Source organism: Archocentrus centrarchus, chromosome 8 (assembly GCF_007364275.1).
Source record: "Archocentrus centrarchus isolate MPI-CPG fArcCen1 chromosome 8, fArcCen1, whole genome shotgun sequence".
Classification (NCBI taxonomy): Eukaryota; Metazoa; Chordata; class Actinopteri; order Cichliformes; family Cichlidae; genus Archocentrus; species Archocentrus centrarchus.
In genome coordinates, this window is record NC_044353.1 from 16,378,990 (window position 1) to 16,451,078 (window position 72,089).

Sequence of the window (72,089 nt, forward strand, 5' to 3'; positions counted from 1 at the left end):
GGCTATAACACTCTACAGTTATTTATTTAGCTGTAGAAATAACTTCTAAAGGAAAGAGTTTTGCTGTGCCCAAAAATTCAGGAAAGACAATATTTATTGTTACATTATTGATATTAGTGTAACCATAAAAACCACACTGACAAAAAGACTGCCCACAGTGCAGTCTTTTTGTCCTCCAAGCTCGAGTCTTCTACCAGAGGCCCGGGAGCTTGAGGGTCCTGCAAAGTATCTTAGCTGTTCCTAGGACTGCGCTCTTCTGGAGATGTCAGATGTCATTCCTGGAATCTGCAGGAGCCATTCTCCCAGTTTGGGGGTCACTGCCCCATGTGTTCCGATTAATGGGGACCACTGTTGCTGTCACCTTCCACATTCTTTCTAGCTCTTCTCTGAGCCCTTGGTATTTCTCGAGCTTCTTGTGCTCCTTCTTCTTCATGTTACTGTCACTTGATATTGCTACATCTATCACTACGGCTTTCTTCCTCTGCCTGTCCACCACTATTATGTCTAGTTGGTTAGCCATCACCAGTTTATCCACAGGATCTTAGCTTGGTCATTCTCAATCACCCTTGGGGGCATATTTCATTTTGACCGTGGGACTTCTAGGTCATACTCGGCACAGATGTTCCTGTATACTATGCCAGCCACTTGGTTATGGCATTCCATGGATGCCCTGCCTGCTAGCATCTTGCACTGTACTGTTATGTGCCGGATCGTCTCAGGGACAGATCTGCACAGCCTGCACCTAGGGTCTTGCTTGTTGTGGTCTTGTGCTCCAAGCTTGTTCCTGTGATGCCATAATTAGTGCCTCTGTGCTGTCTTTCAGTCCAGCTTTTTCCAGCCATTGGTAGGATTTATCAATATCAACCACTTCTTCTATCTACTGGTGATACATATCGTGCATGGCCTGTCCTTCCATGATGGTTCTTGCTCCTCTTGTTTTTCAAGATTCTGCTGGCTGAGGTAGTCACTAAGTATGTGATCAGTTGTGGCCACATTGCCAATGCACTCATGGATCTTTGTTGTTTCATGCAGGATAATGGTTCTGATACTCACTAGTCCTCAGTCTCCTTCCTTCTGCTTAGCATACAATCTGAGTGTGCTAGATTTGGGGTGAGTTTTCTTGTCTTGATGTCAGTGGCTTCTATCTCCTCCACCAGCTTATTATTCCAGCAGGGTATCTGACAACCAGCACGGCATTGGTGTTAATTGCCAGGATCTTGTTCTTCCCATTCAGCTGACTCCTCAGGACTTGCCTTACTCTTTGCAGGTACTTGGCGGTTGCAGCTTTCCTAGCTGCCACTTTATGGTTTTAATTTGCCTGTGGGATTCCAAGGTACTTCTGACTACCTTCCCTCTCTTTGATACCATCTGACTGCACTACTCCAGTCCAAATGACATTCCAGTGTCATTGCTGTAGATCCTAGGGGTGTGGATCAGTGAATCATTGCCTTGTCCACTCCTGGCATACAGCTTGATGTCGTCCATGTACAGGACATGGCTGATATTTGCTCCATTCCATAGTCGGTATCCGTAGCCAGTCTTGTTAATTATCCGCCTGAGGGGGTTCAGGCCTATATAGAACAGCAGTGGGGACAGATCATCTCCTTGGTAAATCCTGCACTTGATGGTGACTTTTGCAATTGAGTCAGGAACCCCGCTGAGTTCCTGATGAAGGTTCTGTTGATCTTATTCAGTTCTAGCCATTCTAAGATCCATTGAGGCATTGAGTCATAGACTTTCTTGTAATCAATCCGGGTGGTGCACAGGTTGGTCAATCTGGTCTTACAGACTTGAGTGATTGCTCTATCTACTAGTAGCTGGTGTTTTGCTCCTCCGGTATTTCTGCCAGTTCCTTTGTGGACCCCGCTCATGTATTGCGCCACGTGCCTGTTCATCTTAGCGCTGTGATGTCTGACAGGTGCTTCCATGTTGTACTGAGGAAGTTATTGACTGGTAGTTGGATGGGACTGGTCCCTTCTGGTGGTCTTCGGGGATCAGGATTGTCCAGTCTTCAGCCGGCCATTCTGGCTGTGCCTTGTGCTGCCAGGGCCTTATGGAGTGCAGGTAGTTAGTTAGCAGGTGTGAATCATGTCAGCCTTTGGATGTCTGCCACTGTGATGGTTACTGAATCCATTTCAGGAAGGTTGCTGTTGGTTGGTGCTGTAGTCCTGTTCCAGTAGCCCAGTCCTTGTCAGTATATCCTGGTTCGTCAACCCTCCGTGATGTCCGAGCCGGTGTGGCTTCAATTATATGTCTCTCACTCATTGGTATATAAAAAGTTGATATTTATTTATTTTTTAAGTTGACATTTATTTTTAGGGGTAATTGAAATAAACAGTCTTAGTTTTGACATTGAAAGATCATCTAGGTCTGTGCTACATACTGTTCGTTATTAAAGTTTTTTTTTTTTTTTAGCTTGTTTTTTTGTTTTGTTTTGTTTTGGTACTATGTAACAGAAGATTACAGAATGGTCAATACTGTAGCCTGCAAGTGAAATGGTGCCAAATTTGTAAAGAAAATGCATTTGTGGGTTGAGCAGCAGAGTTGAGTATATGGGTTGTACCCATGAAAAACTTGCCAAACAGCTGATCATTGTGGCACCATTTTGGGGGGGGGGTAAACAGGCTTTCCAACAGTATAAGATTTATTGCCAAGAAGTATTGTGTTGGTGTGACGATCTGTGAAATTATCTATTGCCCTTCAGTGCCAGAGGCTATAAGGAGCAGCATCCTTCTGTCCAAACCTACAAAGGCCAGGACATGAAGCACTGTGGAGCAACCATTCCAAGGCCACATATGCACAAAACAGTTACCTCACCAGAGCATATGACTGTCTCTATAGAAAATATAGTGGTACATTATAAACTATGTGTATTTATTGTGATTTTAACTGAGGAAAGTAATTCAATATGAGGAGCATTTTTGTTAGATTTTAGCCTCCATGACTGAAACCACGCCCCTCTCCATCATTTAGGGAAAAAGGATATTTCCTTTAAGACCTGAGCAACCCAGACTTTAGCTCATACTAGGGCCACATAAATAATGGATTTAAAAAAAAAGTAGGATGGGGAAGATGCTGATTTTGTTCATATCTAGCACTGGGACATTATGACTCTGAATCCATCAAATTTATCTTTACTGTTTTCTATACCTTTCCTATTAATAGCATTTTAAAACCCAGAACAGTATGGTAATTGCTATATCAGAACCTCAGAATGTGTTTTAAATTCAGATTGAGTGGTGAAATCTTTGAAATATAAAGTACTGTGCAAAAGTCTTGAGCCACCCTTCATTTCTTTTTATAGCCAGACTTTCTAGTTATGAGCAATAGTTCCCCAGGTCTCCTGAAGGTCTTTCAAAGTTTTTCTTTGGACATTGGCTGCTTTTTCATTTATTATCAGTCCAATAATTGTACCTGACCATTTTGACCTAGGAATCAACCAAACAGAAAAAGGCACCTAACTCGAGGGATGAACCAGTGTTGTGTCCATACATGACAGATGACTTTGCAAAGAAACAATTTTTAATTGTATCTGTAGACAATACCAGCACTCTTGCAAAAATACACAATTTGTTCCAATTTCTTTAGTTGAATCTACAAACAAAACAAAAAAAAGAAAGAAAGAAAAAAAAAAGCCTTAAGATAACACAGTTTGACAGGCATAAAATAGAATTTTGGCACAACCAAGGTGGTTTCCAAAGAGCTGTTAGCTGGAAACCTGGCATATCTTGGCACAGTGTGAAGAGTGATGGTAACAAATTTGAGCAAACTAGACAAGTAGAGGACAAAGGACGTGGGAAGCATTAAAAAAAAATCTCCAGCAGATGAACAGTATCTGACATTCATGTCTTAAAGAAATTTTAAAAAAAAAAAAAAACTAGCAAAGACCTAACAGGACCTGAGAGCTGCATCTGGACCTGGATCAGCTGAGCTATCTACTGTTTATTTACTGTTCAAGCGTCATCAGAAATGGTCATGGCTGTCAAGAAGCCATTCTTAAAGAAGAGAAGCATGAATAAGGCTGAGGAATGCCAAATTGCACAAGAAGTGGACTGAAACTCAGTGGTAAGAGGTTTTATGGTCAGGTAAATCCAGATTTGACAGTTTTGGTTCAAACTGTCATCAATATGTACAGAGGAGGTCAAGAATGAGGTGCAACAGTGAGTGTCTACAGCCATTTATAAAACATGGTGGATGCTTTGTCGTGGTTTGGGGCTGCAAACCAAATTTTGATCCACCATGCACAAAGCATCTGATTGGAGAAGGCTTCAATTTTCAGCATGACAGTGATCTCAAACACACTGCCAATGCAGTAAAAACATACCTGGAATGGATTGAACACTATCAGTCATGGATTGGCCTCCCCAGGGCTCAACATTATTGAAGCAGTGTGGGATCATCTTGACAGAGAACAGAACAAAAGGCAGCCAACATCCAAAGAAGAGCTTTGAATGTCCTTCAAGAAGCCCGGAGAACTATTCCTGAAGACTACTTAAATAAATTACCAGAAAGCTTCCTAAGAGAGTTCAGGCTGTTTAAGAATAAAGGTGGTCACACCAAATATTGACTTTCGAGCTTGATATAATTACACAAGCTCTAGTTTTGCCACATATACTGTGTTTCTATGTATGTTTGTGCATGTGCAAAATACAATGACATAAGTGTGTCTCAAGACTCTTGCACAGCACTGTACAACATGCACATGTATGGACAACAAGGACATCTTTGAAAAAGAAAAAAATGATTCTGCACAGTTGGCTAGAGAAACAAATGAACTTTTAATGACTTTAGTCAAAGAGGGATGATGAATAATCAGAACAAAATTATTCACCATCCTGTTATGGAATTGTGGGTTCAAATGCAACACACAAAGAAAAAAAAAAAAAAACAGTTGTTCCCATCCGTAGAGATTAAAAGTGTCCGAATGGTTCTCTGTTGTTTTGCTTCCTCTGTCAGATGTTCAAATAGCGGGTAGCTGTGAGGCTGGAGCTCTGAGGCAAAGGCCTAAAAAGGAGTGTCGTAACTCAATGATTCATAAGATTGAATAATTCAATCGCTGGATGCATGTAGAGCACTCCGCCCCTGATGAACCCGGCACTCCACAGACCAGTCGCAGATTTTCATGTAAACCTCTGCAACACTGGTTCACATCATACACCACAAACTAAAATGACAGATTACTCTAAAGGTCAAAAGTGTTTTTACTGTTGTTATAGCATCATCATCTTTACATAACCTGAGTTCTGAGGAATGTAAGGATTCAGGTGTTCAGCAACAGAAAACTGGAGAAAAAAATATTACACCCTTTAAAGCATAATTAACTCATTTAATGACTGAATAGAGGGCATAACTAACAACACATACTGCAGTGAAGAGCTGGCAGCCAATTCTTCACTGGTTCTCGGTTGTCCTTCAGACAAGAAGGATGTAGAGCATGTGGGAAGCCATATGTCCCCACATAATAATGCACACACACACCAAAATGAAAAAAAAAAAAAAAAAATCAAGGGAAAAGCAGGAGGTGGGGATCCCGCAACTTCTCATTGCTCTCTTTCTATTGTGTGCATCAAATAAATCTATCCTAGTGTAACAGTGCCTCAAAACAATACAGACACTGTCCTATTATATTCTGATTTTGTGTTGCTTATTCTTATTATGCAGTAACATCGGGGCAGTTATACACAAGTATCATACAAAATGGCCACTGCCGAGTACTTTTCTGGTGATTTTCATTTTAATTGCATGATTCAACAGAAGGCATAATGATGCCTCCAGGAAAATCTGACCGATGATAATTCAGTGAATCACAGAGGCTTTAAATGAGCCCACCAACTGGGAATTAAAATATGAACCCACTCTTCATAACACTTGTCATGGCTGGATGGATGTAATGCTGGGGGCAGCAACATGGCATCCAACAATGAAATGGGAATCACATCAGTTGCATGTTTATGTGTGTGTGTGCGTATGAGGAGGAGGTATGTGTGTTATTGTGGATGCTCACTGACCGAGACCAATACTATAGGCTCACAGAAGGAGCAGTAGTAAACCTTGTGCTGCATGCACAAGGTTTATTAGTGGGGATGCATTTGGATGTTTTGGATCATGTACACACATATCAACAGCAAACTCTGCCTGAGTATGTGTGATTATGGTGGACTAAAGTTCAGTAGAGCTAGAAGAAGCAGACGTTTTACATTTTTAAACATCCAAAATTATTAAGCTAGTCATAAGTAGGGTAAGGAAGCTGGCCCTCCACAAGCAGCTATCTTTTTTTACTTTACCTTTGCATGCCTCAGTTTTATTCACAATTTAACTTCAGTGTAAAAGCAGTGCATTTCTTGAGAAGGTAAAGGAGATGCTGGATTTGCCTGGAAACAAACCAAAAGAGGAAGCAGGGGAGTAAAAAGTGGTAACCTATCCTTAGTGGTAAGTAGGTCAAGTAAGCATTTTTTTTTCCCGTCTGTGGGAATCTCAGTGAGGATGAAGTCATTGTCTACTCTAAGTACTGCTCTTTTCTCTTTTTATTTTACATCCTCAATTTTTCCACCTTTCAAATATTCAGTACAAATTCACTCAGTATAATGAGCAGAAAATGTATAAACTCTATTAATTGATTTTTACTAGTCTCTATGTTCATGTTTTTTCCCCCCATTTTTCAAATTTCTTAATAATTTATTTATACATGTCTGTTCATGTACCCCCCCCCCAACCTAAAACTATTAATTTCTTCATGTCCATCCTCTTTCCAGTTAAGATATGGGCTGTCACTAAATACCATTATAAACACCTATTTTATTAATAAATTAATAGTTTGAGATAAAAATCCAAATCTGATCCAGTTTCTACATAATAGGCAATGAAAAATCCCTCGCACCAGGTAAAGAATTTTAAAGCCTAACAATAATAATAATAATAATAAAAAAAAGCTTTTTGAATATTTTATCCACCACACATTTGATGGTGAATAAATTGAAAAGAATTTTGACAAGATGTTGAAACATGTTGACACATTGAGCTGATTCAGTTTGCAATCACGGGCATTCAGTTCCCTCCAGTGTTCATACAGATAAATCACAGCATATGCTTCCATTCATTTCTTAGTCCTGCCTGTACACCACATAAAAAGGTCTTTTATATTTACTGAGCAGAAGCATTAACATAACAGTGTAAGCATAACCTGGTGGGCCATGTGTGGACATGAATTAGAAATTATACAACAATTAAAATTGTTATTATCTCATGAATGGAAGCTACTTTTATGTTGAAAATTCAAAAGATTGTTATGTGAACAACCCTGACCAGATTCCACATGGGAGGACTTGCATGTCTATTTAAGATCATATTAGGCCACCTAGCGGCAAGTATGGAACTGATGAAGTAGTCAGCACCTGAGCCGCAGGAGGAATTTTCCTTATAAAGGGATTTTATTGAAAATACAGTTTCAGTGTTGGCAAAATTTACTGGGCTGGTGCAGAAGTTATTTTTACTCTATTTTATGTCAACATCCTGTCCAGGGGTTGTGAGATTTAGATAGTATTGAATTGAATGTGGTTTAGGTTTTCTGGTGTGGTTTCTCACTTCTTGTTTCTATCAGCATATCCTTCATTTGTGTGTCTGACGCCCCCCCCCACCCCCCCCCCCCCCCCCCCCCCCCCCCGAAAAACAAAACCAAACAAAACAAAAACAAACAAACAAAAAAACAAAAACAAAAAAACAACTCTTGAAACTCTAGCAAGTTTTAGACAAAGTTTACAATCGTATTGACACACTTTTTTCAAGTGTTAAACTCGCCAAAAATACTTACCAAATCTTGGAAAATTTGGAGGATGATTTATACACAATAATAAAAATACTTGTACACTTGTAGAAAGTTCTATATAATTACCAGTCCCTTTACCATTTACTTGTTATTGGTGCTGATCATATTTCTAGTAGTGTCACTTCCCACACTGGACAACCAATAAATAACCCAAAGCAATCGGCCAGAAATCTGTGCATTATTTTCAATCAGAATCTCAATTTCAACCAGCATATCAAGTCTAGTCCAGTCTTGCTTTGTACAGATTAGAATATTAGATCAGACCTAATATTACTAAACACCTTATCCACACCCTTATTTCCTCCTACTTTGATTTTTGAACTCATTAACTGTCGCAGCAATAAAACTCACAAACACTCAGTGGAAGGAACACAACACTGCAGTTTTTGCAGAATTATAATGGTTTCCCATTTACATTCAGAATAATTCACTTCATAATGTGTAGAATGGCTTTTGCATAATGTTTTATAATGCCTTTAAAATGTGTACTCTTGCTTTCTTCGTCTTTTGTTTGTATGCTTTTAAATGTAGTTTTGAATCGTTTTTGTTATTTTGTGTGAATTTTGATAAGCACCTCGTAGTTGCCCTTTCAGTTTATATATACAGTCATTCTCATTTCATAGGGGTTACTTGGTACGCCACAAGTTTGCAGGTGACTTATTTATTTTATTTGTACACTGGAAGTAAAATATTTTGTTAAAGGTTCTTTCACGCGTTTAGCTGTAAGAAGACTTCACTCCCCACAATGCATTTCATTTCCAACATGGCGTCTCACGTATCTGCTTGACTTATGTCAACAACACTAAAACGCGGTTAAAGGTAAATCGGGATCTATAACGACATTAAGTAGTAATACATCTAAAGGGACGATGAAACCACTGTTGACGGTATTAACGCAAATTCACAGACCAGCTGTTTACGTCACTAACTCGCGCTTTCTGAGCTCCGGTGCCAGCAGCGGCCTTTTACCGCTCCGTGATGACGCTCCAATCGTGGGGTCCAGCCGGGAGCTGGTGCAGAGGCTGGGCTCGCAGGTGGAGGTGAGAACGGACTTCATCACCGAGAAGGAAGAGGCTGCTTTTCTGCAGGAGCTGGAGTCAGGCCTGAAGAAGAAACGCTACGAATTTGACCACTGGGACGATGTAAGTGAAGATTATTGTTGACGGAAAGCTTTTATAAGTTGCACAAAACTTAACTACTGGATATTTACAAGGTGGAGCTGGAGCTGCAAGGTCACAGTCAAAACAAACGCTGATTTTACGGCATTGCATTTAGAAGTATTTCTGATATTTTGGCTAACCCAGCAACATGTATGAGGGAGACAAAACATTAGGAATAGTTCTGATAATAATGGAGTCCGGTACACCCCTCCCCATGACCTCAATAATAAACAACATAAAGCAAGATAACCCCTTTTAAACTGTACGGCAGAGTTGTAGCTGTAGATTTTATTCCTAATGTTGTGGCTGATTAGTGTAGTGGAATCGTTTTCCCTGCCTCAGAGCAGCATACAGTACAACCACAAGCAGTGACAGTTATAATGACTTTATTTCCTTTTTCCTGCACCAATGCGTACACATTTAGGCAATCCATGGGTACAGAGAGACTGAGCGTCTAAGATGGGGGGCAGAGTGTGAGGAGATCTTGAATCGGGTTCGATCTGTATCATTTGCTCAGGGTAGTCAACTCCTGGGCCCTGTGCACGTTATAGATTTGGACAAGACTGGTTACATCAAGCCCCACATCGACAGTGTCAAGGTGGGTTCCCCATATTTTGTGCAGTGGCTTCAGGAAACAACTTTTTTTTTTTTTTTAATCAAAGAAAACTTACATACACGAATGGTGGTGTAGCACTTTAACATTTGTAGGCTTTATTTGTAGCTGTGGTCTTACTCTCTTGCCATTTTCTCATGTTTCAGTTCTGTGGCAGCACCATTGCAGGCCTGAGTCTGTTGTCTGACAGTATTATGCGCTTAGTGAAGGACGACTCACCCAGCGAATGGCTGGACTTGCTGCTTTCCCGACGCTCCCTCTACATACTGAGGTTCATTAGATGTTGCACTCGCTTCATATCTTACTCTTAATATTTCCTAAATATAAAGTGACTGGGTTTTTGATTAATGCCTGAATGGTTACAGTAAAAACTGTAGTTGTGGTACTTTACAGGATTCTTAAAAGTTCATCCTATCCTTTTTACGTCTGTACAGGGACCAGGCCAGATATAACTTCACTCATGAGATCCTGAAAGATGAGGAGTCTGTGTTCAATGGGCAGAGAGTGCCTCGACGGCGGCGAATTTCCGTCATCTGTCGCAACCTCCCGGGATAATCTCCAGCTCTGATGTCTGCTTTAATAACAGCAGAACATAAATCCAGCTTTGAGGATTGTGCCAGTGATACTCATGGAAGTATTAAAGCTAATAGTGACTATAAAATGGGGTGTTTAGGATGTTTATTGCACAGGTCATGCTGTTGAAAAGACTGAATGATTAAATGCAAAGAGCATTCTTCTAAATCTGCACTGGATCCTGGAGCAGATGACAGATTTAATTAAATGTGTCTGAATATTGTTGTTGGTTCAACATCAAAATGTTGTAGGGAAGGGATGTCCTTTGATTTAGATTTGTGTATTTATATAATATCATCACTTTGGTGTGTTCCTGTAATTCTGTATAATACAGAGACTCTGTGCAACATTTCCAGTGTACCTTACCAAATAAAATGATCTTAAATGCATTAATAGCTTTGCACTATAGTGTTAATATGTGTGGAGACTCAATGGGTGGATTATTAATGAAAATAATTAAGAAGAAATTACATAACCACACAGCTGTCTTTTGACAAGACCTGGAGCAGTAAGTGTAACACAGCCAGACGTTCTAATTTTAAGATTACCTTCTTTATGGATTTTAATTTTAAGAAGACCCAGTGTTTTAATTGAAAATAAGGTGTTCTTTTGTGCAACAATTTGCCTAAAAATGCACTTTGTTTATTTAAAGCAATCGAAATTATGACCAGTAGATGGTAGCAGCACATCTCTGTAAAAGGCTCAGTGTAGGAGGAACCGAGTATTTAAACCTTATTCATCACTACAAACAAACAGTACTTAAACACAAATCCCAGTTTAGACAAGTATTCCTCATGCACGTCTTCAGCACCGTAACTCAGGTAAAGAAGAGAGTGCCAAATTACATTTATTTTATAACATTTTTATAGTTGTAATGACTGCAGATGACTTGGGTTTGAACACATGGATGACAGCAGAGTTGGAGAGTTAACATCACAGTATCACAGCAGGTGAAGGGGATTAGGTCTCAGTCAAAGATGGGGTGGACATAGATGTGCAGGCCCTGGGATTAATGCATTCTGTCTAATGTGCCAATTATGATGTACACCAAAAAAAAAAAAAAAAATTTTCTAAATAAAAGCTATAAGCTCAGCCTGCTGGGGGACTTAACATGATGCCCTGACCACCACGTCTTCACTCCCCATGTGATTTTATATAATTTATTGTATGTTGTTAACTTTAATCTACTCAACTTGTAGCTTTTGTTTTGTCTTGTGTTGCTCTTGGTTTCTCTGTCAGAGCCTTTTCTGTCTTCTCTTTCCTTTCACCTCCCAGCTGGTCACAGCACCAGGCTCCTTCCCTTAGCCTGGTTCTGCTTCACATCTAGACCTCATAAAAGGGATTTGTTCCTCCCCATTCTCGCCAAGTGCTGGCTCATAGGGGATTTTCTGAATGTTGGGGTTCTTGCTGTAATATTGTATGGTCTTTCCCTTATAACAGACCTTGAGACAACAGCTCGTACCGTGTAAATATAATTCAATTCCAGTTTTATTTATATAAGCGCCAATTCACAACAACAAGAATCACCTCAAGGTGCTTTATATTGTACGGTAAAGTCCCTACAGTATTGGGAAGGAAAAACACCCTTTCAACAGAAAGAAATCTCAGGCAGAACCAGGGTCAGGGAGGGGCAGCCATCTGCTGCAAGTGGCTGGGGTGAGGGGAGGGAGGCAGGACAAAAGACACACTGTGGAAGAGAGTGTTTGTCTCCTGAATCCAAACTGGGAGCTAGTTCCATAGTAGAAGTGCCTAAACAAATAAAGGCTCTGCCTCCCATTCTACTTTTGAAAACTCTAGGAACTACAAGTAAGCCAGCAGTCTGAAAGCAAAGTGCCCTGTTAGAATATGGTATTATGAGGTAAGATTTAAGATATGACAAGACCTGATTATTCAGGACCTTGAATGTGAGAAGAATGATTTTAAATTCAATTTTGGATTTAACAGGGAGCCAATGAAGAGAAGCCAGTATGGGAGAAATCTGCTCTCTCTTTCTTGTCCCTGTCGGTACTCTCAGTGCAGCATTTTGGGTCAGCTGAAGGCTTTTCAGGGCGTTTTTAGGACAGCTTGATAATGAATTACAGTAGTCCAACCTAGAAGTAATAAATACCTGAATTAGCTTTTCAGAATCACTCTGAGAAAGGATGTTTCTAATTTTAGAAATATTGCACAAATGGTTTAAGAAAGCAGTCCTACATATTTGTATATGCGCACTGAAGGACATATCCTGGTCAAAAATGACTCCAAGGTAATGCCATCCAAACTATCTGGTTAGACACCATGTTTCTAAGATTTGTGGGGCCGAGCACAAGAACTTCAGTTTTATCTGAATTTAGAATCAGGAAATTAGAGGTCATCCAGGCCTTAATGTCTTTAAGACATTCCTGCAGTTTAACTAGTTGATGTGTGTCATCTGGATTCATGGATAGATAAAGCTGAGTATCATCTGCATATAAATGAAAATTGATGTATGCCGTGTTTTCTAATAATTATTGCATACCAGTTATGTCAAAATTGCAACTTCATTACAGATAATACAGGCCATCTCAGGTCACTAAAACAAAGCAGCAAAACAAGTTTGTGTTGGTTACAATAACAAAAAGTCTTTGCTCCTTGACAGGTATACAAATGAGCTTTCAAACAATATTTGCATGCACTCTTGTTTTTGTCTTGCAGCTATAACGATAACCCAACAAGTGTTTTGTGCCTAACTATGATATTGTGTGGACATCAAGTGGCGAAAGACAGAAATGAATATTAACTGCTGCCATTTATTTTTAATGCTATCTTTAAGTTTTCACTCTAAGCAACATAATATTTAGATTTTTAATATAAAGCATGTTTAATAAATCTGTTTGTATTAAAATAGTTCCAGACAACTGTTGAGCCAATAATTTAACAAAAGAAATGCCCGTTTTAGTGCCTGTAAAGGAAAGTTTTTAGTTTTTAAAAACACTGACAGATGAGGTACAAAAAGTGAAACCCTTAATAATCTTTTTATTAGAAAAACTAATAATCTACCAAAAGGAACTGAGAAAAAACAAACAAAAAAAAAAACAAACTATGAAATGTTGTCAAAGAATTATAAACAAATTAATTTTTCACTCAGCATTATTTAATGGACAAGTCTGTTACTTAAAGGGGACCTATTCTACTATTCCTTTTCTGTCATATCCATATTTTTTCTACTCTCATCTGTGTGATGTAAATGAGAACCCCACCCACCTGCTGTTTATACCACTTTTTATGAGGGGCAGCCAATCAGAAGAAAGTTAGCTTTAAAGGAGGCGGGAGGCAGCTGAAAGAGGATAAACTGTGATACAGACAGAGAAAGATGATTTTGAACTGGAAATCCTGTAAAAATCTTTTTAGCAAAGTTAAAGTATAAAAATGCAGAATAGGAAATTGGAAAGTCCCCTTTAATGCAAAACCTCAGCCTATGAAAAACAAACTCAAAATTGTTGACAAAATACTTTTTCTTAAGTGTCACCAACAAACCTTTTTCCTTCCACGGGTCTGAAACAATAAAATGGTTTCACTGGAAGAGGTTCAATTTTAGCACTTCTCTACCCCAGCTACAACCTCCTTCTGTTCCTCTGGTTATTCAGTGAGGTAGAAGTGCATTTTTTCGTTTATGTTCTTGCGCTCCGGATTGAGGCGTTTAAGGATCTGTGCCAGCACATTGACCGTCTGCTCACTGCTCAAACCCGTGCGCTTAGTCTGGAACTTCTTCAACAAGTCTTTAGTGGTCATTGGTTTACGGATCAAATAGCGGCGAACTGCTTCCTCTGTCAGCTGCACATCGCTGTGGGGCGAATCAACAGTAAGGAATACAGTTTTCAGGGCTTGTATTTAAATTAAATATGTCTGTATTTTTAGGTTAGCTTTGTGAATTGTAAGACATTTCTGTGAAACCACAAAATGCAACAAGAAATTACTGTCTGTCTACATAGGAGTAGGGAAGAAATTACCTGGAGCTGGGGGTGGATTTGCCTGATTGGGGTTGAGGTGTACTCTTCCCAGAGGGAACAGGGCTCTGAGTGCTGGGCTCCAGCTTAAGCTTTTTGGCAGCAGGTGAGTCGGCGCTAGGAGCCTGTCTCTTACCTACAGAAAAGAGACGTTTATTTGGAATAAAATAAAACAACAGAAGGTTTCAGAGTCAACAGCCACTTTTGAAGGCCCAACATAAATCCATTAAAACATATGTCTACTATTCTGTGTATGTATGAGTATTTGTGTGGGCTTTTTGAGGACTCACCCTGCTCTAGCTTGCTGGCAGCAGCACGGAGCGTATTTGAGGTGGAGGCAGAGTCTAAGGATGGAGTTCCAGGACGGCTGCCAGTCCTGGAGCTGCCTGCAGAGCCGCGGCCACCTGCACGTTTAGGGGGTGTGCGCTTTTTCTGAGACAGGGAGGAAAAGATGTCCAATACAGAATTATATTCACCACTGATATGAAATACTCCTTAACTGGTTGCACAGTGGTCAGATATATTCATTATTTTATTTATATGCAAAAATGGCCCTGAAGACTGTTACTTAAGATAATTATAGGTTACATTAAAAAAAAAAAACTAACTTGATTTAAAAAAAAAGAAAAAAAAAAGCAAATATTCATCTATTCTCCAATCACACACACTAACCGCCATGAACAGAGCAGAGGCCGTCTCTCCATCGATGTCACTGTCGTCTGAGCTGTCTGATTCTCCACTGCTGTCTGTGATGCATAAACACGTATTTCTTTAAACACCACTCATGTTTTAAACTACTCCATTCAACAGTATGTATCGTGTCTTTGAGGTCTTTACCTTTTTTCTTCTTCTTTTCCATTTGAACTGGGGTTTTCTTCCCCTCCTCCTCCTCTTCCTCCTCTTTTGCTTCTTCCTCATTCTGTTTCTCCTCCTCACTCTCTTCCTCACTTTCAGACTCTTCATCAATCCCTACAAAGGGTAAACATTCAGAAGCAATCTGAATACAAATGACTAAACTTTAAGGACACAGTGCCATGAAGTAATGAAAAAGACCCATCACCAATAGAGTGATGGGTGTAGTAAAAAGTGCTTTGAGTGCTCAACTAGAGTAGAAAAGTGCTATACAAGTACCAGTGCATTAACCATTTACACTTAATGTATACTGTAGCGTTATGTTTATTAATTGAGCTGACCTTTAGGATGTTCCTCTCCTTTGGTGGGCTTTCCCTTTTCTGGTTCTTCTTCTGAGCTAATTTAGGAACACAATAAACACAAATTAATAAAATAACATAACTCGCCCCTTTCCCAAAATAAAAAAACAAACAAACAAACAAACACAATGTTCATATAGTGAGTCTTTGTGTGTCACCGTGTAATAGATCTGACCTGCTTTCATCCGACATATAATCCACTTCTAGGCCCTCGTAGTCTCCGTCATCGCTGTCTTCCAGGGCCTCGTTATCATTGCGCTTTTGTTTCTTTTTCTTTGCTTTTCCTTTCCCAGCATCTTTTTTCACCTTTGGCTTGCTCTCTCCATCTGTCCAATGAAGCAAGGGTGAAGGAAGAAAATCAAAAGATGAAACCAGGAAAATGCAAAAGGAACACTTCATGTTTTACAATAGTCCCTTCTTGTTTCTGTGTCTTTTTCCTCACCTTCCCCCATACTGCTGTCGCTGTCGTCACTGCTCATCTCCAGCTCGTCCTCCAGGTCGTGAATGCGCAGGTCACCCCCTTTTCCACTCCCCTTCTTTTTCTTCTTGCCAGATTTATCTGCTTCATCTTCCTCATCCTCGCCACGTTCCTGCTCCCGAAGACGTCTCTGAAGCATGATGCTAAAGTGATTCACCACCTTGTTCCTCCTAGAAAAAGAGGGAAATGTCTAACATCAAGCATTTAACACACCTGAAAAACTGGGGTCAACTGAGTACTTATTTTTAAGCACTCATTTTTCTTCAACACTATAAATGCCAACCCCACCCTATCCCTTTGCTCTCACCTGCCCCACTCCTCCTCAGCCTCTTCAGCAGTCAGAGTCCGGTGCTTGGCCTGGGGTGTAAAGTTGTACCAGCCGTGAACAGGAAAAGCTTCAAAAGCTCCATCAGGACACTGTGTGAAGATGTAGTAAGATGCATTTTCTGTAACGCCACCCTTCTTTATACCTTTGAACCTAACAAACACAGAGGGAGACAAAGTAAAAAGCCAGAAATATTCAGAATACCACAACCATACAGCTTTTACCTTTCCCACATGAAATCCTCTACAGACTTCAAGTAGGTGACTGAGATTTTCATAATTTACCAGTTTCACTTCTACTACAAATACTTTTCAAAGTTAATAAACATGAAGAGTGACCCTCAGTGACTCTTTACTCACCTCTTACCAGCTTTACCATTGACCTTGAGAATCCACGGCTGGTCCTCCACTTTAAACTCACGCGTAACGATACCAAACTTCTTCCGTCGAGCTTCCTCACGCTGCTTTTTGCCAAACTCACTACCAGCTGCGCCCTCAGCCGTCTCTTCCTCCCCATATATCCGCCGAGCACTCATATCTCTTTCCATACGAGCCTGGGAATAGGAGAAAGAGTAACGGAAAGGTGAAAGATACACTAGATTTGTGACACCAGTACATTCTTTGGCCTCGCTGTCTGTTTTTGGCTAATAACACTGGTTGTTATTCCTCTCTCATACTGACTCTAATGCCATCAAGCTGAAAAATTAAGCTTTGTCTGTGAGGTGTAGATAAAGTGACATGAAGCCCACCTGTGTCCATGTTGAACAGTTGACTCTGTCCCCTGCATTGAATGCCATTATATTGTACTTCTTGCTGGTGTTTCTATGCAACAGACAAACAGAGAAAAAAAAAAAGTTTTTTCCCCCCATTTCATAATCAAAATATTTATGATTGATTCAATCTACTTTTTTTTTTTAAAGCATCTTTTTCAGCATTGATTTCTGCAAAAGGAGCATCAACACAGAATGATAACACACCTTTAAGTGACACCTGAAATGACTAAAACACTGAAATGCACGTGACACCTGAAATGACTAAAACACTGAAATGCACGTGAATGCATGCAAACAACAACACTGCCTGGAAATGAGGTTTTATTTTGCAACAAAGCAGTGGCACATGGCAAGACCTGTGCACACAAATCTCTCTGCATATTTGCATGTGTTACTTACTTTGGGACGCGCACAGTGTACTCTGTGGTTGAGGAACTGCTGCTCCCCTGTAAGACAAAAGTATTTCTATCAAAAGGACGCTGCACGGCCCAGCTGTAAAGACATTTGAATGATGTGACGCACAAATCAGACTATGGTACTATCTCCTAACATTACTGCAATGAGATAAATATTAAAATCTTTCCATCTACATAATATGCACACTGTGCAAGTTATTATATCATCTGGTACTGTGCAAAAGTCTTGAGCCACTCCACATTTCCTTATATTTTCCAAGGAAAATGGAAAGTAGGTGCAGTGATTTATTGAAACATGCGCTTGAATAATCCAATCTATCAGAATGTTTGGCCTATCAACTTTCTCATCATGGGTAATGGGGAATCGGGGCTCAACTCCAGAGAGAGAGCCTGAGAAACGGCTACCACATCCAAGGAAGGCATCAGGCATGCAAATTACCCACTACCAACTCAGGGAGGTAATAACAACAAATAACAATACGGGACTTTTTCAAGGCCCTGTAATTGGAATGAGTACACTTTAAACCCTTTAATGAGGATCCACTGGAAGTCAAGTGTGGTGCCAGCAGCCATGTTAATTCCAGCTCCAATAACACATCTAGCTGTGGTTAAAAAGCTTGTAGTGGGAACTCAGGATCGAGCTGATGGTCCACCACGAGGCGAGCTACTGTCTATCCCAGCCCCTGCCTCTCTGCGTCCCCTCGATGCTCTTAGCTGAGGGTCCTGTGGGATCTGAAGCATTTCCTTTGAAAAAAAATTAGAGTATTTAAAGCAGACCCGGTTGCCAGAATACTGCAGCTAGGAATAATGGAATAGGACTCTGGTTCTATTTTGTGGATTTTCTCTCTGAACTGGGGTCATGATTAAGAGGGATGGCCAGGGGCATTTGTATTGTGTTGCTAGAGGTAAAATTCTTGGACTGACGCAAGACGTTCAAAAGTGAAAGAATTTGCCAAGAATAAAAGTTGGAGGTTTGAAGACGATCAGATACCATTCTAGTTCTAGTCATAAACAATTCCACTGTGTGTTTCTATCCAGGTATACTTTTACTGTATTGGCAGTGTATTTGGGATCACTGTCATGCTGAAAAATGAAGCTGTTACTAATTAGACACTTTTCATGCTGGATTAAAATCTGATTGTACTTTTTGTTGTTCATAATTCCATAAATTGACACAATCTCCAACACCATGGGCTAAAATGCAGCCTGAGACGAATTCTGATGAATCTCAAATTGTATATAAGCAGTAGATGGATCGACTGAAGGGCCAGATTCTCAGGTCCTGTGTCAGGTCTTTGCTGGATTTCTTAAAGACATGACTTTCAGATGCTGTTTATCTGCTGTAGATAGCTTTTTTTTTTAGACATGTCACAGTTTCTTTTATCCTCCCCTTGTCCAGTATCCTCAGTGTTTTTTAAGGACCTATTGCCCAGATATGCTAAGTTTCATGATAATAGCAAATTGCATTGTCTTTGGCTTATGAATTAATTGAACTGAAGAAAGGGGAAAAAAAATGTTTTTGTGACAGACTGTTAGTAACAAAGTGCCTTAATTAGTGGTCAGCACGGTGGATCACAAATCCATACCTATTATACATTACCTACTTCTACATAATGTTTGTAGAATCAAAGTAAACATCTGTCATGCTGCCCTTATCTGATTTTTACTGCACTGCAAACCTCTTAAAACAAAATGAATATATACAAAGTACAATACTAATACTATTCTATTAAAATTAAATAAAAAGTAAAGCAGAGGTTTGTGTTTTCGGAATGATTCTCGTTTGTCAGTGCCACCATCTTTAAACCATATATTATAGCAGGTCTCACTACCATCTTGTAAACCTTCCCTCTGACTCTTGCTTCTGTCACAAATCTCCCCTGATACTCAGCTCCATCTGCTCCACCCTGCCTGCACTCTCTTCATCTCTTGTGCAATTTCCATTCATTTGGATGGCTAACTCATCCACCTTCACTACTTCTGCTCCTTGCAGCTTCAGTGTCCTGCTTATGCTGACTTTCATTGCTCTTCTCTCCAGAACATACCTCCACCTCTCCAGGCTCTCCCCCACCTGCTCTCTAAAGACACATTTTAAAACTGTTCCTTTGTGAAGTTGTCTGCTATGTGTAGACCCAATACGCTTCATCCCTTGAGTTAGGTGCCTTTTTTTATTCTTGAATGATTCATAAGTCAGTGTTAAGTGGCTTGACAGAGAAACAACAACAACAAAAGCATTCCTCTGAAAATGGTCAGGCAGAAGGACTAGACTGAAAATGAGTGAAAACAACCAATATCCAGAGAAAAACTCTGAAAGATCTTCAGAAAGCCTGGAGAACTATTGCTCAAGACACTTAAAATATAATAAAGTCTGGCTCCCTGAAAACAAAACATCCAGAAACGAGGGGTGACTCAACACTTTTGCACAGCACTGTAGGTTCACAGCAACAAACATGGCACAGCAATGGATGTCATTACAAAACAAAAACAAATATTAAATAAATAATTCGCGAGATTTCTCTGTTGTAAAGTCAAAGCTTACCAGCGACGGCATGGTTGCTTGTCAGTCTCTGGATTTACACTCCACGTCAACCGATGCTTTAAGCAAGTTGGATACCCTGTTTGAAAAAAATAATGCTAATATGATTATTTTCATATTTAAATATAATTAAAAGTTTAATTTTACGTCAGTTTTTCGAGCTGCGATATAACCGATAAAGTTATGACCATATCAGAATTAAAAACAAAGGCGGCAGACCAATGAAAGACTAAGACTAGAGCTAAATGAAGCTATAGTTGCAATTCACGTTTATTTCTTTGTACGTTAGCTTTAGCTTTAGCACCATGTTTTGCAACCCGTTGTAGCTGCAGTCTGTAGCTGATAGTGCTACTGAAGACAATCGTAAACTCGTGTGAAATATTCACCGGGGACATACGCATAACATACAGGATTTAAAGACATTAAACAGAAAATATCTCCATATACAACAGTATTGATTTACCAATACGCACGCTCCAGCGGAACTTGTTCCGTTTGTCAGTATGGTCAACAGGAAACGTTTACTACGAATACTGGTTCCTACCGTTCCGTACCGTCTTTCAAGGGTTCCGCCTGTGTACAATTCAGTAGAGTAACTTGTCAGGTTGCTTAATGACTTGAGCAGGCTATTTTTAACTTTAATTGTTTATGATGAGATAGCGTGGTAACTATTGCCAGCAAAGTGGCACAACCATTAACACAACATTTACAAATACAAATATGCAAGACTGTATCCACAATCTGCCGCAATAACCCAGTAAAATATGTGTTTTAGGATTTTGTCAGATTCAAATATTTATTTTGTGAATAGATACAAGTTACCCACGGTTGAAGGAATTAAAGAGACAGAGTTTTATTGAGTATTTCTCTCAAAGTACCTGTATGTCATTCCCCTTTAGTAACAGGATTTAGGAAGTGAGTATAACAACAGCCTGTGCTATTGAAAAAATTAATTCAACTTAGTTTTATTTGTACTGTACCACTGCAATAGTTATCTCAAGCCACTGTCTACTGTAATGTGAAGAACCTACAATATTGGAGACAAAAGAAACCCAACAAACTAGCAATCCCATATGATCAGGCACTTGGCAAGAATAGAAAGGAATGGAGGGCAGACTGTTTTGGGAGAAAGGGAAAAGGGAGACAGAAAAACAAAGTTCTTGTTTGTACATCTTTTACAGGGAAAGAAAAAAGAAAGCGTTTTTCTTACCAAGAGCTAGTTTTCCATACATTTTCATATGATGTGGCCACTGTCAAAGTATTTACATACCCAATGTATACTCTAGGTATCTGTGGTATCTAGATATCTATCTAGGTACTCTATGTATACCTGGCTATCTTACCCATAAAAAAGACAGTAACCTTACACAGCCTGTCAACTTTATGATCTATTTAAAAAAAAAAGTTACAGCCCAATTTACCTATCTCCCCTTTAAGCAGACACGTGGCTTTGTATTTTTCAACATATTTGAACATCTTTTTTCTCATTTATTAGACATAACCTGAATCACGTCTGGTGATCTATCTGTAGGCCTACTGTAAGTATAAAACAGAAAAGATCGGGGACGGGATGAAACCAAGACCATGCATTCTGCAGTAGAAGTATTCACCTCTGTGTCAGCCTGGCCTTGTCTGAGCTGCTACTACAATGCAATAACAAATATGTTGAACATGAGGTACAGTAAGATAGGAAATTTAATTCATTAGATATTAATTTTAAGTAGGTCCCAGGGTAGGCTCAGGACACACAGGAGAAATTATATCTCTTGGCTGGCCTGGGATAGCTTCAGTGTTCCCTTGGATAAGCTAAGTTTTCCCATATGATTTGGCACAATTCTCACAGCAGGAATGTAATTCTAGCCACTCTTAATGCAGTTATCAAACCACTTAAGGCATTTTTCATAACATGTGCAATGCAGAGTAAAAAGCAGTGAGACACAAAAAGGAAATGTGAAGGATTTATTTGAAGCTATACAATTGCTGAAATGGAGAAGAGAAAATTATAATCATGAAACTATTTGCAGCAGAAAACAGTTAAAGAAAAATATCTATAAGTAAGTCTGAGAACATAGCGACAACTACGGTATAGTCTAGTAAAGTCATCCTACATACATTCAGCAGCCACTTTATTAGGTACACCCGTTTAACTGCTCATTACATAAATATCAAATCGACCAATTATGGATCAGCAGTTCATAGCATTTGACCATGTAGACAGCCTGCTGAAGTTCAGAAAGCATCAGAAAGAAAGGTGTGTTAAAGTGGCATAGCTGTCGATCTGAGTGTTTCAGGAACTGCTGGATCAGACCTTGAAGCAGATGGACTACACACTGGGAACTACTGCTGTCAACTAAGAACAGAAAACTGAGGCCATACATTTTACTCACCAAAATTGGACAGTAGAAAACTGGAAAAAGTTCTACTCCAATGGCCACCACAGTTACCAGATCTCAGTCTGGTAGAGCATCCTCGGGATGTGGCGGAAAAGGATATTTGGAAGAGCACCTGGCAAATCTGCATAAACTGTGTGATGCTGTCATGTCAATATGAAGCAAAAGCTTTGGAATATTTCCAGCACCTTGTTGAATCTATACCACAAAGCTCTAAAGGCAAAAGGGGGTCCAACTCAGTACTAGCAGCTTGGGTCTTCTACCAGAGGCCTCGGAGCTCGAGCGTCCTCCACAGTATCTTAGCTGTTCCCAGGACTGCCCTCTTCTGGACAGAGAATCTGTTGGAGCCACTTTCCCAGTTTGGGGGTCACTGTCCCAATTACCAGGGGGACCACTGTTGCTTTCACCTTCTACATTCTCTCTAGTGCTTCTCTCAGCCCTCAGTATTTCTCAAGATTCTTGTGTTCCTTCTTCCTGATGTTGCTATCAGGAAGAAGGAACACTGCAGCCTTCCTCCTCTGTTTGTCGACCACTGCTATGCCTGGTTGGTTAGCCATCACCAGTCTGTCTATCTGTATCTGGAAGTCCCACAGGATCTTAGCTTGGTCATTCTCAACTACCCTTGGGGGTGTATCCCATTTTGACCTCGAGACTTCAAGGCCAGTCCAGGCCAGGCCAGTCCAGGCCAGGCCAGGCCTACATGCACTGTCTGCTAGCATCTTACTTCCTGCAGAGGGCCATCTCTGCACAGCCTGCACCTGGGGTCTTTCCGTGGTGTGGTGGACCCCAGCCGCTGTCTATCTTGTGCTTAAAGCTTGTTCCTATGCTGCCATGATTAGTGCCTCTGTGCTGTCTTCCAGGCCAAATTTTTCCAGGCATTGGTAGGATTTTTCCATATCCGCCACTTGCTCTATCTGTCAGTAGTATATCCTGTGCAGGGGCCTATCCTTCCAGTATGGTTCCTGTTCTTGCTCCTCTTCTTTCTCAGGTTTCTGCTGCCTGAGGTATTCACTAAACACATGATCAGTTGTGACCATCTTCCTGATGTACTTATAGATCTTTATTGTTTCATCTAGGATAGTGGTTCTGACACTCAGTGGTCCTTGGCCTCCTTCCTTTCACTTAGAGTACAGTCTCAGCTTTGCTGGATTTGGGGTGAAACCCTCCTTGTCCTGATGTCAGTGGCTTCTTTCTCCTCCTTTGGCCAGCTTATTATCCCAGCAGGCATCCGATGACCAGCAGGGCATAGGAGTTGATTGCCTAGATCTCATTCTCCTCATTCAGCTGACTCCTCAGGACTTGCCTTACTCTCTCCAGGTACTTGGCGGTTGCAGCTTCCCTAGCAGCTACTTCATGGTTCCCATTTGCCTGTAGGATTCCAAGTTACTTGTAGCTGTCCTCAATGTCTACAATGCTGCCTTCTGGTACTGCAATCCCTTCATTTCTGACTACCTTCCCTCTCTTTTTTACCATCTGACTACACTTCTCCAGTCAAAATGACATCCTGATATCACTGCTGTAGATCCTATTGTAGATCCAGTATCCGTAGCCAGTCTTGTTGATGATCTGGCTGAGGGGGTTCAGGCCTCCTTCAGCAGTGAGGACAGAGCATCTCCTTGGTAAGTTCCGCACTTGATGGCGACTTGTACAGTTGGATAGAAGCTGGCCTCTAGTGTTGTTTTCCACATTCCCACTGAGTTCTTGATGAAGGCTCTTAGGGTCCTGTTGATCTTGTATAGTTCTGGGCATTCCAGGATCATGTGTATGGCATAAGCTTTCTTGAAATCAGTCAGTGCACAGACTGGTCAGTCTTGTCTTACAGCGACTAATTTATTTACTAGCAGCTTGTGATTTTGCTCCTCTGGTATCTCTGTCAATTCCTTTCTGGGCCCCGCTCATGTATTTAACCATGTGCCTGTTCATCTTAGCTGCTATAATACCTGCCAGAAGTTTGTATATTGTGCAGGGACAGGTTATTGTGCCGGTAGTTGGATGGGACTGATGTCTTCTCAGGGTCCTTTCAGATGGAGTATAATCAACTTTTTTAGCCAGTAGGTGTGAATCATGTCTGGGCCCAGTATATGTGTGTGTGTGTGTGTGTGTGTGTGTGTGTGTGTGTGTGTGTGTGTGTGTGTGTGTGTGTGTATATATATATATATATATCCATCCATTCGCTTCCGCACATCCTGTTAAGGGTCGCGGGGGGGCTGGAGCCTATCCCAGCTGTCATAGGGCGAGAGGCAGGGTACACCCTGAACAGGTCGCCAGCCAGTTGCAGGGCCAACACAGAGGGACAGACGACCTTTCACACTCACATTCATGCCCTCATTCACACCTATGGGCAATTTAGATTAGCCAATTAACCTAACCCCAGTAAGTGCATGTCTTTGGAATGTGGGAGGAAACCGGAGTACCCGGAGGAAACCCACGCAAGCACGGGGAGAACATGCAAACTCCACACAGAGAGAGGGAGAGACCTGGGCCAAGGTGGAATCGAACCCAGGCCTTCCAAATGGTATTCTAACTGTGAGGCAGCAGTGCTAATATATATATATATATATATATATATATATATATATATATATATATATATATATATATATATATATATATATGTAGCGGTCTTGGATTGTCTCAGGGGCATCTCTGCACTGCCTGCACCTGGAGTCTTGCTTGGTGTGGTAGACCCCAGCCTCTATCAATCTTGTGCGTAGAGCTTGTTTCTGTGCTGCCATGATTAGTGCCTCTGTGCTGTCTGTCAATCCAGCTTTTTCCAGCCAACTGAAAAGGGTTAGTCTCAAAGTAGGAGGGAGTCTATTTAACCAACGGCTTAAAACTTGCATTAGTGAAATTGCAAAAAGAGAGAGAGAAAGAAACATTTCACTATTTTTTTTATAAATATATTTCGGCCATTTCAAAAGCACTGTATTAAAGTGCATCTGAGAGAAGGCTGATAAAACACATACCAAATATGTGAAAAGTTTATGCTGTTAGGTAAAAATACAAACAGAGATTTTCTTGCTTTTTCCAGACTGCAGCAGAGAATATTAATCTTTGATTCAAATTTGTTTGAAATAACTTTGAAGAATACATTGAATGGACCAATCTGTGACTGCCCTTCTTTAATTTAACAAGCAAAATCAAGGTTTCATAAATTTGGAGCAGTGTTTTAAAAATCCTTATGCTCTGGACTAATTTAGACCAGATTGTAGCAGTCGTAGTATTGTGATTTTTCATTAGGACTTTGTCCATTGCCCTTAAGATCTGGGAAAAGAAGAAAAGAATAAATGTTTCACAAAGTCAAAGATATAACACATAAAAATTGTTCAAGCCACACGTAGATGCTGCGCTGTCCTTAACATTATAAACACAAGTCAGTGAATTTGCATAGTTTTTTGCATTTACATAGTGCTTTTAAAAGCAATATCTGAGTGTTCAAGTTTTACAATGTGAACTTCAACAGTCAGAACTGATCTGTAGACTTGACATGTCACAATGAACGGTATCTTTTCACTTTTCCTGGGTAAGTGAATTTGTAAAAACTTTTTTAACTCACTGTAGTGACAGGTTCCTTTGCAGTTTATTTTGAATTTATGGCAGTGCTAATTTTAATCTGAAAGCCAGGGTATTAAGATGGAACAAAGATAATTTTAGATTCTAGATTTGAATCAGTAGATAAAACTCAATCAAATAATAGCAAATTATAAACAATTTTGATCACTGATTACTTTTAGTAGTAATTTCATAAATATATGTATGAATTCAAGTAAATGTTATATTAATTTCTAGTTTTAGCTGTTAAGAATAATAATTTTAATGTACTGAAAGCCACTTATTCATCAGTATTATTCTTTTTGATAGGTTTACTTGTTGCCCCTGTCTTCTGTGATTTTCCTCCTGGTACGTAAGATTTTCTCTTAAATTATAAGAATCAATGCAACAAAGCATCTAACAATATCTAATATAACTGCCATGAAAACCAATGCTTGCTTGTTACTTGCAGGCTCTTGTGATGGATACACTACCATAGATGAACCATGGCGCAACCGAAACTTTTCAGCTACCTCTTTTACTGGCTATTCTAAAAATGATACACAATTTCTTGGCAACTGGTTGCGCTTCACAGGGATCGGTGGAGACAGAGTTGTTACATCCTGTGTATCAGTTCAAACTGGTGGTACACACGTCCCCATTTATGTTGCATTTTCCTTACCAACCAATGAGTCTCTGACCCCGACAAATGGGACTGCAAAAGGGTGTAATTCATTAACTTTTCCAGTGAGTGTGGCCCTCTGTCCAGGCGGATTCTACGTGTATAAACCGCTGGCTCTTCTCCCAGCTGTCAACATGATATATGTAACTTGTAAGTAGTGACCATTTTATCTAATGCTTTTTGTAAAATTTCCCTTTGAAAAAAGGGATTAGTTTGTGTGAAACTGCCATGATGTTTTTACATTCACATTTTACAGAATTTATATTAATTATTTAGAACTAAGAAAAAAAATACAATTAGCAGATCTCATGTTGTTAATATAAATTAAATTAAAATTGTGATTGGGAAATATTTTTCAAATAATAATAATAATGATAATAAAAAATAGCAATAATAATCTTACTTTAATGATTGTATCTTATGCATGTCTGTATGTACCCTATCTCCTCCTTTTTTGAGATTGGGTTAGCCAATCTCAAAACAATTTTGCACAAACATTGTCACACATACAGTAATTATTAATATCTATATGTTTTTTAAAAAAATATTTATTATAAATCCCAGTTCTTGTAGTGTGGGTTTTTGCAAATAATAATAACTATCATACTGGACCTGTGGACTTGATGCTATTAGTAATGGAATGATAGATACTTGGCAGAAGCGTAAATATATCAGTGTAAGCAGAAATGATCAACTAGTGACCCGTGTGTAGACCTGAATTGAGCCTCTGTAGAAATTATAAAGATTTTTTAATTTTATTATGTCGTGACTGAAAGCTGCCTACTGTGACTCAGCCTCCTGGCAGTAGTACAAATCCCCTGGAAGAACAAGTTCTAGAAAACATACCAGAGTACCAGGTCTCAGTAAATCTTAATGGGGTCCATATGACATTTGTGACTCGCAGTTGGCTAAGTAAGAACCAGGAATAAGCAATGCTGAAAACTATGCTTAAAATTCTACTGCCTTTGGAAACATTTGGGGTGGCTTTGGCTCAGGAGGTAGAGTCTGCTAATCCTGACTCCTCTAAGCTGCATGCCAAAGTTTCCCTGGGCAAGATACTGAACCCCAAGTTGCTCTCCGATGCAGCCATGGGAGTATGAATGTTTGTGGATGTCAGACAGTAAGCACTTAACTTGTAGAAGAAAGTGCTTGTATAAATAGGTGCAAATGGGTAAATGCAAAAGTGTTGTATAAAGCACTTTGAGTGCTCAGCTAGAGTAGAAAAACGTTATATAAGAACTAGTCCATTTAATATTTAAGAAATGATACTGGTATATGTGGATTCTAAATATCAATTTGACCTCTGACCTCTAAAAATAATTATACTCAAAATGATGTCAAGTATATAAAATTTCAACAGGTAATTAACAAAAGCATGTACTTTGCACTTATTTTTACTGCATTACAAACTTCTTAAAGTACATTTAAAGGAAAATGAATGCTTACAAAATCTAATACTATTCCCTTAAAAGTATCGGAAATACTGCCCAGAGAGTGAGCTACCTTGGGTTTTCAATCTTGGAGTGCTTCTTATACAGTACTTTCTATATGTTGACAATACACACCACACTTCATTAAATTGACCTTTAGGACCTTGGTCGATGTTAGCTAAATTTGAATGGATTGTTAACATGACCCCACTCTAAACCCCTACAAAGTTTTATCAGAATTAATTCAAAGCTTTTCAAGCTATCGTATTTACAAACAGAATGACACACATGCATGCAAATGCTCCCAAAAACATAATCTCCCTGGGGGAGGTAATAAAGAAATGACCTGTTTTGCAAGTATCTTCACAACTTGGTACAATTGTACCTACTCTGTGTTCTACATTATAATCAATGCATTTTTTTTGCCACTTAGAATATCTTTAGAAAACTGTTACATTATCCATGCATGCATCCATTTTCCACATGATATTTGGCACAATTTCTGCTGCCCTCTTGGCCATATCTCTCTTGAAAAAAACATTTAGAATCTCAGTTACCTTTATTACCAGGATAAATAAAGGATACATAAACATCACTTGGAGCTTCTGTTTCATAACAGGAAGGCTCCTTCTGGCTTTAAATGGCTTGATATCATTCATGGGAGATATATTTGACATACAGTACCAGTCAAAATTTTGGACACACTCACCCATTTATATAAATAGGAAAGGGTGTCCAAATGTTTGACTGCTACTGTAGGCTGAGAAACCATATAAAGGCCTTTGCAGGTGTTTGGAGTTAATTAGCTGATTACAGTGTGGCACCAGGTGTCTTCAATATTGAACCTTTTCACAATATTCTAATTTCCTGAGATACTGAATTTGTAGTTTTTATTAGTTGTCAGTTATAATCATCAAAATTAAAAGAAATAAACATTTGAAATATATCAATCTACATTTAATCCTTACTTATTATTAATTTCTATATTCCCAAGGATGTGCAACAACAATTCATTTGTGAATTTGTGAATAAATTTGTGAATAAATTTGTGAATAAATAAAAATAAAATGTAGTAGGATGAAAACTATCTGAAACCATAGCGTGTACTTAGAAAATAACAAAAATTTTAAAATATACAATATAAATGTTAATTTAGTTTTGGTCTCTGTCACTTAGGTCAAGTTTCTCAACAAAACATGCATAATGAAGGTTTTTACACATATGTTTATTGAAACTGGGGTGTCTACATGTCTGGAAGGAAACTAATATCCACCACATTTTTAATAATAACAAGAATACAAGCAAGAAACAACCAAAACAATTTGGCGTTTTTTTTTTGTTTTTTTAAAATAATAATCATAATGTCATAATGTATAATGATTTTGTCTGTTTAGATCACTCTGAGTGTAAAGCAGGCTCTTGTGGACCATTGGCTACGTGCACATCAACTGGGGGATGCATTTGTGAGGTTGGATATGAAATGCCTCCTGGCTACCTGCCTATTTCAGGGTCATACGGCTGTGTTGGTAAGAACAGGATATTAAAAACAAAAATTTTGTTTTGATATTATGAGTGGATATAATTTTGAAGATTATTAAAACAATGCATGCCTATAGTGTTTAGCCCAGTGACTGAAATTTATACAGTGATTAGTTTAGACAAACATCTAATGTAAAATTGCACTCACAACCAAAAAGTACATCAATTAGCCTGATCTATTTTTAAAGTTTGCAGTTTGATGATTGTGTATTATCTCATCAGACATTGATGAGTGCAAGAGGACTCCCAAAATTTGTGGTTCTAACACCGACTGCTCCAATACAATTGGATCATACAGCTGTATCTGTGTGGAAGGATTCGGTGTAAACGGTTCAGCATTATTAGCTACAGTGACCAATGGCTGTGAAGGTACCAATTAAAAAACAAACAAACAAGCAAACAAACAAACAAACAACTGTAGTTAATTTTTTTATTAATTGTTCTTTGTGTAGACATTGATGAATGTCTTGATGGTATCTGTGGGAAATATGGGACCTGCCAGAACAACATAGGAAGCTTTGCGTGCAAGTGCGATCGTGGCTTTGATGCTGATTATAGTGCACCCACTGTTTGCCAAGGTCTGTATTACACTTTTACTATATTCTGTGTAGTGAACTACATTGGACTGTTGATTGTGGTTCAGCAGGTAAACGGTTTCATTCAATAATTGTAATGTTGGTGGTTCTTCAAAAACATCCCCCAAATGTTTAATTTTTGAGTGTGGAAAGAGAATCTGCATGTGTAACAATAAAGGCCTGTATGAATTTGTGTGAATGGGTGGTATAACCAGTACTACATGTAAAATGGTGTGGAACAATCAACAAATAAGAAAGTACCTAACTAACTGTAACTGTCTATTTTTCAGATGTTAATGAGTGTTTAAACACAACAATATGTGGTCCCTATTCTATCTGCACCAACTTACCCGGAAATTACTCCTGTTCATGTCAGCTGGGCTTTGCACCAACTAATCGAACTCAAGCACCCAATGCGACCAACATCTGTATTGGTATTTACAGTTTTATTTCCATTTGAAGTCTCTCGCTATTTTAATTTCTCCAGATAAAAGCTGCTATTTCACAGATGTATTTAGTATAGTCCTGACAATGGAAAAAGTTCTTCTTAGTAAAGAAAGTAAAGCAATTAAATCACAGTGCCATTAGATTACTGATTTAGTACCTGATGGGCATGAATGTCATTATTAATTAATGTGTTCAATAAAGTGCTGGTAATAAGATGGCTTGGCTTAAACCATCTATCCATTTTTCCAACCTCCAGTGTAGACAAAACAAAATAGAGTTCCCCCTTAAATGCAAAGTAAAAAGGTCGAAACAAAGAAAAGCACAGCTGGGGGGAAGAATATATAAAGATGGATTAATAGGAGGTCTTTTAAAAAAGCTTTTGGTTTCTCTGAAAAGTGTGTCTGGCTTCTTTGGTGGATTTTGATTTTCAATTTATGTACTTCTATAGATATTGATGAATGTACAGAACCGGTGTGTAGTACATGCGTGGACATCTGTGGACCAAATTGCAACTGCTCAAATTCAATTGGATCTTACTTCTGTACATGCTTCCCTGGTTATCGGATCAACAACCCAGACTTTATAGCCAGCTATGATAACCCATGCAGAGGTGCGTACTCTTGCCTGGTGTTCTGACACTGCAGTTCTGCTAAACTCAGATGTAGGATTTTGATCAAATGATGCATAGAAACAGATTGCCTTTTGTGTGCGTGTGTGCCTGTGTGTGTCTGTTTTCTCTCTCTACAGATATAGATGAGTGTACTGAGACACCCGGCATATGTGGTGCGCTAACTATTTGTACTAATGTACCGGGCACTTTCTATTGTTCCTGCCCCGATGGATTTTTCCCCTCAACAGGAATCATTGAGTGGAAACTGGGCGTCACGTACTGTCAAAGTGAGTTTTTGAAGATAATTTTGAATTGATTTCATGTATTTATTTAGAGGGCAGCTGGCAATCATATTTTTAATTTACCGACAGGTCTTGAAACTACTCTAAATAAAATCCCAGTCAAAGAGGTAAGACCGGGCGGTGAAAATGTGGCAATTACCAGACAGTGCTTTGTGCTCAATGAATACTAATACTGCACATTCAACACAGGGTCAGACCAAAGAAAGAGCTTTCCTCAGCAATATGCAAGATGACCTATTGAACCATACAGATGCCTTCCTACCAGAGGCCGTATGTAGTTAAAAAGTGATGCCAGAGTGTTTGTTTGTTTTATATGCAGACATGGTTCCAAACCAAAAATGATATGCTGTGTGACAGTACAATTACATTTTCTCTAACCCAAATCCCTCTGTTCTTCTTGATGTCTTTGCAGACTGTGGCCAACAGCTTTGCTGCCTCTATGGTACTTAATGTCCAGTAGAAGAAAACATTTTCACCCTATTTCGCATCTGTATTTTCATTTTCTTGTTTATTTATTGATTATGATGACTTACATTTTTGCAGGATGTATCAGGTGTTGGACCGCGAGCCGTAACAAGCAAGGTGAGTAGTGAAGGAGATGGAGAGACCGGCAGTGTGATTCTTGGCCTCTCAGAGCATATCGTCACTGCAATGACTCCAGCTACCGAAAACCAAACCACAAAACAAGTGCGCACTTCAACAGTGGGTGCGTTAACTTCTACTATTGTGTAAATTTGCTACATTAGAAATTACAGTTAATGTGAAATAAACTGATATTCTTCATTATTATTCTTTATTTGCCAAGAGTTGCAACTAGTGGCCATTGGTCCAGGGAGTAGGGATAACTGGAATACCTCCCTCTCTGCTAATGGAAATATCATGGACTTCAACTTGCAGGCTATAGCTCAAGCCAACAATGGTGAGAGTATTTTATCAAATAAAATAAGATTGTAAATCAGAACTTTTTATTCTTATTTATTTGTTCAATTCATGATTTTTTATTTCTTTTATGATGGGAACACTCATAGGTTCTGCAACAGCTGCCTTTATGACACTGAATGGGATGGAGAGTCTTCTCAGTCATCAATATTTCAAATCAGACAAACAGACAGAGATGTGTTCGGATGTTATCACAGCCGTAATACCAGTGAACAACACCAACCTCACAGAGCCTGTCAATTTTACCATCTACCATAGGAAGGTGCAGCTGTAGCATCTCAATTGTACACATATTTGTCGGAAAGGAGACAGACTTTTAAAGTTTCTCGCCAATGTGTACTTCTTTGCTTTTTCAGCAAATACCAGAAACAGGAACAGTCAGTTGTGTGTACTGGAAAAGCAGTGGAGATGGGGGAACGGATATGAGCTGGTCAGAAGAAGGATGTTGGGTTGCATTCGCTCATGAAAACTACACAATCTGCAGCTGTTCTCACCTTTCTACATTCGCCCTCATCATGCAGATTGGGGAGGTATATGTTTTTTTTTTTATGCACATATTAAAAATGTGTTGTTAAAGTAAAAAAACAAAAAACTTAAAATCCAAACTGATTTCGAGCTATGCATGCACAGACTTAGTTTTTCTTTTGTTCACTTCATTGTGTTGTAGATATTTTTTAAAATCATAAATAGACCACTTTTTCTATTAATCTACACTCTAACTCATAATGGAAGCATTTAAAGAAGTTCTGGTGAAAATTGGAAAGTTCTGAAAGTCTGGTAAGTGTAGATATCTGGGATCCAAAGGACTGTCAGGGATTTGTTCCAAAGGTAGTCATAAAGGAATCCAATTACTTGTAGTATTATACTAAGAAAAATGTATAGCCAAAATCATTTTAATCACAATCTATGCATGTCTCATTTTCAGCCTGCACCACAGGACCATTTTTTAGAGTGGCTGAACAGGATATGTGTGATTATTGGACTCTTCTTTCTTGGTTTGGCCATCCTTACCTTCCTTCTGTGCAGCTGGAACCCCAAAATTAACAACACAGCCCGTCTTCACCTCTGTCTCACCCTGGCTTTCTCTCAGCTCCTTCTTTTGTGGAATGACAAATACACTGATCAAAAGGTACAAAATCCTTTTTGGGTCCGGGCATGTGTATAAAATGTGACTAAACTACAAGAACTGTCTTAAGAATTCTCTTGTGTTCCAGTTGATCCATTGATTTCAATTAAAGCGAGGAAGCAATTCATTAGAATTGCTAATTCATTTATTTGTCTCTACAGCTGGCGTGCACTGTCATGGCAGGGCTTCTCCACTTCTTAATTGTTGCCAGTTTTGTGTGGATGCTGCTGGAGGCACTGCAGCTCCACTTGTTGGTACGAAGGCTCTCCAAGGTGCAAGTTATCCGACGAGATGGCCTCCCCAAACCACTTCTCTATCTTGTTGGCTATGGTGTTCCATTTGTAATAGTGGGTGTTTCTGCACTGATTTATTCTGATGGATATGGTGCTACTGCGGCAAATGTGTGCGTAACACATACCTGTTTTCATATTTTCCTGTATGACTAATATTGTTTTTAAGGCAAGTTTAACAAATTGCTTATGTACTTGATTCTTTTGCAGATGCTGGCTCACTACAAAACGCAATTTCAACTGGGCTTTAACAGGACCTGTTGTTGCTATTCTAGGAGTGAGTACTGCTTATTTGCAACTGTGTGTTGTGTATTTAAAATGCTTATGTGTATATGTCACATTTGAAGACAAACAGTAGTTTGTTAGCCTTTTGACCTACAGGTTTTTTGTTTTTTTTTTTAACAAAAATAACAATTGATTCGGCCCATTTAATGTAGCATTGCATATGTGATAATATGATATTTTTAAAGCACTGCCATACCATGCTGGGTTAACAGCTAAATGTGATGTAACGGTAGAAGGTCACCCTTACACATTATCTAAAGGATACGTGGGTCAGCGCCAAAGATGATAAATCCTTGTAGAAAATGAAAAGATTTAGTAAGATTGTTTACATGAATTTACTCACAAATGTGCACACACACACACACACACACACATATATATATATATATATATATAATATATAAAAGCTTGCACATGTACTAATGAATACTAAAGACAGTATTGTCATTATTCTAAAGACATATTAAGACATTTTATTCTTTTTTTCTCCATAATTACAATGTTTCCTCAGAGCCCTAGTATAATGCATACCTAGTGGCAGGCTTCTCTAATCTGTAATTTATTTCATTGTAAAATATTACTGACAGCTTTTTCTTTTTTTTAGCTGAACTGGTTATTGTTCTGTGCTACTCTGTGGAGTCTAAGACCCACGTTGGCAAACATGAAGAGTGATGTTTCTCAATCCAAAGACACCAGGTATGAGGATTCAAGATTATTGTGAATGTAGATTCTCTCTCAGGAGGGTCCTGTACTGTTTTGAGCAAGGTGACAATTGAAGTGCTATTTACATGTAAACTTTCATAATGCTGTGTTGGATGGATTACACAGATACACAATTCCTAACTTACACTTCTTTATCGTGGGAATGAGTTTAAGGTTAAGGTGACTGGTGGGCTTGGAAAAATAAACTGAAATAGGATGATGCACAGAAAAAACGGCACCTGTAATTAAATACATTTTGTCAACTCAGCTGACTGTAAACACAGTTGGTCTTAAAGATGCCATACGCTTTGTTTTTCAGGTTGATTGTTTTCAAAATCCTGGCACAGTTTGTCATACTGGGCTGTACATGGATTCTGGGGCTGTACCAGACAAACCTTTTCTTCCAGGTCCTCTTCATCATGCTCAACTCCCAGCAGGGGACCTTCCTTTTCGTCGTACACTGCCTGCTAAACAAGGAGGTAGACTTTAGCTCAAGCTGTACTTTTTTTTTTTTTTTACCTGTACACTAGGCTAATGCTAACACTATGAAGTGAACATTAGGTTTTCTCCTTACTGAACTGTACAAATTTTAAGACAACGGTTATTGCTGTAAAGCTGTGATTTGCATTAACTCTTTCAGTATAGAACAAAACAATTAAACTGTAATTAAACTGTCTTTACCAGGTGCGAGACGAATACGTGAAATGGCTGACATGCTCTTTTGGAAAAGACGCATCCGGGGTAAGCCTTCTGAAAAATACAGCATTATCTCAAGCATTCTTAGAAGTATTAAGTCCTGTCATTTTCTTGCTTAGTGCATCCCTTCAAACAACATTGGTAGGCCAGCTGATTCTGCTAATAATGTATTTCAGGAGCAAGACGTGCCTTCAGTCACTGAAGACTTCGACAAGCATGCTAACCCCAGCGAAGATGGGAAAAAGGAAGACTAATCGGAATGAAGGGAGGAGATCTAAAGCAGACAAAGCCATTTGTATGAAGTTATTATTTGTGCTTTTTGTAAAGTCCATTTTATTGACTGTAGAAGGTTAGCACAGGTAGCTACATATTGAGTATATCCCTGTGTGTCTCTTAGGGTTTTAGTTGCCAGTTTAACTGTCAGAGAAATAATATCTATTTATGTAAACCTGAATACAGTGATTGCTAAATTATTGCTCTTTAACAAGCAGTTATCTCTAGGTTTGTTTAGGTTTTAGTAGCTGTGCAGTGCTATGTTACAACAGTTCACATCATATTAACACCATCAGTTAGGCTTGTTATGCTGTATACAGTTGATATATAGCTGATGTAGCAGTAGAATATCATAAGTTTGACAGCTGTACTGATTTTCTCGCTCTCTGATGTAACACGCAGTGACTAAACACACCATCTCTGTACCTAATTTGCTTGGGCCTGGGACCTTTCACAAACACTTTAGTACTCACACCCTCAGACGGTCAGTCTTGAAAAAGCAAAACCTTCTACAAATAAAAACATTTGACTCTCAGTTTATTCTTTGTCTTACCATTTGGATTTTATTTGCATGGCAGCTGAGACACTTTGACGTGGCTGAAACTTTACAAGACAAATTGGAGAGATGTGTACAGCCAAGCATACCTAGCGATTTACATCATCGTTTACCTTGCACATTATTTCAGAAAGTCCCTCACACAGCTCAAACAAATTATTAAATGTGGATGAAGAGATAGAAAAGACAGAGAAAAAAAGGAGGGAATGGATAAATCCATTAATAAGCAAGGTATCAAATGCTTGGTGCATATTATTTTTCTTTTCTTTTCTTTCTTTAGGTAAAAGTCTTATTAATTCATAGTATTAGATCCATATTACCAGATGGTGGATGAATTATTTGGGATTCACATCTAGATGACAGTATTTGTTGCTTTTTTGCCTGTTCTCATGAACGATGAAAACAAATCAGTGATATTTTGTGCAGTGCAGATTGTGGTTAATTACAATGTTTAGCATTTAATCTACGATCAGTAACTTGCCATCTTAGAGCCCTCATATCTGACTATAACCTTCACTTGTAGCCTAAGAATTTTACAGTACACAGATATCTTTAATTTTACTTCCATCCATATGTAATACAAATGTCATCCTCAAGGCTGCAGTGTTTAATCACAAAACAACAGTGCAGCTTATGTGCTTACTGACACAGATTAACTCGAATTTAAATCATACTGAGTTCAAAATGAAATCCAATATTTTTTTCTAAAGCGCATCTTTATCTCCAGGTAAAATTGTATTTGCAATGTATATTCTGTTAAATTATTATTTCTAGTAGTCCATGTCATGATGACAACAGAACTTATGTCCATATAAACAGAATTCAAGGTGGGAAAAAAAATCTGTGTACATGCAAAGAGCCTTTGCATATATTTGCAAGTATCTGTGTCATTTGAACACCATTTGTCATTCAAATCATGGAGTTTCAAAAGTCTACCTTATATTTCTTGACTGTCTCAACTAAAACAGAGTGGATGGTAACTTAACCCTAACATTAACCATTAACAGGCTGCTAGTGCTTGATATGAAGTGGTTAATATTGTTAATGGCACTGTTGCTACCAGTGCAATTACCTCTAAAGGACCTCACCAGTTACTGAAAGTCACATATTGACATCCTCTTTTTTTCAGGTTTTTCAGAAAAAACTAAAATCTGAAACAAATATTGAAAATATGATGATTTATAGGCCATATTTTAGGAAGGTGACAATATTGAGTATGAGAAACACTGACTGGTGAAGTTTTCCCAACTGCCACTAGATGTTACCATCTGTAATCATGTCACTATCTGTTAATATGTGTGTGTGTGTGTATATGTGTGTGTGTGTGTGTGTGTTCCTATTTTAATGGCTATGACTGTCTGCTGGTATTAAGTGTTAACCTGCATTACACTAAAACTGGAAAACCAATCGTGTAGTATTTTGTGCTGCCTCTTCACCATCCACAAGATAAGCACTACAGTTGGGAAACTGAAGGTGAGCTGTCCTATTTTACAACCATGAACACAAAGTTTAAAGTTTAGGTTTTAGGCCTGTTACATCAGCAGCACTTTTCTCAGTTCTCTACTGAAATTTTATTTCTTTTAAACTATCCACAAATATTTATATATTCGCACAAAGGCCTTGAATAAACATAATATTTGGGACACAGAATGCACATGAATTTGTATAAAACAAAGATTTATTTTGCCTTCTGTTATTCAACAAAGTGATTGTGTTTGCATGGTCTCCTGTGAAAATATCATTGAAAATTTATGCATTCAAATGCCTGTTTCTGATTCCTGTTTAATGATGCATAGTGTCTGTCAGGATCAGCTGGAACTCTGCGTTCTGTCTGCTTGACTGCTGATTGGATCCCATTTGAATCTAGTGATGCTGCCCTCATCTCTGTCCAGGCATGAGGCCACTGATGACACAGCCAGCATTCACACTCTAAACCCCTCTTCCCTGCGCATAAACATTTCTCTGTGATAAACACTGAATTCATTTAATATTAATTATGGCTGTTTTTCACAAGCCTGCACCACAACTGAGAAATACAAATAGATTTTTTTTTTTTTTTAATGTTACTAAAAATACTGCAACAGAGAGATCATCCTAGGAGAATTCACATTCAGTTTGTGGCCTAATCAGTCGCTGCAAATTATAGCATAATGGCAAACTGCTATGCTTTACAAAGTTTTATGAGAAGGCAGCACAAAAAAATGTCACAAATTTAAGATAAAGTTGTAGATTTTGCAAATCCACTTTGCTGTTTCAACATTCATTACCGTGACATTAGACAGCTCTTCTAATTTGTACTTTTTCTGAATTTCTCTGACATTTAAAACTCAGTATGTCATGTTTCATGCAGTTTTTAGGCCCTCATTCTGAAAGCTTTTATTTTAGGTTCCAGTTACTGCTGGAGCTCCACCTACTTCTGCTACTGCAAATGTTTTTAAGACTAAAATAATAGCCTATGTTTTTGTTTTTTTTAATGTTTTTATCTTTGCTGTGCTGGAGCTGCAAAAGGCAATAATACTAATGGACTGAAAACACAGGCAAGCTCATATACTGTCAAGCCAGTTTCAAAAATTGAAAAAAAAATGCTGCAAACAAGAATTCTGCATCATGTTTAACCCACAGCTGGAATAAAGGACAAAATAAGGAAAATAATAATAAGACATTAGTGCTCCCAGGGTTTGCTTCATTGTCTCACTCTCTCTCTTTCTCTTTCACTCTCTTTGCTCCTCTTCTCAATACTATACATGGTTACCATGGAAACACACTTGCAGCTCTCGAGTCGTGAGGCCAGTCAGCTGAGATACCACGTCTGGTAAACAATCCTGCAATCTGAACTGCTGGGTATGTGTCAGAATTTGTCAAAGCATGTAGGCATCAGCCAAAGGTCATAAGTGCCAGAAAGGTGGCAGGACCAGGGGTTCAAACTGAGACGGCTAATGTGACAGCGTTAAACTTTTCCTGCTGCATGTTTTATTTAACAGACATTTGAATGGCATTTAAGCCTCTTTAATCTAGTATAATGGGAACATGACTAAGGGGGACAAAGATTTCTAGCTGCAGCCGACTGCAGCTCTCTTATGTTTATTCCATTATTGTATGAACATAAATGGAAGACAAAGTAGACCCAAGCAAACAGCACTTGCGTTAGATAAGGAAATGTAAAAAGAAATAATGTTTATTCTAAAGAAGGCATTCCATAAAGGTAAGATTATTTAACCCTCATCTTACCAACATTTTTAGCAAACATGGACTACCGACTGGGGTCTCTGAGGACCCCAAAAGTAATTTACTGTAAGAAACACGTATAATAACAAAATAATTATCATAGCAAAACTTATTTCCTCTCAAAGTGTTATTAGTTATGTAATAATGTAATCTAAAGATTACATTATTACATGATTAACTACATTATACATATTTACCATCCTTTGACTCTGGTATCATTTAGCTTTTTTTAGATTTCAGGTAAACATTATTTAATTACATGATGACAGTATTCTGGGTTATTGTGACCCCAATAGAAAAAAAACACACAACCAGGCAGCCTAGAGATGTAATCACTCCGGCATATCCTGGCTTTGCCCCAGGGTCTCCTTCACATGCGTGAAACACTTCACATAGGAGTCGCCCAGGAGGCATCCTGATCACTTTGACTGGCTTCTGTGGAAGAGCTCTTCACACCCTTCAGAGGAAGTTCATTTCTGCCACTTGTATCTCACTCTTTTGATGACTGTCCAGACTATGACCGTATGTGAGGGTACCCAGATCGATCTGTAAATTGACAGCTTCACTTTAATGCTCAGCTCTCTCTTTACCACAACAAACCAGTACAGCATCTACATCACTGCAGATGCCACACCAATCTGTCAGTCTCCCACACCATTCACCTTTTACTTGCTAACAAGACCCCAAGATACTTGTACACCTGCAATTGGGACAGAACCTCATTCACAACCATGCTTTTTTGAGAACCATGGCTTCAGACTTGGAGGTACCAATTCTCATCTCAACCACTTCACACTCAGCTGTAAACTGCCCTAGTGCAAGCTGGAGCTCAGCAGAACCACATCATCTGAGAAAAGCAAAGACCAGATCCTGAGACCACCCAACCCAATACCCTCCAACCTCCATCCTTGGCTGCACCTAGAAATATTATTAACAGAATCAATGAAAAAGAGCAGCCCTGATGGGAACCAGCAGCCACTGGGAAGTTTGACTTATTGCTGGCAATGTGCAATAAACGCTCCCTGTGGCTGTATGGGGACTGGAAACAACTAAAGCTAAACACACACCGCAGGCACTTACAGCACAGCATTTGCCTTATGCTATGCTCAGGGCATGCTGGCACGTGAAAGGAGGAGCAAAGGTTTTTCAAGCAGGTTTTCCAGTCAAGCGATGGACAGTCGTATCAGCAGGTGGAGACAATGTAGCAGCATCAGCTCTCCTTTTCATGTGTTGCTTAACCAGGGCATGCAGGTATATCTGTTTCCAATGTTTTGATAACTTCCAGTTATCAGCTGATGAATACAGCAATGGGAGCTTTCATCTTTAAAGTGATTGACAGAGTGCCCCCACCCCTTAGGCACTGTTTGATACTTTAATTTAGGCCCTATGGCAAACATTAACCGAATAAATAGTTCCCTTTATTAAAACTATATAGGCAGAATTGAACAAACTGACTGAGAAAGTCATAAAAATATTGGAATGATTTAAAGAAAAAACAAAAAATATACCTCTGGGGTTTGCACGAATCTCTGTCAGTATGATGAGGGTTAAATAATAAAATCTACTGGTAAAAATGAACAAAAATAACAAAGCAAGTATTTAGACAGAGGTGCCCTCTCAACTGCCCTCTAAAACAGAGGTGCCCCTGGCAGAGCAACTACAGGTATAGTTCATCATATAGTCATGTTATATTTCATAATCATTCTCAGACAATGCATTTATCATGTTTATGTTTTCCTTTGCATTTCTTTAAAAAAAGTATTACCTGCCATCTCCTGATTTTTATCACTTGTTTCTTGTATTGCCTCCTTCCACTGTGCATTTAGTCTGTGTCTTCCCTTCGCTCTGCAAGTTAATCTTTACACAGTTGTAACAGTCCCAGCATTATCCTTGTATTACATGGTTTGCTTGTCTTTTGTTCTGTTCTGGCCTGATTCCTTAGACTGATCTTCCGGGCAAAGACTCTTGCCAAGTAACGAGTGCAACCCTAACCCTGATGAGCTGCATGTTTGAATTCTCTTGCTGTTACAAGTTTCAGAAAAATCTGAATTTCACATTTTTCTAAATGTGTTTTACCATAGTTTTAAATGTCTCATAAAGCACATAGAAGCTGGCTAATACTTTTACAGTCCAGACAACTTTCAGAATATATTTGTATAGCTGATAAAACCTCATGCGTCAATGCCTCCTGCATTGTCTTGTGTGCATACACTATTCTTAGAGCATTCATTGAATACCTGTAATTATATCTATCATCTCATGAATCTTGGAATTACCTTATTTATAGGACTGGCTTTGAAATGTTGACCTTTGTATGTGAATGAATGACAAGGCTCCAGCAGGTATCCATTCAGTCCTTTTGTGAGGGAAATACTGAAGCACCTACGCAGAGTATCAAAAGAAAAGAAACCCAACCCTGGTTACTTCTACAGACTTATTTGATTCTTTAGTTAGGTTTGCTGAATACATAGAGACATACTTTTTTTTAAATGAATTTTTACAAATTATATAATTTGCTGCTTTTAGGGTGCACCTTATAGAAAAGTCAAAAGACTATAACTTGCATTGGGCTTTACAGCAGCCCCTTTAACTTGAGAATGAGGACACAGGTGCAAAGGCTAAGTGAGATGACACCAACTGCAGATGTATTATGGTGTGACATACTGGCCCAATTTTGTATTTCTGTTTCATGATTTCTATAGTGGGAGCTGTAGGCTGGTGAATCCTACATTGTGTAAGCACATTAGCACAGATATGCTATAACGACATAAAATGAAGGGCAATCTCTTTCACAGGTCTAATGATCTTGATTGCCTATTTAGAGAAGCTGATGTAATGTGTGAAAACACTATGATGTATGCACAATGAGTCACCTCATCAGCACAAAAACCTGGGATATGATTACATTCACATCAGAACTGCCCTTAATGCCAATAAAATTATTCCATTCAGGAGTAGGTAAGTGCACAAGGCATTTATCATTTAGCAAGCACAATTACAGACAAAGCCATGGATAAATTACAGTGTTAAACATTACCATATTGAAGGCAAAAAAAAAAAGCTCCAGATAACTATATGAAAGGGATGTTTCTCTATTTAGCACAGCGGTTTAAAAAAATAAGAATATGTGCTTAAACTGTTGAACTGAATCTAATGCTTGCTGACAATATTTCAAAGTTGGCCATGTAAATATGTAGATATGTAGATTTTTGATAATGGAATCAAAGTAAATCAGACACTGGCTTGCAGAAATAAAAGCCTGCATAGATCAAGGCAACACCAGTGGATAGCGGAAGAAACTCATACACGCACATAAATAAAGCAAGTGCCCAGCTGGAAAGATTTCGGCTGATATTAGATTCATTACTGGAGCAGCCAGCATCATAGTCCCAGAACCTTATTGGTGATATAACGACATCCCCATTTGTTTCGATCACAAGAAGTATCAGGAATTAAAATTCCTGACAGTAATTCAATAAATAAAACTAAAAGGGAGTCATTGATTGTTTGGCTGCCAGGAAAGCGTTTCCACACATCAAAGTGATTGTGTATGTGAGAGTGAAGTTTGGAAAGAATTATTTATGACTAGACAGCTGGTTGAGGTTAGTTAGAAACACAAGCACGCAGGCCAGCAACTTTGGGGTCCTGTGAGAGCAAAAGCACTAGCCTGAAGCTCAACATTTTCTAGACTGACAAAATTATGCTTTTGAGATATGACCCATCTTTTTAGCTTCATGTTAACTTTCAATGGCTAATTGGGCCATCCAAATAAGCCTGATGGATTTAACTTTTTCTGTCAATAATATTAGTCCACTTTTTTATCAATCATGTGCTAGATCTTAGTTTTCTTGCAGTTCGATTCTTGTCCACACCTCACCTAATTTGATTGAGGCTCTTGATATGTGTAGATAAAGGCAAAACCCCCTTATTAACCTGGAATAAGAAGGTAAGTCAGGAAACACTCTTTGACTTCTGTTCTTATTTTTCTGTTCTTATCTACTCATTTCATTCAGCCAGCTGAAAGTCTTGGTAAATTAGCAGAGCAGAACTGAGCAAATTAAGTAGCTTAGAGAACATAGTCTGCTGTGTGTGTGTGTGTGTGTGTGTGTGTGTGTGTGTGTGTGTGTGTGTGTGTGTGTGTGTGTGTGTGTGTGTGTGTGTGTGTGTGTGTGTGTGTGTGTGTGTGTAAGCATAAGTATTAAAGAGGTCATTGCATATGAATGCAGAAAATCCCAGTAGCAGCAATAGATACTAAATTTGTTAAGCATCATGCTAACAAGCCATTGTTATTACTGCTCAACAGTGGAGCCACTGATATGAGGAAATATTAATAAGAGTCTCAGATCCACAGCAGTCTCTGGAGCTAATAGTCCTCTGCTGACAGAGATTGAGAAAATGTGAGTTAATAAGCTGAGGTATACATGTGTGTATGTGTGTCCTCGCTTTTGTGATAATAAAAAATAAAAAATGCAAGTGTGAAATGAGGACGGGAAGAGTGTTAATTGAGTATGATTACACCTTCAACATATCCCTTCTCGTAAAAGGCAGAATCATCCACACATACAGAACATCCTCAGGGCCTTCTTGTACCTCTGGATTTTCCTATAGTAGCTTGATTCACAAACTGCTGGGAAAATTCACCCTTCCATCCTACTCCATCTCAGAGCATCAAATATGTTTGTGGGTAAAATGGAGAAAATAAATTTTAAAAAGGAGAAGGAGGAACTGTCAAAAATGTGGGCTGTCATTTGAATGCAAGGAGGCCCACTTTAAAACATGCTTGGGACACCAATGCAAATATATATATATATATATATATATATATATATATATATATATATATATATATATATATATATATATATATATATATATATATATATATATATACATTTGTGGTATTTTTCTGTGCTAGTGCCTCACCACAAAATACCACAAATGACTGCATTGTGCCCGGGTTCAGATGTTGCTTTTAGCATGGCTATAAATAACTAACATCTGTCAAGACCTGTACTTATTATAGAGTCCTGCTCTTCCGTGACTTTTCTTTGCATCAGTTCATTCTTTACTGTAGGTTCCAAACAAGCTTTACAAGGGCAGTCAGATTGCTTGTCCACAGTCTTTAAGGGGTGAAAGGAATTGCTGATGCACAATGACTGCATGTTTCTATCAGCCTCCTGTGTGTATATAGACTTATGGCATTAAGGCTGAATAATTCTAGGTATGATGACTTAAAGATTTATGAATATTATATACCACACACCATTTTGGTGTTTATAACACAACAGCAATTAAAAGGCGTAAGTGGTGGCCCAATCCGCAGGTAGCTTATACTCCTCTGAAAATGAAGCCAGTTGTAGAGGCAGATGCCCACTGCAGTTGGACTATATTACTCTACGCAGAGGTCTAGGCTAGGCTATGCATCCTACCTCCCTCTCTCTCTCTCTCTCCTTCTCTCGCTCCCTCTCTCTCTCTCTCTCTCTCTCAGTTATCCACTCCCGCCGTGGTGCTCAGCCTGCGACGTTGGATGGGAAAAAAAAGCTCCCTCTTTGCTCCCTCGACGCATGATTTGGAGGAGAAACAAGTGAAGGTATTGTACAAAAATGCTCCTTTTCTTCTTAAGATTTAAATAAAAATTAAATTTTAGGCGTCCTGATATGATAAAATATATGCAATGGATACACGCGACGGCAAAGCGAGGACGCACCTGCACCACAGACTCCAACGCTCTGCTAGGCTGACTCCTCTTGGTGCATCAGAACCCCATATGGCTGATTTTACGAGGTCATGAAACCACGTTTTCCTGTTTACGGCTTGAATTATCCGCGATTCGCACCAAACTTGTGATTAGAAATATGTACATGCAAAGAGCAGAATTTCATTTGTGGGTATTAGCGCACATTTTCTTCGTTTTTTTTTTCTTTTCTTTCTACAGTTCTTGTCTTTCAAAAGGAGGTATTCCTGCGCGACTGGCTTTAGAAGTGATTAAAATCTGTGGCAATAGATTTAGAGTGTCACATGAAGCTTGGCTGGTATTTATGCTGGATTCTGCGGAGATAGGATGGCCGGGCAGAGTACGCGCCATGGACAGATGTGCGCGAAGGGATTTAGTGTCGAGGGAGGGAATCGCGCAGGGCATAAAACTGGCTGCGCGCGCGCGCGTGTGCTCTAGCTTGTGTGTTTTTTTTTTTTGTTTTTTTTTGGAGGGTGGATGGACCAACTACTCTGTTGCGCTACAGACACCTCTTTTTTCATCTACCTGCAGTCTGAGCTTTGGTTTAAGCCACATTTAGTTTCACTGTGCTCGTGCGTGTGTGAGTTAGTGATTGAGAGAGCGCGCGCGCGAGAGAGAGAGATGGAGTCTGCCAGCAGCAGCAACAGTGTCCGACTACTGACCGATGGACCGCACAGATTCTTTCGCCCACACGTTTTGGACGGCCAGACACGAGATAACGCGTAGCAAATATGAACAACACTGCTTTTTTTTGGTAATCATTAACTTGGTTATATTAATTAACAGTGTCTGGAGACAGTGAAAGCCTCATGGTTGTCCAAAAAGCGTGGGGGACAGTGGACAGAGTGCACTTCTTCAGCTGATGGTCAGGTGAATTGCTGACCAAGCACAAAGGTGGGCTTTGGTGAGATCTGAATTCCACATGCTGTGAAGACTGGGTCTAGGTTGTGATGTGTGTGTGTGTGTGTGTGTGTGTGTGTGTGTGTGTGTGTGTGTGTGTGTGTGTGTGTGTGTGTGCGTGTGTGCGTGCGTGTGTGTGTGTGTGTGTGAAAATGATCTGCATGCATAATATAAACACATAATATAAAAAAGCAAGCACTTTTGTGTTCACTTAAGTGATTAATAAGGGAATACCTGTAGGTGGCAATTTCAAATGAGAGTAGTTCTTGAGATGGCTCCATTGGGTTCTCCTTAAAATGACAGGTAACAAATTTAAAGAAACACGTGAAACACAGTGAGGAAATCCCAGTGACTCTGTTATGCACAGGGGGATATTTGGCTGATATGGTTTTGTTCCATTTGTCCACTTGTATGTGTCACTGCAAATTTGTGGATGGTTGTTCTGACTTCCTGATTTCCTTCATCCAGTGGAAGATTATAGTGCTGCCATCCATAGGGCGCAGGGGATCACTGAATGGTTTGATGTGTATGGAAATATTGTGAATCATTGGCTACAGCTTTCATTGCTCCTAATTGATAATTAATTGCGCTCAATTAACAAATAACCTAATGGTGATGGTCACACCAAAGCACCAAAGCAAAAAAAATAAATAAATTAAAAAAATTGGGAATATATATCATATCATATATCAGAATCCAGAATTCTTCTACACTTTTGTTCTCGTGATTGTTTCCTTTAATTTATCACCTGTCAGTTTCATAAGTAGGTGGGTTCCTTCTTACATGATGCAGTAATTTAGCTTTCACTAAGTTGAGAGCCTTTACCATCCATGTTTTATCCTGGCCACACCCACTTGAATAAATAAGAAATGCATAAGAGTTGTATGTCAAACTAGACAGTATGTCTAACATTACTTCTTTCTTTATCGGTACCAATTTGGTTTCCACACATTTCTTAATTTTCTCTCCATCTGCTGTATTCATTTGTCCCATGATTCCCGATGTTTCCCCTGGAGGAATGATGAGCGGTCTCCAATCAATTGCAATCATAGATCACTGGTGCACCAAGAAAGAAGGGGGAGAGAAAATCAGTAGGGGAGGCGGGCCTGGGAGACCTAAAAAATGACCACCTACCAACCAAATCCTTTGCCTTGCTGAGATATAATCTTCACTTCATCAGGGTGCTATTGAACTGTGTTACAATTCAAGAAGTCTGCGGCGCTGCCTGCTAGGTTAGATCTCAAGAGCTGACCAGTGTTACGCTAGCAAAAACCTGGAGTTCAGTTTTATTTCTGTTTTTATGAATGAAAACACTATAAACAGACACTGTGGAGTTTACTGTGCATAAAACGGCACAGTCGAGTGGAGGACTGGACTGGAGCCAGATGGGTGGGAGCTTCAGTAGTTATTGAAAAGTTAATGACTTGAGCCATTAGGGCTATTTTATGTTGTTGACCTCCGCGCACTTAGAGACCAAGACAGTTAGAGCTCAGCTGGCCTGATTTAGTCTCCTTGCCTTAGGCTCCAGGTCAAACAGATGATGGTTTGGTGAAGAAGATGAATGAGTGAGATTTTAAAGGCTGTTTTGTAAATGACAGGATGCCAGCAAAATACAGCAATTTGAAACTTACTCAAATACGTAAAGTTTACTTACCGATAATGGAAAAGACTTTACATGATTATAGGAAGGGTATGCGGTTGAAGCAAATATCAAGTTTTCTGTCAAAATTAGAAAAGGGTGTAATTTTATGAATAAATCACAGCATGAGACAAGACATAGAGGTTTTGTAAGGTCTACATATAAAACACAGTATTTGCCATCAGAGGAAAAGGACATTCTTCTCTTTATTTTCCATATGGTCTCTGTGATATTTCACGCAAATGTGGAGATTAAAGAATACATGAAAAATGTTGTACATATGTGACAGACATATATAATGTGTGTTTCTGGTCCCTGCTGGAATATGACCACAGATGGCTGAGAGCGTGACTGCTGCTTAGCTGCTTTGTTACTAAATCACTACTGATACATCTCACTGCTGACTTTGTTGAGATGTTTCCATTTTGCAACTGTAGATTCCACGATGGAGATACAAACTCAGCCTTAGAAATAGCAGTGCTACACAAATGCAACATTTAAAATGCAGGCTTGAAGGCTCCTATGCACATTATTAGTTTCATAGATGCTGTAAAGGATTTTTTTTAAATTGTTTGTTACATTTGTAAAAATAGATTTATTTTTGTTAAGAAATAAGTGCACCAATTTGAGACATGTGCGAGCATAATTGGAAATACAGTATGTAAGGCAAAAACTGAGTTTGTACAATTCTAAAGAGCTTGAAAGTCAATATTGGGTGTGACCACATTTATTGTTCAGCACAGTCTGAACTCTCTGAGGCAGCTTTCTTGTCTTCAGGAATAGTTCTCCCAGCTTCTCAAAGGACATTCAAAACTCTTCTGTGGATGTTGGCTGACTTTTGTTCCATTCTCTGTCAAGATGATCTCATGCTGCTTCAGTAATGTTGAGGTCTGTGCTCTGGGGAGGCCAGTCCATGACTGACAGTGTTCCATTGTGTGTTTTTCTATCCAGGTATGCTTTTACTGCATTGGCAGTGTGTTTGGGATCATGCTGAAAAATGAAGATGTTTCCAATTAGACGCTTTCCAGATGGTAGTGCACGGTGGATCAAACTCTTGTTTTTTTTTCTGTGTACATAATTCCATCAATATTGACAAGATTTTTTCTTGATTTTTAGGTACTGTTCATCTGCTGTAGATAGTTTTTTAGGCTGTCCTTTTCTTCTTTTCTCCACTACTTGTCCAGTTTCTTTAATATTTTTAAAGGACACACTGCACACCATGCTGAGTTTTTGACTAATAGCTCTTTGGGAATTCTAATTTATGCTTGTCAAACTGTTGTCTTTGCATTTTTGTAGAGTCAACTAAAGAAATGAGAACAAATTATGCATTTTTGCAACAGACTGTTAGTAGCAAAGTGCCTACAGATACCATTTAAAATTGGTTCAACAGTAGTTCATCCTTTGAGTTAGGGGGTCTTTTCTATGCTTGAATGATTCATAGGTCAGTGTTAAGCGGCTTACAAGGGCCCAAACTTTGAAAGACTTTCAGAAAGGCTGGAGAACTATTGCTCAAGACCATTTAAAAAATTGCGAGAAAGCCTGGCTTCTTGGAGGCAAAATAGAAAGAAATAAGTGATGTCTCAAGACTTTTGCACAGCACTATATATTTTTTATTCCCTACTCTGATGGTGTCTTTAGCCAGCTTTATAACTGATAAACCACTATAATAATATTATTGTAATTACTTTTTCTTTCCCATTCATTCTTGCTCTGTGTGTGAAGACATAATAGAGACTTTCTTAAGTCTGCTATACTTTGAAAATATAAACCTCTGCACACTTTTATATTAAAAAAAATGCAAATGTCAGTATCGTGCCATCCTAAATGCAGGGTTATTTACTATGTTGCAGCATACTGTGTGCTCATAATCGTCTGGCCCAAAGTTTATATTTCTGGAAATTAGGACTCTCAACTCACTGGCCCACAATTGCCACTCTCAGATCTTTAGCTCTCCCAACCGGAGTCACTTCTCCTTGCCTCCCCTTTCCCAACCACGCCCCTCCAAATCAAATTCTGGGTCCACCAGAAAAGATTATGCAAAGATCCTGAGAGGGATAACCCCAGGGAAACATTCACACTTGCTCACTCCTCCACATCACATTCTTAGCCATAACACACTGTGCTCCCTTTTCAGCCTACCAGCTGTTGCAGTGCTACGTGCAATCAATACAACAGTCATGTTTCACAACAACTGTCACTCCTTCAGTGCCAAGAACCTGTGGGAGGTCCCCTTGGGCAAGAAACTGAGACACATGGTAGACAGTGAATTTGTGACAGGGTTTCAGAAATGCAACACCAGTGACAGATTTGAGAGATTTAGAACCAGTTTCATTAGCTGTACTTGAGCGGGGTGGGAATGTGTTGTTAGGGGGAAATCTGTGTTTTCCTGTATTGGAGGATGAGACGTGAAAGGAATGCAGATGGCTTAGACAGAATGGTGCTAGGGAGTAGGAGAAATGAAGGAAGGAATGCATGTAACAGGTAAAGAATGGAAACAAGAACGTTAGGGTGTGAGAAATAGGTACAAGAATAAAGAGAAAGAACAGGGAGGAATGAGAAGTTGGTGAACCAGCTCTTCAGCACCTCCTAACTCGCTGAATGACAGGAACTCACAACCACAAGGTTTCAAGCACATCTCATAACTGTCAAGCTAACCATAAATTCAGGAAAGAGGTGATGGAAAATCTGCAGAAATCCTTGTCACTAAAGTCCCAGAGTGGCACAGACCCATTATGCACTACCTGAACTCAGCTTCAGTCTGACTTTAAAAACAATGCTCAAGTCATTTTAGCTGAATCAGCTAGAGGCATAGACTTCTTTTCTTATTACTTTCATAGCCATATGCAGATCCATGGAAAGCCAGTGGGCTTTAAATTGCGGGAATTGACAAGCACTTTTAAGTAAGGGCTGAACTCCAAATCTGTTCGGTAACCCACAGGAGCCTTTATTTCAAGGCCAATCTTCCAGTGACATTGTATTTCAGCTCTTACATTAATAGATTTGCAACTTGGTGCTTTATGACTGTAATTGGAGTGACAAAGTGGTGCAATATGACCTGACACTGACAAAATGATTTTGACAGAGAATGGCTGTCGCGCACAAAGAGGAGGGTGCAGTGGTGCGTGTTTGTGTGATGGAAGGTGTTGGTGACAAACTCAAGGAACGTGTGCACGAGCACTTTGGTGTGTGCATGGACAGTCGTGCCTCCCTCCAGGTCAGGAAGAAAGAAACAAAGAGCTAATCATCCACATTTGCACAGACACAATGCATACAAACTCTGGCCCACACACACACACACACACACATATGTACACACTTATATACTGCACATGCACAACTTCATGCCGAATTGGCTACATTGTGAGAAAAATCTTTCTTCAGTCTTACAGTGTCTTCAATGGGGCAAAGTTCAAGCAGTCAGCAGAGCTGCACTGTTGCTCACATACACGACAAACCTTCCTCTCGACATCATGCACCAAATGCAAGCTGGCAAACTATTCAAGCTGCAAATTTTCCCATCTTTCCCTGTGCTCTGCCAGCGCAGCTCAGCCTACTCAGCTCCAACCACCACGTCACCCACCTGCAGACCTGCAGACTGACTGGAGGTATTTTTACTCATCATTCCCCAATACCTCTGCACAAATGTTTTCTATCAGGAGTGATGAGGTCAGAGCTTGGATGCCAAACTCTATTCTCTGCCTTATATAAGCACTCCAAATGTGAGTTGTCTGACTGCAATTGTCTGCCCCACCTGTGTGTATCGCCAGCATATATGGAGAAAGGAAAAATGTCATCATGTGAGAGTCAAGGTTCCAAATCTGTTTATATAAAGAAAGGTGGTAATCTTTTAGTTTTACCTCTGAATAACCTCAATAAGGGGCTGATATCAACCAGTATTTTAAAAATGAATTGAAATTAATTTAACTAGTTTGAGCTTTATGGTGTGTTTGGAGGCTTTCTAGATTTAATAATCTCCAGAGGACGAAGGCGTTTGATGTGACTCATGCAGTATGCAGCTGTTACTGATGTGAATCATAAGTGCAGTATTTTCAGAGTTTTACAGAATGGACATACTCATATGTTTACTGCACACAATATGACATTGTTTACCTAGTTAATTGTCAGTCAAAATCACTGTCTGACCTTAACAAAAAACTTCAGAAAATAAAGAACTGAGCTGCTGGCAGCCAAGAGGAGATGGGTATGAGCCCTGAATGTTATGTATGTGCTCATTTTTTCGCCAGTATGAGGATGTACTGTATCTGCTTAGTGTTTGGTGTGTGTGTGTACTGTATGTGTGTTAAGTAAGGACACCATCTGCCATCATCTTTGGTTCGTGCCAACCCCCCACCCCTTTTAACCCACACCCTTGCTCATATATAGAAAATCCCTCAGCGTTTGAGTTTGATGAAGGGAAAAAAAAAAAAAAACAACAAAAAAAAAAAACTTGCTGCCCGCTGTGGATGTTTGTGTGTGTGTGTGTGCATGTGTGTGTATGTGAAAGAGAGGCAGAAAGAAGAGTGGGAGGGATGTGTAGAGGAGTGCAATTGTTACAAAGGTGATGAATAAAAGCGCAAAGATTAATCGCAAGAGAAAGTTGTGGTATTTCTGCTGGATATTTAACCTCTGGCATGCTACTTTCACTTTAAATGGATGCTTAGCATATTTTCTTGTACATTACACACACACACACACACACACACTCGCACACAAATATAGAAATACAGTTACGTGCACATACTTGCACACACATAGCAAGTGGATTTTGGAATAATGCCTTGTTTTTCTGAACTGCCCTAGATTCATTTGGCATCTGTGCTGCACACTCATCTCTCTCTCTCTCTCTCTCTGTTGTTATCACTCTGCTTTTCCTCTTACTCACAGACACCGACACTTTCCATAGCCCCTTTTCTTGTAGCCTGCCTCTCTTGAATATCTCCCTCTTTCCTTGTCTTTATCCATCTCCCCCTCCCCCCCTCCTCTGTTAGTACTGACTGCTAAGATCTGGGTATAAATATTTTAGTTCTGTCACCCGTTCTGCAACTGCAGTTTCACAGAGAGAGAGACAGCATCTCTAGTCACCCTGCTTGTGTGTGTGTGTGTGTGCATGTGTATACACGCCTAGGCCCAGTTTAGTTGGATGAGTATTCGTTATGTTCTACTGAAGCATCTGTTTGTATTCTAATTAGTGGGATTTTTGCCTTCAGAAGCTGAATGTTGCTATGTCTTGGCCACCAAGTTGGTCTAGAACCCAGTGTGTAAAATGTATTGTCCCCCCCCCTTCTTGGTACTTTTTGGATTTTGGTACTGAAAACAAAACGAGCAGACAAAATGCTGCACAGCACAAGGCAACATTTTAAACTTCAAGTTATTACAGTGGCAATTATTTAATGTTGATGATCACAGCAGAAGTTCAGCATTCTTGCTGTTAAGCAATTTTCAAGAAATGAGGGCTTTAACGTGCTTGCCTACTCTATGAAGTTGTATTTTGTTGTAGCAAACACAGCCCTGCAGTCCTCGTGTCATTGCTGGCTGATTTGACTGAAAAAGGAAAGCAGTGACAAATCAATACATATGCAGTGGATTTGGAAAGTTTTAAGACACTTTCAAGTTTTCCATATTTTCTTATGACTGAGACTCATCTTACTGTAGAATGGATTAATCAGTTTATAGACAGAAGGAAAAAAACAAGTTTTTGAAACCTGGAATCCTGTGTATGCTTGTGTTGCTTCTGTAAATTGATTGGAGTCCACATCTGCATAAGGTCTCAGTCCCATGGGCCTAGGGATCAGTTAGAGACCCTCTGCCAGCCAAAAACTTACTCCCTGACAACCAGCTGGTGAGTGTTTGCTGGCGGTTGCTAAGTGAAATTGATCACAGTGCTACACTAAAAACCTTTCAATTGCTTTAGTCATTAGAAGGTTGTCTTTAGTTTTGCACCATTTGCCAACTAACTGCCAGGCATTAGTGAAACTGTGGTAAGTACAGTTTTAAAGTAAGGAAAAGTAAAGTAATTATATATAATTATCAAATATAGACATCAGGGTCTCCAAGGCCAAAACAACAAACAGATCTCCACTCAGAAAGAAATACTAAGCTATATGTTAAAACAAAGAAAATGCAGTGCCTAGGCCCCCTGGCTGGCCACAAAATAGGAGAAAGCCTATAAGCTTGGCAGGGGTTCCCTGCCAAGCTTCCACTAACATACAGGCAAGCGTAAACACAGCAGAACAGAGCAGGACTGATGCCACAAGTCTGCTACAGTTCACCTTCCAAGATTTTGACTTTACGCTGAATCCTGGAACCACGCATCACAGAGTGCAGTGGCCGAATGGCACGGAGCGCTTGCTGCTGGAGCAGTTAGATAAGCAGTTTCGCAAACGAGCAGAACAAACGAGTCTGTTCAGCTGTGGCAATCAGGTGTGGGAGACCTGGAACACACAGAGTGAGAGAGGCAGCTCTCTTTCATTAAGAGGTCCAAAGGTTGCATGCAACAGTTGCACTTTTTGATGTTTCACTACCACTTGGTGAGTGGTTGATGAGTGTTTGCAGACAAGTTGGCATCTTATATGCAAACTCTACGAAAACTATGGGAGAATTCAGCAGTCTAGTAGCAATCAAAGCAATTACAAGGAAGTTTTTGATGCAGTAACCACTTTGTAGCTGATTTCACCCACTGACAGCCAGCAACCTTCAGCGACCACATGCCACCCAGCTGGGGAATGCACATTTTTCTCTAGCAACTGGTGGTTGACAGTTTCTATGACAGGGACTTGATGAATGGTCAGGATGGAGGGAAAAAACGGATGCAGAAAAGCGTAAATGAACATTATGTATCCTACCACCATCTCAAGGTGGTAGGAAACATTTCAACAGGACAAAAATCTGAAGGATATGTCAAGTGAGTTGAGATCTTGATTACCCACTAGCCTATACCTGGTACTGTGTGGACAATCATAATTCAGATTTATAGAATTGTTAAAGGATGATTTATATGATGTAGAATCAAATGATAAGTGTGTGTGCAACACGGAGATGATTTGAAGCAACGTATTAAGGAAATAGTGAAATCACTGAGCTGAGGGTAAAATGAGGAACTTGAAACTGTTGCCTAGGGACAAGTGAATGCTGAAAACAATCCTAAGTGGAAAGTACCTAAAAGGCCCATGTATTAACAAGAAATGAAGTAATGTCTAAGACAAACACCATAATTGGATGCGGAAAGTGGGGTGATAGTTGTCATGATGATGTTTGAAAACTAGGATGGGTCTTAGACTTAAGATAAAAGATGATGTACAGAAGCATCGGACGAGAATTTCAGGAGTATCTCCTTCGCACCAGAACTACACTGCAGAGAGGACGAGCCCACTAAAAACACACAGAAATGACTTCACAGTCTCCTGTGGATGCAGTAGAGCATCTCTGGAAAGACCTGAAAATAGATGTTCAGTATTCAACCTACATGATCTTGAAATGTCAAGAAGATTTGGAGAAACCACCAAGAGGAACATTTGCCAAGCTTCATGTCATTCATGCCAGCAGAACAATGAAGTTCAAAGACTATATCTTTCAAGCAAAAACCCTATATGATTTAAATTTGGCTGATGTCCCTTTTAAAGTAGTGTCCTTGTGCAACTATAAACTGTTCCCAGAAATTCTGCTGAGTTTTGAATCGCTGCTCTTCTTGTAAAGATTTCCATTTGCAATGTGTACAGAGCTCCTCCACTGTGTCAAAATGGCAACCTTTCAAAATGAAGTTCATTTTGGGGAAGACATTGAAAGCAGCAAAATAGGTAGTATTTCTTTTTGGGGGGAAATACTTTGTTTTTATTGAAAAAACACTGTTAGCAGACACTTCAGGAAGTTTTTGACAGATGTTCTCTCTTTCAGATGGCTCAGTGAGTTGCAGTAGAACTCAGCACTGGCAGTCTGTGCATAGAGGATGAATTAACAGTGCAAAACCTTGTAAATGTCATAGAAAAAAAAAAAGATAAGAATGCACTTGGGCTTGCTCTTAACTTAATGCACTTTCCTTAGGTTTGATCTGTTCCTTTTAGTTTGCTTATTCAATTCAATTCAGTTCACTTCAGGTTTATTTATATAGTGCCAAATCACAAAAACAGTCACCTCAAAGTGCTTTATGCTGTAAGGTAAAGACCCTACAGTACAGCCCAACAATCAAATGACCCCATATGAACAAGCACTTTGCAACGGCGGGAAGGAAAAATGAGCTTTTAACAGGAAGAAATCTCCAGCAGAAGCTGATCTGTCTCTGGTAGTTGTCACTAGTGATAATCACTGACATGAAGGGAATTTTTTGCTGCTTCATGTTGAAATCACGAATGTGCCGCTGTATTAGGTCAGAACATCATTTCCAGGTATCCGGGTTCCAAGTGATACATAGAAGAAGCACTGGGAAGAGAACTTCAGGATGAGTCTGAAGCTGGGGAAAATTTCCAAATTCACAGTAAAAAAAATCCTGAAACATGAAAAGATTTGTTTGGACAAATCACTCTAATGATTCTGGGAAGACCAACTCTAAATCATTCCAGGGGATTAGAGATTAGACCCCACCCCCCAACCTGCAGCCTGCAAAGACTTGCAGGTACTTGTGGCTGCTTTCACTGAGCTGACTGAATAAATAGCAGTGTGTGTATCTGTGTGTACCTTCATTCATAAAAAGACTCAGGTTAAGGTGCTTTTTGAGTTATAGTCAGGTTTTCTGGCTGAGAGTCTTGAGCTGTGGACTAAAATGCAAAAAGAAGCTTTCAGCGGGAAGTAATCGATAGTCAAACACTACCCTTCCCTTAGTCAATAATAATATTGATTGCAGTACATCCTCAGTTAAAACATGCCAAGGCAAGTTCATTTGTTCTTCTTTTTCATTTTCCAGTGTCTCACACTGCTTATTTTTTCTTTAACTGGTACGTAGCCACAGAACACACAGACTCACTGCAGTCTCCAAATACAAGCAGACATAGGCTGTGAAATGTGCACAAACCTAAGCCAAATGCACACCACATAAACACAATGCATATGCATGCACAGTATCTACACTCCTCTTTGCTCTCCTGGGGTTTTAAATCATTTCACAAATGCTCACCCTTAATCCACCAGTCAGGCAACAAAAGCTTAAATGAGTGTGTGTGTGTGTGTGTGTTGTCTATGTGACACTGTACTGCACCATGGTTTATGTGCATGGCGCAGTCATAGCATATGTTTTTTTTTTAAATTTTTGTCTAAGTAACTTAACTTTTTGTAAACAGCTCACATAACAAAAGTTATGAAGCAGTAGGCGAACTCTCACGGTTTGGATGACAAAGATCTGAGACACAAATAATTCTTTTTTTTTTTTCTTTTCAAATCTAAGTGTTCCTGTTTCTATTCACATAACAATCCGCTTGAGCTGCTTGAGCTGATGATGACAATGAGTACATATCTGTTGTCTCCAGTTCCTGTAGTTTGTGAGACTTGCCTGAAGGAATGAGTGAGTCAGTGTATATGCCTGAACACCTTTTCTTTTAGTATTATACTACATAATATATATCACAACCGGCCAACATATCCAGTGATATAAAATTGCATCGCTCACACTCGTTGCAACCACCTTCCTTAAATTAAACTCATAACAATTTTTTTATGATTAATAAAATATGACTGTATTCTTTCCATTGAAATGACCCAGTTTGCATCAGTGACAGAGAAATTATTTCTACTAAGCTGCAGTTTCTTTTGTTTAGATGATTCATAGGCTGTGTCTGATCTGAGAAGGATGTTTTCATGATACCTTTTCTGCATTTGTGTCAATAATTCTTACCTGTCTTACCTCATACTCTTCTATAATCCTGCAAACGCAACTATAAGTAAGGTAAACAGCTAGAAGAGCAAATTGGGAAGCTGTTAGGAGCAACATTACAGCTACTAACTGATCAGTTATGTTGTTACTTTTATCATTTTTCAGTTAGCTTTTTTTCTTTTGTAAGAGCCATCAAATGTGGCTTTTGCAATTGCCAAACTTCAGTTTGCACAGGAGCGAGGACATAACTCAGGGGTACAGATATACACATTACATTGCATTGTTTGATTTATTTTTTAAAGCCTGTCTTGTCTGGCAGCTTTTGCAATCAGAAGTATGATCTGAATACACTGTTGTGCTGAACATATTTGTTTTTCAAAGATGAGCTCTATAAATTCTCGATAGGCTCCTCTTGTTAGTGTTTTTCTACATTGTTTGATTTTACTTATTGTCTAAAAAAAAAACCCAAAAAAACAAGGCCAGAAACAACTGTCCTCTGCTGCAAACACAATATCAGATCACTCCAAGCACTGGGGAAGGAATATGATACACAGAACTCAGACCTGGAGTAAAGATGAGTATATGGCCACACCAACTATCCAGCCAAAGCTTGATTTTCAACGCGTAACACATCAGTGATGAACAGACTTGCAGTCTAACACAGCAGAGGAAGAATTCCAGTTTCTACAGCAGAACTGCTGTTAACACATCTTTCTGTCAGGCGCACTTTGACCTGTCTTTGGCAATCATGTGGCACATCTTAGGTGATGCTAATACTCCAAAAAAGTAATCTACACAAAATAAATAGAGTAACACATTTCTGGTTGGCTGCACCACTGCTTGATCTGTGCTGAAAACCTGATTTATCCTATGCAGGTACAAAAATGTGCTGACATCGTGTTACTGCTTTAGTTTAATAGTCTCTTTAATAAAGAGACATATTACACATCTTCACGATTTTATGAAAAACGATTCTGCTAATTCTTTTTTTTTTTTAAATGCTTTATACTAATAATCAGCACATTTTTTTTATGTTTATTTCTTAAAGGAAAAAATGTTAGATTTTTTATGTTTTATATTAAATGTTATTTAAAGACAAGTATTTATTAGGTAAGAAAAAACTTCCAATGCCGAAAACAAAAGGTGTTTTTTTTTTTTTTTTTAATTCTAAAATTTGCTATAAATTTCTTCAGTGTACTTCTGTAGCTATTTTTATGCAGTTTCTTATCAGTAAGAGTGCCCTCTGCTGCTGCAAGAGTAAAGCAGTGGAGCTGTGTATATGTTTAATGTTTTTAGTGTGAAAAGGTTCGGGCAGGAAGAATATGTGAAGGACAGGGCAGTGACAGACTGAGGCCTAGCAAGTTGTTGCCTGGTTAACAGGAAGCTGTCTGCTTTAAGGGCAAACAACAAGCAAACAAGCTTTTTCTGGCCGAGTTGTGAGTTTACTTGGTTTCCCAGAAAGGAACCTCTTGGGAATTGTCTAACATTGGATATATGCAGGAAATTTATGTCTACCAGGCTTGAGACTGGGGTATAGCCGATTGGCAGTTGGTTGGCTCGGGAGCAGAAATAGGAAAAGGCAGCAGGGTAGCAGGCTAGCTGGCTTAGGAGAGTGTAGTCATTCTTCCACAACTAGACAGGTTTGATGGTGCATTGCTGTAAATGAATGGTTTAATTTAATTTAAATTTATGGGGTTTTTTTTTACAGTAATTGGAATTATGCCACAAGTATTTCAAATCAGCAGTCTTAGCCCGCTACAATGAAACATACTGTATACGGTATGCACATACACATACACACATGCTGCTTATAGACATGGATGACATACAGTATACAGTAGTTAAAAGGTTGTCTCAAGATAAAAAATTTTTAAAAAGTATTGATGCAAAAATATCCAACGCACTAAAATAGGCAGACAAAATACTGAGTCTGCATTTGGCATGTGAAGAAAGAAATATAGTGTTTTCTGATATCGAGGTTTTATTTAATCTTGTCACCGTACATCACTCCTTGTCCTCCCTACACCGCTCTGTCTCTCCTTCTCTCATTTTTCTCTGTCTCGTCTGCCTGAAGCCCTGCACTTAGAAGCCTCTGTGGCAGATTTTGCCTAGCAGTACTAAGGACACATGTGCCTTGAAGGAAAGACAGAGACAAAAACACAGATGGGTGGGCCATGAGGATAGACAGTGTTTGTTCGAAACTCAGTTTGGCTTTCCTCATTCGCCGTCATTTTACTCTGTGGTGTAGTGAGGGAAGAAGTAATAGGAACACAGTTAATTTACCAGCCTTTTACTGCCAACTTATAATTATGATTAAATTGAATTTACTTTCATTCTTACAATGAAAATACTGTTCAGCCCTCATGCACATTTTATTCCACCCCCTCTTTTTAACTATATATTAGAAAGTATGTACATTATGAAATTATTATTCCTGAAACAATAAGGCCGAAACTTGTGCTTAACTCTTACATCATTATCTAACCATTTGTGGCACATTTACCAGATGTGGCCTCCTTCACACCTTCAGCTCATTTAGCTCACCTGCCTCCCCCTAAATTTGTAACATTGGTTGTTCATTCATGCACATGCTGTACTCAGTCTGTTTACAGCCTCAGTTCCTCACCTTGCAGGGTGTTTATTACCCGCAAACACCAGAAGACTTAAATACTGGTAAAAACTTTGATACCACATACAGTACACTGAATCACTGGCCACCTCATTAACTATACCTGTCCATTGGCTTGTTAGCAGAAATATTTAATTAGCCAATCGCACAGCAGAAACTTAATGCATTTAGGCATGTAGACGTGGCCAAGACAAGCTTGACGTTCAAACTGAGCATCAGAATGAGGAAGAAAGGTGATTTAAGTGACTTTGAATGTGGTGCCAAACAGTATGGTCTGAGTATTTCAGAAACTGCTGAGCTTCTGGGATCTCTTGGGTTTGCAGAGAATGGTCTGAAAAAGACAAAATATGAAATGAGTGGCAGCTCTCTGGGCAAAAATGCCTTGTTGCTGCCAGAGGTCAGAGAAGTATGGACAGACTACTGTAAACTGATAGGTAGGCAACATCAGCTCAAATAACCACTTAGTAATCAAGGTATACAGAAGAGCATCTCTGATCACACAGCATATTGAACCTTCAAGCATATGCTAAAGCAGTAGACGACCACACTGGATGCCACTCCTGGCAGCTAAGAACAGGAAACTGAGGCTACAATTTGAACAGGCCCCCCAAGATTGGACGGAAGATTGAAAACAAACATTGCCTGGTGTGATGAGTTGATTTGTTGTGCAACATTTGGATGGTGTGGTCAGAATTTGGTGTAAACATCCTACTCTTTATCAGTGGTTCATGCTGGTGGTGCTAGTATACTGTTTTTGTGGCACACTTTGGGGCTCTTTGGGCATTGCTTAAACACCACAGCCTACATGAGCATTGTTGCTGACCAAGTCCTTTAATGACTACAGTCTTCTACAGACTGATTCCAGCAGGATATTGTGCCATGTCACAAAGCTCAAATCATCTCAAACCGGTTTCTTGAACATGACAGTGAGTCCACTGTACTCAAAAGGGCTCCACAGTCACCAGATCTCAAGCCAATAGAGCACCTTTGGGGTATTTTGGAGATTCGCATTATAGATGTGCAAAAGACAAATCACTAACTGTATAATACTCATGTCTATGGACTAAAATCTCAGGGTAGCACTTTGTTGAATTTAATATCACAAACAACTAAAGCAGTTATGAAGGCAAAGGGGGGGGGGGGGGGGGGGGGGGGGGTCCAACCTGGTATTACCTGACTGCAGTAAGGGTTCAATGAACCATATAATTGTTTGGCATTCTTTTTGCCAAAAGGGGTGTAAATGTTAAAGGATTTGCTAATTCACAGATTTAAGTAGCATTTTTGATTCCTTTAGTTCACAGGAATTAATACATGACTATGTTTTAAAACACTTAATGAGCTGACAGATTTCAGGTGAATGCAAACAAAGACAATGAAAGAACTGTTATAAATCAAAGGAACTGAAAGATAGATTTTGTGCTTCTAATCTAATTTATAATTGCATGTGCCCTTTTTTAAATAAGCATGTAGGAAACCTAGTGTGGTCATATAGCCTTGAATTCAGATGTCACTGTGGCATGCAGTAACAGGGAGCTTACAATACATTTTTCAGATATATAGTTCTGTCTGTCCCTACAAAAGTCATGAGGGATGAGGGGTGATAATTGGATATCTGCTAAATCAAATTTTGTATTGAATTGTCCAAAGTACAGCTTCCTCATACAGCATTTGTTTCTGCGTAAAAATATTTTATTCTGAATTATTTGCTTGGTGATTGTATTATAAATTTAAATGCAGCAAAGTGCTTGGATGAATTTCAAGCATAACTATCATCTTTCATTGCTTGCAACTACCAAAAAATTACATAGATCATAAGTTGGCATATCTCACATCATCAAGACTGTACCAAGTTAATTAGGAGATGTCTTTATTGCTAAGATGCAGATAGAGAGGTCAACACTTTCTCTTGTTCCCTGAATGATTTGTCTGAAATTAGACAAACTTATTTACAGTAATGGCTCACTCAGAAGATCGGTGACATGTTGTCAAAGACAAATCCAACACTAAAGCCTTTGAAGATTTTATGGATGAAACTTTACTGGAAGTCTTTGGAGAAGATGTAACAGTGTAACAGTTACTTATGTAACAGTGACAAGCAAGTTACACCAGAAGATTCCGTTAAAAAAGGATTCAGCGCTGTAGCTTGAGTTTGAGCTGGGTGAAATTTGTACCACATAGTTTGAAGTTCCAGAAGTTTTTTTTGACCTTGACACAAATTTCACACTTGCAGAAGCAAAACAAGTACACAACAGATTTTAAATGAAACAATCAAGATGCATTTAAAGAGTAATTAAAGACCAGACTTTTAGCATTAATTCACATTGGTGGACAAATAAAATAGTACATTTACTGTTGATGGATTATAGCCATTTGTAGACACAGTGCCTTATCGACAGGGGCTCAAATGTAATAGACCAATTCACTCAAAAGCTATTTCATGGAGAGATGTGGGCTATTCTTTTGATATTTCTTAATTAATTGAAGTGGTTAAGAGGTCTGGAGATGTTTCCAAGTGTTGCATTTAAAATCAGTTTCTGTGAATCCCCAAAATGATGTCAAAGGAGCGCTTAATGCAAGTGAATCAGGTCATCTTTAGACTACAAAACTCAACCAATCCATCATAGAGAAATCAGGAAGATTAGAAGTGGCCAGTTTGTACATTCTGTGAATGAAAGCATTGGTGAACAAGAGGCCTGAATGCTCACAGATGAAGTGCTCACTGGAGAAAAATCGCTTCACAGCATCCAGGTAGAAGACCTCAAAGATGAACCAACCTGTGGATAAGCAGATGTACGTGCCATAACAGAAAGATGGAAGAAAATACTTATATTTATATTATAATTATTGTTTTGTATTTATTGATGATTTGAAAGGAGACAGAAAAAACAGGATACATTCAGAAATTTATAAGGTTACTCTCTTTTCAGATTCATCCTAATACAATAGCTTGATTGGAAAGGGTTTCACAGTACAGAAGGATAATGACCTAAAACATTACATGAAAGCATCCCAGGAGTGTTTAAGGGTAAGGAAATTAAATATTCGGCATTAGATGAGTCAGTCACATTTCCTTTGACAACCATAAATAAATGATGGTTTGATTGCATCTCTTACACAGAATAATTTCAAATGGTCTTGACACAACAAGTTGAAGATATCCTGTATGTCATACGCTGTAACTGCACTCAACCTCCCCTTTCCTCTTTCCATTAGCCAGTCATTCCAACCACATTTAATATATCTTTGATCACGACTCTTCTTCTCCCCACCATTCTCTGCCATTGTGTCTTGTTCTTCCTAGCCTCCTAACACTCCTTTTCCCCCTCTTCTGACTACCTGAAACCTAATGAGTCCTCTCCCCTCCCCTCCTTTTGTGTTATACCTTTTGTCTGTTCACCAATTAATTGCTGTAAATGCAAAGAATTGAATAACACATGGGCAAACACAGAGGAATAGCCTCCCACAAACAGGAGATTCTGTAACCCATTTGTGTAACCCACCCATGGACCCATGAGAGGCTGTGGGAGCTATAAAAATGCTGACTGCACACAGCTATGAATATGGTTTAGTTTGCATGTGTGTTTTGGATGGATTCATTTCCAACCTTCTCAGTGTGTCAGCAGCTGCTTCTCTTTGATGTGATTATGGGTGGGAGAACGAGAGAAAGACTGACGAGAAGAGACACTCGTATGTAAGAAAAAGAGTCAACTCTGCAGTAATCATAGCCAAATAGCTCCAAGTCTCTTTCTGGCCCTGTCGCTTTCTGACTGAACTGGTATAAATGATTGAACTTTGTGGCACATTAATGTATTTTATGTATTAGGGCTGGGCAGTTAATCAGAAATGTCAGGTTCTTTTTTTGTTTTGTTTTTTTAATTCTGTTAATACTCCCCCCTCTATATACTGTGTGGATTGTTATGTGACTGCCCCATCCAGTGTGTGACGTGGAAACACAATGGAGGAAAAGTCAAATACCGACAACAGCTGTGCAAGTTGTACTGAATAAAAATGCTTTGTCCATTGATTGGGACACATCCCAGCTTTGGGGTGTGTGTGTGTGTGTATATATATGTGTGTGTGTGTGTGTGTGTGAGGCAAGACCTGAGGAGTCAACTGAATGGGAAGAACAAGATCCAGGCAATCAACACCTACACCCTGCCAGTTGTCAGATACCCTGGTGGGATAATAAGCTGGTCAAAGGAGGAGATAGAAGCCACTGACATCAAGACAGAAAAGCTCCTTACCATGCATGGAGGGTTTCACCACCATCCACCACCCTGAGACTTTCTGCTAACCAGTAGGAAGGATGCAAAGGACTAGTGAGTGTCAGAACTACTATCCTGAATGAAACGACAAAGATCCGTGAGTACATCAGAAAGATGACAACAGATGATCGTGTGCTTAGTGACTACCTCAGGCAGCAGAAAGCAGAAAAAGAAAAGGAGAAAGAACAAAAACCATCATGGAAGGACAGACCACTGCACAGCATGTACCACTGGCAGATAGAAGAAGTGGCTGATATAGAAAAATCCTACCAATGGCTGGACAAAGCTGGACTGAAAGAGAGCACAAAGGCACTTTTATTTACTTGGTTTTATTTGATTTATTAGTATATATTATTATTGATTAAGTGACTTATGGATAGTATTTATTTTGTATAACCTGTACAGCCTTTGGTCAACTGAGGTTGTTTAAATGTGCTATAGAAATAAACTTTGACTTGACTAATCATGGCAGCACAGAACAACCTCTAAGCACTAAGATCAATAGAGGCTGGGGTCTACCACATAAGGCAAGACCCCAGGTGCAGGCTGTGCAGAGATACCCCTGAGACAATCCAGCACATAACAGCAGAGTGCAAGATGCTAGCAGGCAGGGCATACATGGAACACCATAACCAAGTGGCCAGCATAGTATACAGGAACATCTGTGCCAAGTTTGGCCTGTAAGCCCTGACTTCAAAAAGGGATATGCCCTCATGGGTGCATGAGAATGACCGATAAGATCCTGTGGGACTTCCAGATACAGATGCACAAACTGGTGATGGCTAACCAACTGGGCATAGACGCGGTAGGCAAGCAGAGGACGAAAGCTGTATTGATAGGTGTAGCAATACCAACTCATAGTAACATCAAGAAGAGAACACGAGAAGCTCGAGAAATACCAAGGGCTGGAAGAAGAGCTAGAGAGGATGTGCAAGGTGAAGGTGGTCCCCGTGGTAATGAGTACACTCGGGGCAGTGACCCCCACACTGGAGGAATGGCTCCAGCAGATTCCAGGAACAACGTCTGAGATCTCTGTCCAGAAGAGTGCCGTCCTGGGAACAGCTAAGATACTGCGCAGCACCCTCAAGCTCCCAGCCCCCGGGGTAGAGGACCCAAGCTTGGAGGAGGATAAAGATTGCCCACAGGGTGAGTGGGGAATGTTACATACATATACAATATTTGTCAAAAAAAAAAAGTGTCTTCAATCCATTATTGAGAATGGCATTGAAACTACTTAGAAAACAAGCAAGGACGTTGCTGATGAAGAAGCAGACTCCAGGCAGATGATTGTGCCAATACGCTGTGTTTGGGTTTCTCCAAACATGGCATTATGCATTATGGCCAGACAGCTTCACTTTGGTCTTGTCTGTCAAAAGGGTTTTGTTCCAGAAATCTTGTGGTTTGCTCAGATGCAAATTTGCAAACTTAAGCTACTCTGTCATATCAGGCTTTTTCCTGGCAGCCCTTCCGAAAAGCTATATTTGTTGACTCTTTTTTTTTTTTTTTTTTTTTCTATCATGAACTTTAACATGCGAACTGAAGCCTGTACAGTCTGAGATGTAACCCTTGGAGTTTTTGCAGTTTCTCTGACCACTGCACGCTCACCTTGGGGTGAATTTGTTGGGATCTCCACTCCAAGACTGGCAACTGTCTTGAATCTTTTCCAGTTGTAAGTGTTCTTTCTCATTGTGAAACGATGATTAAAATTATTTGGAAATAGACTTATAAACATTTGCTGATGATCAATTGACAAATTCATTTGATTAGCAGCACCTGGCTGGTACTTACCCTCTTAATTCCTATGGAAACAATAAAGGTGGGCTCTATAAAGTACAGTATAGAGTTTTGCTTTGATTATGTTTACTTTTCTTCAGGCTTTGCCATTATAGTTAAAATCTAGTTTTTACAGACTGCAACACAGAAGGCTGCTCAATGAAAGCGCCATTTAGAAGTTTTATTCTCTGAAAAAATAAAAAAAACTTTACAGTGAATGTCTACCAATTGCTGCCTCTATAAACATGTCTCAGAGTTTCAGCAATATATGGCCATTAGTCTTTGATAACTTGCACAGAAACCTGAAAGTTTCACTGAAGGGCATTTGGAGTAAATTTGGAGTTTACAAAATTGAAATGTTTGGTACATTTAGGAAATATTTGACATGAAAGCAGAAAAGTGGCCTGTTAATGGAAAAAAAAAAAAAACATGAAAAAGAACCAACATAAAACCTAATCAACATTTCTGAAAATTATATAGCATTTTTGAGAGACAGTACTTTTGTTAACTATACTACACCTCAAACAAGCATTAAGATTTCAGTAGTGCTTCAGTGGCTGTGGCTCAGGAGGTAGAGCATGTCAATCGGAAGGTTGGTGCTTCGATCCCTGACTGCTTCAGTCTGCATGCCAAAGTATCCTTGGGTAAGATACTGAACCCTGAGTTGACCCCGATGCATTCATCGGGGTGTGATTGTGTGTGTGAATGTTAGATAGAAAACAGTTAGATGTAGGAAGTGCTTGTATGAATGGGTGAACGAGACGTGTCATGTGAGACAAAGTGTTCAAGTAGAGCAGAAAAACACTATAAAATAACCTTTTTTTTTACACATTAACAAAACACATTAAATTAATAACACTTCTCACAAAAATGTTACTTAGTGACAGACAATCTGATAACTTATACTCTGTTACTGAACAGTGGGGGAGATATTTTCTTAAAAAAATAATCAGTGAAACAGAAGGGTCATCACTTGTTTTCACGATATTTGTTACTCTTTTTGTGTTTACTAGTTTGTTATTATGGAACTAATTATAAATTCAGAATTTACTTTCATTTGTTGATGCTTTCTGTTACTTCAAGGGGTAAAAGTGGGGTAAGTAAAGCTCAGATGATGAAAAGTAACGGGGAAATTGAATTGACTCAGTAGTGTGCACCCCAAAACAGTAACTAACAATGAATTATGACTAAGTTTGAAAGTCTGTATCACTAAGCAGCTTAATTAATGTAGCACCCCCCCCAGTCTATTCCATTATCTTCTGTAAAGTCTTCGATAGTTTAGGAATTCCTTATTAGTAACCCTTTAATAATTATCAGGTTTTGCCCTCAGGCAGTCCTCACCAGCTCTTTAGAAATTTGCACCAGTTGTTAATGTCAAAATCTTGGCTGTTTGTGTGTTTATGTGTTTGTTGCTCCGTGACTGTGCTCATGTCCCTTGGAAGTATGTCTTGCTCTGAGTGAGAGCTAATAGGATGTGTTGTCCTCAGTGTGCATGCATTTTCATGAGGCATGTACTCTTGCCTCATCTCATGCACATCCCTACTTACTATGCACAGTAATGTTGATGTCTAATGTGGTGATATTTCTCCATTGAAGTTGAAAAGGAGGAGAAGGATCAGCTGAGTATTATTGTTAAAAATGAAATGCCATGCTCTGCTCACTTTGGGGCAGTTAGCACAGACTCTTCCTGACTGATTTAGACTGTCTGTGTCAATGTCTGTGCTTGTGTTTGTCAGGGAAAGGGTGACAGTGCCGAAGGGGGAGAGAGCGAGAGAGAGCGAGAGAGAGAAAGAAAGGCACAGAGCAAAGAGAGAGGCCTGAGAGAAAAAGAGAAGGGAAGAAGTGTGTCAGTTTCTCTGACAGTTATTTGCACAAATTGTTCATAGATGAAGAATGTGTTGTGTATTGATGACTGGAGGTATGTTGTGACAGGTGTCCTACACTGTGACTGAAACAGAAGATAGGTAGCATCTCGTTATATATAGTAATACTTACAGATGGAGCCATCTGCCACCTTGTACCCATCAGCTATTATTGTCATCATTATTGTCACCCTGGTTGTCTGCCCTGGTGATTTTAATTTGAGTAAACCACAGCAGCTGAAATAGTGAGCAAAGTTCAGTAGGAGAGAAAGAGGGAGAGAACAACAAATACTGAGAGAATGAGAGAGAGAAAAAGCAACATATAAAGCAGTCACATAGACTCTTCCTCTGCTGTCCTCTTTTCTCATGGTGTCATGGTGGAAGAGTTTGTGTGCTTGAATGATCCCAGGAGCTACTAGTTTTTCATGGCTTTTTGCCCCTGGTAAGGTCTCCCAAGGCAAATTAGTCCTGGGTGAGGGGCCAGACTCAAGACTGCAAGAGGGCTGGCACCTGACGGCCAGGGCTTAGCCCATGGGGCCTGGCTGTGCCCAGCCTGAAAGAACCACATACGCTAGTCTTCCTTTGGGTCCACCAAATTCAGGAGGGGCCATAGGGGTTTGGTGCATTGTGGATTGAGCAGCTGTCAGGGGTGGAGGCTCTCGTGAACCAATCTGGCTGCCAAAACTGACTACTGGTAGATGGAATGTCACCTCTCTGACTACATGTAGTCTGGCTCACTTCAACACACAGCATAGGTTTTGGAATCAGTCTCCTGGAGAGGGACTCTGCTGCACTCCATAACTGTCTTCGGTGAGAGGTGCCACGCAGAGGCAGGTATACTCATTTCCCCCTGGCTCTGTGTCTTTATGTTTGGGGTTTTCCGTGGATGATGAGAGAGGTTTTGTTTTCTGTGCACCTTTGGGTTAGGGAACTGGTCTTGTCTGTTGTTTGTGCCTATGTGCCAAATGAACATCACCCAGCCTTCTTGCCATTGTCCTACTGGAGGACGTCACTTCTCATGTGGGCAATGACAATGAGACCTGAGGGGTGTGACAGCAGTTTTTGCCCTGGTCATGGAACGCTGGACCAGTTCGCTATCCTCTCAAGGATATTTGAAGGAGTGTGGGAGGTTTTTCTAGCAAATCAAGCAATGACCTCCAGCTTTCAATGGGACAGTTTTCAGTGTTTACTGGTCAGTCTACATTCCCACTACCTAAAGCTTGTGACCATAGGTAATGACTAAAAATATTAGATCATGGATACAGCTGACCTGGTTGAGATGGTTGGTTCAGGCATTCGCTCAATTCAGGATGCCATCTGGGCGCCTCTTGGGTGAGGTGTTTCAGGCATTTCCTACTGGGTTGAGGCCCCAGGGCAGAACCAGGACACACTAAAGAGATTACATGTCTCAGCTGGCTTGGGAACACCTTGGTATCCCCCTCAGAAGTGCTGTAGGAGGTGGTCAAGGAGAGGAAGGTCTGTGAGTCTCAGACTGTTGACCCCACACCCAGATACTTGGCAGAAAATAGGTGGATAGAGAGATGGCCTTATTCTTTCTGTCTCTCTTGAGTTGCACATCAAGTCTGATCATCAGCATTGCTAATCCCTTCCTTTCAAAATTTCTTTTGAAATCCGTCAGTGCTGAGCGATGCATTGTTTACTGTTATTTTCCATTCTTCTTCCCTTTTAAAAATGGATATATTTTACTGGAAAGTATTTCTCCTTAATGCTGTTTTCATCTATTTAATCCTGAGCAGTGTATTGCTATTCATATCAGCATTCAATTTTGCCAACCATAATGAACAAATTAATAAATGGTAATAATAAACCTCATTAGTAAATTTAATAAAATAATGACAATGCACAATGAATTTAATGAAGTAATGGCAATGTACACTGGTTTTAATTGACCTGTTAAGGAGCATGAATTAAAAATGGCAACAACAAAGAATTTTTGCATTGAGAGGTTTTTTCCTTTTGATTGTAAAATGCTGTTAGTGGTGTTTAAGTCGTGGTTTTATTTGTTTTTTTTGTTTTTTTTTTTAATGCAGCTCCCGATCAAGAGTCTTCTCTAGTATAATCCTGGCAGAACCACTGAGGATCTGTAGGACGAAGAGCAAAGCGCACAGGAAGATCATCATAAATGCACATCAAGAAAGGGAAAGAGCACCTTTGTGTTGCAATAAACACGTGAGGTGTGAGAGAAGACAGGTACGTGATGCAATCTGCCACTTTTCTCATTTCTCAAACTCTGATTTTAGTCGAGAAAGTCATTATAAAGATGGGATTAACTTTGCACTTATCACATCTATATGAATACATACCTACATTGTGTAACACACACACTAAAATCTTGAGGAATAAAACCAACCTGTCACAAGCTTCTACCCAGTTACTGTATGTACGTTTGCTTGTGTGTTTGTGTGCACGTATGCGTGTCTGTGTGTGTGTGTGTGTGCATGTGGTGTACAACTTGGCACTAGGGTGAAAGCATTCCTTTGTGTCTTAACAAGCATATATTATGCCATCTTTTTCCGCTTTTATTGCACTTATTTTGCTGGCAACACTGTAATTAATGTTGGCAGTGCTTCACTTACCACAGTTATTATATTCTGCACATGCATATGTGAGTGTACTGTGTGTGTGTGTGTGTGTGTGTGTGTGTGTGTGTGTGTGTGTGTGTGTGTGTGTGTGTGTGTGTGTGTGTGTGTGTGTGTGTCAGGCATAGATAAAGTCAAAGAAGTAATTGTTGTAATTATTTCTTTTCCGATCACCCCTTACTGATTGTTAATGCTAGTGAAATTCATGCGACTCTAAGACAGATGTAATGTAGCGTAACACTGCTCAGTTCGTCCACCTTTGTATTCTTGAAGTGATGTTTCAGCACCATTTTATGGTGCTCATATGTCATTAAGTTAATTACTATTGTCAGGAAGAGACACAGTGCTTGTGACAATAGCGGTGCAGAAAAAAAAAAAAAGAGAGAGAGGTTACACATCATTGTTAAAAGAACTGAGATTTTGGAAACAAAAAATCAAATCAAGTAATGTTTCTACATGTGTAATTATGAGAGGCGACAACTATTGAAAGTGTGCACATGGATGTCGTGTACTTTCTTCTAAGCTTTAAGACGTTGCAAGTGAACTGAGCTCAGACTCCTGGAAATCAGACAGAACTGGGCTGTTTGTTCTTTCAACCATTTCTGGAACAGCTTCAGTCTGCGGTCATACTTCTGGGTTGTTTTTGCCAAAATGTTATTTCTCTTGAGCAGTGGGGAATTAGGGGAGGGATACGCTTACTTCTAAGGAGATATGCAGATAAACTGTTCAGTTCTGGTTCATTTGTGACTGTCTGATGCAACCTCAATTGGAGAGACCTACAACTAATCAGAGCTAAATAATGGAAGACAGAGCATGGAGAGCAGAGATATTGTATGAAATTTTCTTATTGTATAAACAGTGATTGGTCCTGCAGGAGGAAGGCTGAGAGAAAATCAGTTTGAATGAAAAGGAGGATGAGGCACATTGTGGTAAGATGCCTTTTTGCAGAGAAAGCTGTTCATATATTTTATTGCGTTTAAGGTCTGAGTTCATGTGAGAGGTCCAAACTCCAGAAACACTTTATTGCTAGAACAAGGTGTTCCGGTCATTTGCGTTCATCGGGGTCATCCATAAACTAAAAAGCTTCGGTCTCATGTTAAAGTTGTTTTATGCACTACTAGTGTTGCTAGAACTTTGACAACTCAGTATTTCTTCCTTTTCTCTATTCATTGCTATATGAAATTTTGACTATTGTTAATGGCTATGATAGATTCATGTTAAACAGCAGTGATTTATGATCTTGACTTTTATATGAAATGAAGTGCTGTGTGATAGAGAGGGGGAGGTTTGTAGTTCCAGCTGTGAACCTGCCAGTCCCTCTCAGAGCTATGGCCTCATCATATGTAGCGGGTTTAACATTAAAATGAGAGGTTGGATCCATAAAGCAAAGCAAGATAAAATCTAATCATAGCAATATATGTG

General features: G+C 39.3%; 3 protein-coding genes across 5 annotated transcripts; 2 read left to right on the plus strand and 1 right to left on the minus strand.

Annotated features, from left to right (window-relative positions):
* The first annotated feature begins 8,583 nt into the window (after nt 1–8,583).
* On the plus strand, nt 8,584–10,557 carry alkbh7 (alkB homolog 7). Of its 2 annotated transcripts, none has more exons than XM_030736159.1 (4): nt 8,584–8,964; nt 9,407–9,580; nt 9,742–9,866; nt 10,030–10,557. In XM_030736159.1, the coding sequence occupies exons 1-4, from the start codon at nt 8,692–8,694 to the stop codon at nt 10,148–10,150; spliced, it is 693 nt and encodes a 230-aa protein (XP_030592019.1). In that variant the 5' UTR covers nt 8,584–8,691; the 3' UTR covers nt 10,151–10,557. The 2 variants fall into 2 exon arrangements, with proteins under 2 accessions (XP_030592019.1, XP_030592020.1); XM_030736160.1 differs by having other exon boundaries at nt 9,500–9,580.
* Nucleotides 10,558–12,628: 2,071 nt separating this feature from the next.
* On the minus strand, nt 12,629–20,407 carry gtf2f1 (general transcription factor IIF, polypeptide 1). Of its 2 annotated transcripts, none has more exons than XM_030735757.1 (14): nt 20,335–20,407; nt 19,875–19,950; nt 17,319–17,365; nt 16,896–16,968; nt 16,507–16,700; nt 16,130–16,300; nt 15,787–15,992; nt 15,520–15,670; nt 15,327–15,382; nt 14,971–15,102; nt 14,806–14,879; nt 14,424–14,565; nt 14,137–14,269; nt 12,629–13,970 (listed from the first exon to the last, which is right to left on the minus strand). In XM_030735757.1, the coding sequence occupies exons 2-14, from the start codon at nt 19,884–19,886 to the stop codon at nt 13,766–13,768; spliced, it is 1,596 nt and encodes a 531-aa protein (XP_030591617.1). In that variant the 5' UTR covers nt 19,887–19,950; nt 20,335–20,407; the 3' UTR covers nt 12,629–13,765. The 2 variants fall into 2 exon arrangements, with proteins under 2 accessions (XP_030591617.1, XP_030591618.1); XM_030735758.1 differs by lacking the exon at nt 20,335–20,407 and adding an exon at nt 20,258–20,276.
* Nucleotides 20,408–26,233: 5,826 nt separating this feature from the next.
* Nucleotides 26,234–36,135, plus strand: LOC115784426 (adhesion G protein-coupled receptor E1-like). Its single transcript, XM_030735636.1, has 21 exons — nt 26,234–26,624; nt 29,299–29,430; nt 29,666–29,812; nt 29,896–30,021; nt 30,309–30,452; nt 30,914–31,075; nt 31,213–31,362; nt 31,447–31,484; nt 31,567–31,647; nt 31,790–31,819; nt 31,921–32,083; nt 32,183–32,296; nt 32,406–32,578; nt 32,673–32,846; nt 33,242–33,445; nt 33,604–33,845; nt 33,943–34,009; nt 34,622–34,713; nt 35,039–35,198; nt 35,404–35,460; nt 35,592–36,135. The coding sequence occupies exons 1-21, from the start codon at nt 26,234–26,236 to the stop codon at nt 35,667–35,669; spliced, it is 2,925 nt and encodes a 974-aa protein (XP_030591496.1). The 3' UTR covers nt 35,670–36,135.
* Nucleotides 36,136–72,089: the final 35,954 nt, after the last annotated feature.

Bases quoted from the DNA above. Each gene is read 5' to 3' on its own strand.
- LOC115784426 (XM_030735636.1), top strand. From the start codon at position 26,234: ATGAAAACCAATGCTTGCTTGTTACTTGCAGGCTCTTGTGATGGATAC. The intron at 31,485-31,566 runs GTAAGACCGGGC...CATTCAACACAG, and splicing joins ATAAAATCCCAGTCAAAGAG to GGTCAGACCAAAGAAAGAGC. The intron at 31,648-31,789 runs GTATGTAGTTAA...ATGTCTTTGCAG, and splicing joins ATGCCTTCCTACCAGAGGCC to ACTGTGGCCAACAGCTTTGC.
- alkbh7 (XM_030736159.1), top strand. From the start codon at position 8,692: ATGAAACCACTGTTGACGGTATTAACGCAAATTCACAGACCAGCTGTT. The intron at 8,965-9,406 runs GTAAGTGAAGAT...GTACACATTTAG, and splicing joins AATTTGACCACTGGGACGAT to GCAATCCATGGGTACAGAGA. The intron at 9,581-9,741 runs GTGGGTTCCCCA...CTCATGTTTCAG, and splicing joins CCCACATCGACAGTGTCAAG to TTCTGTGGCAGCACCATTGC.
- gtf2f1 (XM_030735757.1), bottom strand. The intron at 16,301-16,506 runs GTGAGTAAAGAG...TGTGTTTGTTAG, and splicing joins AATGGTAAAGCTGGTAAGAG to GTTCAAAGGTATAAAGAAGG. The intron at 13,971-14,136 runs GTAATTTCTTCC...TTCGCCCCACAG, and splicing joins AAATCCACCCCCAGCTCCAG to CGATGTGCAGCTGACAGAGG.